The sequence below is a fragment of the Vicia villosa genome, unplaced genomic scaffold (assembly GCF_029867415.1).
Source record: "Vicia villosa cultivar HV-30 ecotype Madison, WI unplaced genomic scaffold, Vvil1.0 ctg.000650F_1_1_1, whole genome shotgun sequence".
Lineage (NCBI taxonomy): Eukaryota > Viridiplantae > Streptophyta > Magnoliopsida > Fabales > Fabaceae > Vicia > Vicia villosa.
This window is the reverse complement of record NW_026705290.1, coordinates 200,015-272,103: the sequence shown is the minus strand read 5'-3', so window position 1 is coordinate 272,103 and position 72,089 is coordinate 200,015. Positions and strand designations below refer to the sequence as shown.

The following is a 72,089-nucleotide window of genomic DNA, read 5'->3' as shown; positions in this document are numbered from 1 at the left end:
AACAGTCGTAAAATAATTATTAATATCACTTTTATTAATAATAATTTTTTATCACATATTTTATCAAAATAATATTTATAAATAATAAAATAATTAAACTAGTAACAATATTTGTTCAACCTGAATCACAAACTTTCACTACTAATCAACTATCTTAAGAAAATATGATATTCAACCTCAAATTCACCCCACACAAAAACAAGAAGAGAAACTCAACTTCAACTCTTTAATTTATATGTATGTTACTTTAATTGACATTTTCAAATATATTAGTAAGAGGGTTAACAAATGCAATATATATCAATCGACTTTTAATTATTAAAAACTATTTATGAACTAAATTTTGTAGCATATCGACATGTGTGGCAAATCAAAATAAGTCTTTTTCAACGCCATAGGTACAAGTATATGTACCTAACAAACACCAATAGTATAGGCCATGTCTTCATTATCATTGGCAATATAAGAAGTATATACATATTCATACTTTATATAGTAACTTTTAGGTATACAAGAAAGGCAATGTATATATCATAGAAAGCCTCTTCAACGTGTTAAATAGCGTGATTTGCGGGGCCTGCTAATAGATCTATTTTCGTCCCTTGATAAATATTTCAAGGTGCTAGTTGTATATTTGACATAAATCAAGTACTTAGTTTAATGAAAACTTCAACATCTAGTTATGACAAGTTGATTTGTCACGTATATTCGTGGCAATTATTTGTCTCAAATATGCAATGAAACAGCTTTAGGCGTGGGTGGGTGATCATTTAAAAACCCTAAATAGTGATTGATGTCAATGAATACGTTATCAACATTATTGTGCCCTTAGAGGTAGACAACATTAACTATGTTTCCCGATTATAAATAAACCTTAGATTATTAGTCTTGTGACGAGTATTGAATCTTAAACAGATACCTTGATTAGTGAAGGGTCATTCTAATTGATACACCTTTATTAAATAAATAGAACCGTGAACATCAATAAGAGAACCTATATCTATTAGCTCTTCGATCAATGAAAATCTCATCTTGTTAATGGAAATTCTCTACTATAATTATCATTTTATAATAGTATCTGCCACAACTAAGGAAAAGTACAAATAAACTTATAATTTTTTATGATAAAATGGATGGTGTATTGACAGTCTAAATTATTTTTACACTGTCAACCATTGACAACCATGTATCCTGTAAAATTAAATTATAAATTTTAAAATACTTTTATGATTTGGCACTTTAAAATATTTTTGAATAAATCCTCCATTTTTTGTATAATTATGTATAAATAGAATTTAATTGAGTTTTAGTGTATTTGTATGCCGTTTGATAGTTTTCTATTCATTTTGTAGGTATTGACGCATATTTGGAGTATGAGCAATAAAGTGTCGAAGACACGGCTCTAAATGCGCGTTTTTTAGCAACTCATCAACGAATAAGGCTCAAAATAAAAGAATAAGAAGTCATCAATTTGATTTATATTTATTCTTTTTTAGATAGGAAATTGAATAAGCTTTCCAACGCTTCAAACCGGGCGTAAATCACAGTTACGATTCTCAAGTTATGACAATTTTACTAAAGCTGATTTTTTGTTGACAGCCTAGACCGCGCGATGCGCCCTCCCAGCGTGCGGCGCGCGCTCTGCGAATTTCAAAGTGTATAAATAGGGAAAAATATATTTTTTAAGGTTAGGATGTTTTGGGTATTTTTGAACCCCAACTCATCAACCTTCATCTTTTGTTAGATTTAGCTTGGAAACAACATTTGGGACTTGCAAATGGATGATTCAGGAGTTGATTTCTCATCAATCGAAGATGATAAACCGTGAGATGTTTAGTTTTCTTATTTGTTGAGTTTGCATGTAAATTAATCTAAACACATGGATGTTTGTTACTCTTTCTACTAGTTGTATAAAGTTTGCTTTACAAATCTTAATCGTTGTTTTTCTGATCTTTTTGCTTAATCGCTTCGGATTTATGTTGTTATCGAAATATGCTTTGTGAATCTTGATTAGAATAGAATACCTGTTAGTTATAGATATCAGACATAAGTTTTGGGGTTAACATCCACATAATATTAGGGTTTAATGCTTATGTGTTGTTCAATCGATTGAGACATCATCGAAAGAGCAATATAGTTGAACTCTCGTCAGTGTTTCAGAAATGGACATTCAGGTGAGGGATATGTGATGGTTCTGATGAGTATTGTAGATTGAGTGCGGCAGAGTGATAAATCTAAGTTTGTGAGGAGTAGTTTAGATTCAAACCAGATAAGTTATTCTCTATCAAGAATGTATTTATTTTATGTTCATATGTTATATTTTTCGTTTTTACTCAAAACCCATTTAACCCAAGCTCAAGAACTAAGAATCCGTCGAACGGAAAAATACATATATAGTTACATCAAAGATAAATCGATTATAATAATCAAGTACAACATCAACAATTACATTTGATGATCAAATACACATTTAACATAAAAGACAAATTAATATGAAACAACTTCAATTTTGCTCCAAATCTCTCAACATTCAATTTGATTTGCAACTTCTTTGAATATTCTAATAATTCTTCTGCAAGGACAATAACATCCACTTCATTCTTTTCAATTTCATCTTTTTCATTGTTATTATATTTTTTTATTGACGTCTTTTTTGCCACTCATGCTATGGTTCATGTCTTCATCCCATATAAACAGGTCACGTGTATCAACTTCTTTAAATTCAATAATTAAAACCAATTATCAACATACAAAAAATCTAATTATAATCAGCAATTAGCAATTTCACAGGAGATCTTCATAATATATTTCTCTTGTTAGGACCAATCTTAAAGTGGTATGACAACATATGAACACGGTAACAATACAGTTTCTTGGTACACATTTTAACATAAGAAGTTTAGGATGTATCTGATTTCATCTTTGACTTGATTAGAGAATAAGCTCATCTCGTTTTGGATGAAAAAGACGAGATGATAGTGGTCGAAAATGGCATAGGCAGTTCAAGTTAGAGTGAATGGAATAGTGTTGAGTGTGTGGTAGATTGAAAAACAACTTGAAGGTTAGGGAACCGTTAAAGGTCACATAACACATAAGCTCGAAGAACAGATAAGGTGTAGAAAAATAATGGAGATGAATGATTTTAAGAAAGAAGAAGACAATGGTGTTATGAAATTTGAGATTTTGTTTCTTATAAAAATTTCTTATATTTTTTAGAGATTGCATGCGGACAAGTCTTAATCATTATTTAGTCTAGCAAAGTTTCATTAAAAAAATTAGGATTAAATATGTTTTTAGTCCTTATAAATATATCATAATTCAATTTTAGTCTCTCTAAAAGATTTTTTTGAATAATGATCCTCTCAATATTTTTTTGTCTGCGCTTTTGGTCCCTCCAATTAACTTTCCTTAACAGAAACTGGTGTGACATGCCACGTGGTAGTTTTAGGTGATTGGTCATAAGATTCTAAAGAAATGTTTGTAATAACCTAAACTTAAACTTTCTTTAACAGAAACCGGCGTGGCATGCCACGAGGCATGTCAGTTAACTATCCTAAAGAGATGTTTGTAATGACCTAGACTTAAATTTTTTTTAGTGATGTCTCAATCTATTGTGATTTTTTTAGTGTTCAAAAGGCATAAACAACAGAAAAAAAATAGGCCTACGCATTGCATTTTTATCTAATTTTTTGCATGAATTTTTATGATAAAAATTACAGAGGAATTACAAATTTTTGTATCATTCTTAGTATATCTTAATTTATTTTGATTTATTTCTTCATAAAAACAATTCATTTATATGTGTTTCGGCCAAAAAAAATAAAAATAAATTACGACTTGCTCGAAATGTCACGAAACTTTGCAGATCCATTCTATTTGTTATATGGAAAATCCATGCAAAATATTAACTCAAATTTCAACCGTAAGTCAAATTTTTCATTGTTTTAGCTTCATAAAAATTCGGTGCATTAAAAATTTATATTTAATTCATCCCACGTAAAAAAGACTACAATTTTTGTGGAAGAGATTCATATAAAGTGATAAACTTGCGTGTAAAAAATTATGAAAAAAAAAAAGTTTAGATCATTACAAACATCTTTTTAGGATGAAAAGAATTAAAGATTTAAGAGACTAATTGTGGATTAGCTATCATTTATGGTTTAAGTTTGATGTTTATCTTAATGCTATATTTCAGATTAGCTACCATTTATGGTTTAAGTTTGATGTTTATCTTAATGATAGATTTAACGGAAAATTTTTCGTTTTTTGAAATAAAAGATTTTATTTATTTCAAAGAGCTAATACAAAGCAAGGCTATGAAGCCATATAATTTAACCATATTTACATGAGAATATTAACAATATGGTTTCTATACTTGGGTTTCATCCACCCTCTATAGACTATAGAATCTATTGTATTTCTAATGACACCTTGAGTATCTCTATAAGACCTATTATTACCAAAAATCTTAGAGTTTCTATACATCCAAATGCCATAGAAGACTACTGTTGCAGCAACTTTCAACAATGCATACTGCCAACCTTTCCCTTTTGATTCCTTTTAATCCAAGCCATGTCAATGTTGTTATCAGTCTTCACATCCAGCCACTTCAAGATCTCTTGCCATATGGTGGAAGTACCCTTACACTTGAACATTAACTTATCAAGATCTTCATCTTCCTCTTTACACATTTCACAAATGGTATTCTGCAGCATTCCCATATTCTTCATTCTAACTTTGAAAAAATTTCTCGTTGCTATATACTTATTTAATATTAAAAATATAAAATGGTCAAAATTATCATGTGATATACTATATCAGCATATTTATCAACTTTCATTAATGAAAATTAATGGAAGAGATAAAAAATGTGAATGAAAGATATATATTTATCAACTTTCATTAATGAAAATTAATGGGAGAGATAAAAAATATGAATGAAAGATATTAATCGAACTATTATTCGAAGAATTTTTTGAAGGACAATATATCCTAATATATTATCAATATTAATTGAAGGTTCGAAAAACACAATAAAGGGGGTTGAATTGAGTTTTTAATAAAATAAAAACTTAATACACATTAGGTTATCCTGGTTCGTTTGAACTCAAACTACTCCAATCCACCCGCCAAGGTGATTTTGCCTCTCTCTTACGAGGACTTAAGCCACTGAATCAAACTTGATTACAACAACTTTCATAACGACAACTGTTAAAGTCTTCTTGAGATAAATCACAACCCAGTTTCTCAAGGAACAATACAACAAAATTTAATCGTATGTGCTTACAAATATGCTTCTAATAAGTTGTATCACAACTCTGATGTATACAAAATGTTTAAGAACAATGCACAAAAAGTAATAAGAGAACGAACAGAAATTTTAGATAGCTTGTACGTGAGTATTCTACTTTTTAACTTCAGTAGTGTCTTCAATATATAGTGAAGCTTTTGAACCGTTTGAGAGACACACTTTCACCTTTGGAATGTTGAAATAATATGATTTAAGACCTTTCCAAAGAGATTTTTTCCATAGAATTGATGATTCAGCCGTTAATAGAATATCTTGAATTTAATGACTTGTAATGGAACTGAGTATCGGAATATAATGTATCAGAGCATTACGTCAGTGTTTGGTGCAAGAAGCATTTTTCTTATCAGAGCTTTATCATAACTTCTGCTTTTGAGAAATCACAGTCAAAACCCGAGCAATCGACAGTCTTACTACTTCGATCTTGGAGAGCTTGTTGTAGTGACTTTCAGAACATGATCTTCTTATATCGGAGATCAAGTGACAAATACTTCTTGTTCTTGTAGACTTCCTTCAAAGTCATCAGAATTTCTTGTTCTTATAACCTTCCTTTAGAGATTAGATCTTCTTATTCTTGTAAACTTCTCTTGATGAAAACTCCTGATTCTGAGAGACTAAAGTTCAGACTTTCTTCTTCTTATAAACTTCCCTCAATGCAGCCTTCTGCTTCGTTTTCTGCTTCAGAACTTCTGAAACACAAATAACCGATTAGAGATCATTATTAATATGTATTTGTTATCATCAAAACTATTTCAAATATGTAAAACCAAACTTTATTCTAACAGTAATTTTCGAGATAAAATTTAGAGAAACAAAAACTATTAAAGATAACAACTAATAAAATAAAAAAAATAAATGTTAAAATATTATAAAAATTACAAACATATTTAATCCAAAGAAAGTTACCAAAATCATCAAAATTCAAAAAGTAATAAATTTCGATTTTTGTATTTGTAAGTACCCGTGAAAACGTGTAAGAGTAGACATTCCCAAAAATGATCACGTGGATGGAACCAAGAGAATCTCTCATCCATTGAGAGGGTGTATGCCATGGTACTATACGGACGGTTACAAGATATGTGGCAGTAGGATATGCACAATTCTGCTTAAAGTTTATTTTAATATTTCACTTTGATATAGAGATAGAGATATTTATGTACATATTGTTCATGATGTATCGTATGAGGTTAAAATTAAACTTTTAAACAAAACAGAGCTTTCATTTTGATGTTTTCTATATGTTCTATGTGAGGTTAGGATTGTACTTAAAAAAATATTTTCATCACACCTCATAAATTCCAATAATTTTTTTTATCTTTATTTTCTTTGCATTTTATTACCATTTGTTGTTCTGTATTCTACACTGTATGTCATGACTATGTGTCCTGTGTGCATGTGCATCTTTTGTTCCTTTTGATTATTGCAATGAATTATATTAATTCAATTTTATTTATAAATTAACTTAAACTCTATACAATCACCTTTTTATTAAAATATTGTGGCATCATCTGGAAACATGTACCCCTTTTAATTATTGTTTTGAATATGATCTTAGTTTCTATAAAATCCATCTAACAATATTTTTATAAAAAATATTCTAAATATAGTTACTATATAATTCATATTTCCAAAATTGTTCAACTATTTACGATGTAGATGTCTTTGTTACATTTTATATATAAAGGACTTTACACTATTTATATTAGACATTTAAAAATAACCATCATATTTAAATATCTCTAACTTCGCACATTTATTGAACCGTTTTTATTTTCACATTAACAGCTAATTTAAGGTTCTCTCAATTTTTCAAATTAAATTGAGAGTTTTATAAATTCAAAAAAAAAATTGAGAGTTTTATTACTATTTTTTAATGTTTTTATTGTATTAAATTTAAATTATATAAAATACATGTACATTCTTCAAAAATATATATGTATTATGCGACAATACATTTGTAACAAAGTTCTTAATTTTTTAGGATCTCAAGTGGTGATAGTGGTGCGGAGAAAAACTAAATTGAAAAGTTTTGAATATAAAAGGTTTGTTTGAATTTTATTTACACTCTCAATGCACATTCTTTTTTCTCTATTTTCAATATTCTTTCATTCACAATTTTAAATTATTTTCTCATTTATTCGTTAATTTAAACGTTGGAATGTTGATATTACAAATCCATCCTGGTTCCGCCATACTACATCAAAACTCTGTTCTATTAAATCTCTGCCTATATCTAGACTAATTAGTTTGAAATAATTATTAAATATATTTTTATTCTTTTAATGAAAAACTATTGATACTCCATAATACTTCAACTTAAGTTTTTATGGACTTCTTAAATAATAATTTATAAATCGACTAAAATAATTAAGTCTCCTGCAGTTCATGATGATACTTTTATAGTTAAATAAAATTGAAATTCATATTAGTTAAGTTTTTCTAAAAAAACTAATATAAAACAACATTGAATCAATTAATATCTCCACTATATACAAACATAATAGCAAAGTCAAATGGATAAACATCAAACCAAATACATGGTGGGTGGGATAGATGAAAACTCCATGCAAATGCAAATGGGTTATGAGCAATTGAAAATATTACATAAGCATAGTGTTAATTAATAAAATAAAAATACAAACAACATATTCATCCAAATACCAATATATTTAAATTCTCTAAGCAAATGATCGGGTGTAATGAGAAAACTCGGTTTAAAAAACCCCAACCTTGTGTGATTCTTAAGTTCTACAATAAAAACTTGTTATCTTTAACATAGTAATAACTCAAATATAAAACAAAAATGTTCAAGAGCGAGACAAAGTTGGAGTATAAAAAAAAACGGCAGTCATAATTATTTACGAAAACAGTAAATATAATATAAATATAAATCATTTAAAAAACATATACATAATTTAAAAATGATCATTCACATCAGGTAGGCAGTCATGTTGTTAGTGACAACAGCGCACATAACAATATTCTCTCAACTCACCAATCAGTTTTTGGACTTCCACTGTCTCATACTCCAACCTTTTCTTCTCTCTCTCCATCAACTCTCAACCTCTTTATAAACCTCTTCCCATACCATTCTTTCTCCCTCACCACACTACACATATCCTTCCCTTTTATTACAATTTCTTTCCACTCAACCAACCATAAAGGAGTATTATATTCTATTCTCTCTCAAACAAACACCATGGACATGGAAATAGACATGGATGCTATCCACCACCTCGACTTCTCCGGAAACAGCAGCACCCTCACCAACACCCCTTCTTCTGACGATGGTTACGGTTGCAACTGGAACCACTGGTCCCCGATAGTCAACTGGGACACCTTCACAGGTGCCCCAGATGACTTTCACCACCTCATGGACACCATCATCGAGGACAGAACCACTATCCTCGACCAGTTCAGCCCAACTACCACCACCACGACCACAACCACCGAGGAGGAAGAAGAAGCCGAAACAACCACAACCACTACCACCAACACAACAACAACATCAACAACGGAAACAACACAAACAGTTGGCGATGGAAATGATTTAAAGGGGCTAAAACTAGTGCACCTATTGATGGCTGGCGCAGAAGCCTTAACCGGCTCCACCAAGAGCCGCGACTTAGCCCGAGTGATATTGGTTCGGCTCAAGGAAATGGTTTCACAACACGCCAACGGCTCCAACATGGAAAGACTCGCCGCTTATTTCACCGAAGCTCTTCACGGCCTACTAGAAGGCGCCGGGGGTGCGCACAACAACCACAACAACAAACATTACCTCACCACCAGCGGACCCCACGACAACCAAAACGACACACTCGCTGCTTTCCAACTACTCCAAGACATGTCTCCTTACGTCAAGTTCGGCCACTTCACGGCCAATCAAGCCATACTCGAGTCCGTGGCCCACGAACGCCGCGTCCATGTCGTCGACTACGACATTATGGAAGGGGTCCAATGGGCTTCACTAATCCAAGCCCTAGCTTCCAACAACAACAGCCCGCATCTCCGGATCACCGCATTATCACGAACCGGAACAGGAAGGAGGTCAATCGCCACCGTACAAGAAACCGGACGCCGTTTAACCTCCTTCGCCGCTTCCCTCGGTCAGCCGTTTTCTTTTCATCACTGCAGGTTAGACTCCGACGAAACCTTCCGTCCATCTTCCTTGAAGCTTGTTCGAGGAGAGGCTTTGGTTTTCAACTGCATGCTGAATCTTCCTCATCTTAGTTATCGTGCACCCGACTCGGTTGCTTCGTTTTTAAACGGAGCAAAATCTTTAAGCCCGAAGCTTGTGACATTGGTGGAGGAGGAAAATGGATCTGTCATCGGTGGATTTGTGGAGCGGTTCATGGACTCGCTTCATCATTACTCAGCGGTGTTTGATTCATTAGAGGCTGGTTTTCCGATGCAGAACCGGGCCAGGGCTTTGGTGGAGCGAGTGTTTTTCGGCCCACGAATCGCGGGCTCATTGGGCCGGATATATAGAACAGGCGGAGACGGAGAGGAGGAGAGAAGGTCGTGGGGGGAGTGGTTAGCTGCGGCGGGGTTTAGAGGAGTTCCGGTGAGCTTTGCGAATCATTGTCAAGCGAAGCTGTTGTTGGGTCTTTTCAATGATGGGTATAAGGTGGAAGAGGTGGGTGTGGGCAGTAATAAGTTGGTGTTAGATTGGAAATCACGGCGTTTGCTTTCTGCATCGGTTTGGAGTTTTTCTTCAGATTCTGATTTATAGGTTGCTAATGATGATGATTAGTGCTAATCTATTTGGTAAACAGTTGATCATTCATGGATGTGTTCTTTGATTTACTACTGACCCTCCAAAAATGGAAATATAGAATTAGAATGTGTCATGTTAATTTCCACTTATGGTAGTTTTTGATAGTTGAAGGATCTAAAATTTTGTTGACAACTTTGTGATCGCGCCTTGGTTTGTAAAAAATTATTATATATATATGAAATTAATTTTATAAAGTTGAGTTTAATTTCTTTTGTATGCTGGTTTTGAACTAGAGTTTCTTTTTTCCTTGAAAAAAACTATATTATTAGAATCCAAGTAATTACTAGATCTCTCAACAAATCACTTGAAAAACCGGCATATAAATTGATTTTAGTTGAAATAAGTAAATGTATGATTATATAAAAAAAAATAGTTTATGTTTATGATTATTTGAAAAATTCTGTTGATTATTAAATATGATATGGTTAATATTTGGAGTTTGATTCTAATTAAATGTATGATTTATTTAATTTATTTTTTGAAAAATTTAATTTGAAAAATATTTTAAGATGTAATTGAAGAAAATTCTAAAAATATATGTACCGTCAAAAACTTATCATATCTACATGGATGTCTTCAAACCTATTGTAGATATAAGAGCGTAATATTCGAATAAGGATATTATCACATGACAGTGTAAGTATAGATTGCAACTTAAGTGTTCAAGAACTATGTTCTGATAGATATGAAAATTTATGCAGAAAGTTCTTGAAGATAATATTGAAACAATGTATTGAGTTACGTTTTAAAATTATTTGAAAGAGGTGAGTTTTGAATATGAAACTGACTACTATTTATACGACACAAGATACCTTTTGAAAAATCATGGCAATGCTTTAGAGAAAGATCATAAATATGATGCGATGATTAGGGAATTGATATTATAAAAAAGGAAGTGAAAAGGTGTGTCAAAGTTTCATAAAAAGTCACGATGCACGATGCTTCAGTGATAATAGATTGTTCTAAGCAGACAATTGATTGGTGGTTTCGTTGCAACAGTAAAAAAATTCAAATTGAACATGAGACAATAGATTGTTCTTGAGGTACAATTGATTGTTGTAAGCTTGCTTTTGGAAAATCATTTAGGCATATGCAACATGACAATGGATTGTTTACTATGACAATAGATTGTAGTAAAAGAAAACCTGAAAAAAAATTCTAAGTTAAAAACATGTTTGTCTATGACAATAGATTATTGTACAAAGAACTTGGAAATTTGGAAATATCTCAATCCACCCCCTTATACTCTTAGGCACTTGACGCAATTACGTTAACGCCTCCTGCTTCTGGAGATACATATCAGGAAGCACATTTTTTATTCAAAATTTGCTTTTCTAAGGAGCTACATCCCCGAAAGTAGTTTAAAACGGTAAACGTTGGGAAACTTCCATAGGAGCATCTACGAAATATCCTAAAAACATAATGTTCCGTAGATGTACCTACGGAACCTTCTGTTATATTTTAAACTTTCAATCCAAAACTCCTTTTGTGCAACAAAATAATACATCAAAATATAGCACATCAAAATAGTCATATACATCAATGTTATATAGTACATCAAAATAATACGTCATATACATCATCCAAATAGTCATATGTCATATACATAATCAAAAAAATAATACATAAATGTAATTAAAATACAAACATCAAAATAATCAGCATTGTCACTACTATGTGTGCCGGACAACATCTACATCTCCTCCTCTACTTCTAGCGCCTCCTCTACGTCCACCACCTCCTCTGTCGGCTCCTCTGTCTCTAGCATCTAATATCCCACATTTCTTGGCGTGATGTTTGCAGTACACCAGTGCCCCCTGTGCCACCTCCATAATTTTATTCAGTATACGCTTGGCACCAAACCCCTAAGGGAAGAAACCTCCCTCAATGCCTGCTCGTCATATCTCAACTATCTGATGACACCGAGATAGCACATCCTGAGTATGGTCCGACTGAGACTATTGCTCCTATAATATCTCCTAATGAGTTGGTCTAGGCGTTGACTCCTCTACAGGGGACCATGTAGGGGTGTGATACAGTGAAGAACCACATGATGTACCCATTAATGCAACTCCAGTCTCGCTCTTCTCTGGTCGCACGAGCCTTGTTCGGAACAATGTGCTCGAGCCTCGCCCGAGCCCCATCCATCTGCCTGCAGGTCAAGACGAAAGGAGCGGAGACAGAAGGGTGGTAGGGTATCGTCTGAGAGTAGCCGAACTGCCGCATGACGCACTCCAGAAGATATGGAACTGTGATGGTCGAACTGCATGACAACCATTTAGAGAATAGTGCAATATCATCAAACAGGCGCGTCTCACGGTGAGCAGCGTAGCAGTCGTAGTGGGAGTCTACGACAACCATGCGGTCCAGATATACTCTGTAAGGCTCCACCACCTGGTTCCCTTTGAGTGGGATCAAGGTATCCCGTTGTGGATCACGGAGTACCCGACCTCACAAAGGTCCTTCAGACCAGAGGCTGTGAGGACATCCTAGAACCACGCCTCCTGTGGGTGCTCCAAAGCTAATATCTTCCATGCATGGTTTTAGAATTTATGGGCCGACCTATCCTGAAAAATTTCAATGAAAACAAATTTAATAACAAATAAATTTCCAATGAACAAATAATAAATGTTACAAATATTAAATGTTACCTCTCCATCCCAGACATGTTACCCTATCATTGTCACCACTCCTTGCTCTTGTTGGCCTCGGGTGTTACATCTCCACCAGCTTCTGCTAAGTTCGTTCCTGAACCATATCGTAATGGGAGAGGTCTGCTCTAATACCATTTGTAACACCCCCAGACTTCAGGATTACCTACTAACCATAAACCAACACGTGTCTTTTAAGCATGTTTTATCCTCACTCACACGGTTTTCGGGAAACTTCCAGTAAGTCACCCATCCAAATACTACTCCAAGTCAAACACGCTTAATTGTGGAGTTCTTATTTATTAGGCTAGCGAAAAGAAGATGCATCTTATTATTATAGGTAGTATAAATTGATCCTTATAAGCCTTCTTTCAATCATGCAGTCTCATATCTACACGGCCTCAGGATCCCTCTCATTCTGATGTGAATTCGGCAACCACTCATCGCCCTCTTCGGTCTCGGGAGTGTCTCATTGTCATGCCTCGTGCACTGAGAACCATTCCCTGCCTCAAGTGTTACATTTCTACCAGCTTCCGCTTGGTTCGTCTTCGAACCACATCGTACTAGGAGATGTCTGCTTTGAAACCATTTGTAACGCCCTAGACTGCTTTCCAAGAAACTTCTCAGAAGGTTACCCATCCAAATACTTCTCCAAGTCGAGCACACTTAACTGTGGAATTCTTATTTATTAGACTACCGAAAAGAAGACGCATCTTGTTGGTAATAGGTAATACCAATAAATCCTTATAAGTCTTCATTCAACCATGCAGTCTCATATAGAGGTGTCAATTTAAAGGGCCAATTAATTTGAGCCCTAGCCTTATAATAAAGGGGCCTAAAAATATCAAAGAAAAGTAAGCCCCAAAATACATAGGGCCCAAAGTTAGAAGGCCCTAAAATTTAAAAGGGGTCATTAAGCCCCTAATAAAATAAAATAAAAAACTTACTTTAAAAAATAAAATAATAAAAATTCAAAAAATAATAACTTTAAATAAAAATTAAAAAATATGTTAAAAATTATAAATTAAAAAATAGCTTTTTTTTAAAAAAAAATTTAAATATAATTAAAAAAATTTGTTAAAGAAATACTAAAAATAAGAAAACAACTTCCATTGGCAGAGCCATTATCCAACATAATAATAAATATTTTCTTATCTATTCCCCATTGTTTTAAGCAATCAAATAAAGTAGCTTCCAATGCAATACCCGTGTGGGGAGGCTTCATTCGAAGAAAGTTAAGAAGACAACTAACTAACTTCCAATTTTCATCAACAAAGTGAGAAGTCAAACAAATATAACCTTCACTAGTAGATGCGGTCCAAACATCTGATCTTAGACGAATTTTATTTGGAATCCTACTCATGATTTCCTTAAGCTTGATCCTTTCTTTATCATATATCTTTTCAATATCAGACACCATGGTATTCCTAGAGACCATTTCAACACATGGATTCAAATATTTCACCCAAACTCGATTTTTTTCATACTCGACAAAGCTAAAAGGAAGATCATGTGCAATAATGGCTTCTCCAAGTAATTCACGGTGTGTGTTTTGGTTGACTGGTGTTAGGCTTGACGATTCCTCTTGACTAAGAAGGCTCAACTGGAAACTTTTACAAATAAACACAAGACGACTTAGATGTGAAGTTCCATAACTTTGACCAGACTTTGGGTTTTTTCCAATGGCAAAAGCAGTACTACAAAAATTGCATGCAGCTCTTTCAACTCCATCTTTTCCTTTGCCGATTTTAGTAAAAATAATTCAAAGTGTTGACAATGTTTCCTTACGAGTTTCATCTTGACCTTGTGCATACTCACTCATATCCATTGACTCCATACTATAACAAAAAGAACGTGTGTTATGTCATGGTTCTATATTAAGAATCACATTCCAAAAACCAAAACATTTGAGACAAGCTACCCTAGCTAATTTGAAATAATAACAAGGGTGAAGGAAATATAATGATGAAGCTTCACCTTCTGAAATCTCTTCTCTCACTGTCACTATCTCTGTTTTTGTGCTTGTTGGTATCTCCCTTTTAATACTTTGGTTCTCAACCTAATTACATCAGAGGTCAAGAGTTTAGAATATACATTTCATAAAACATATATTATTATAGATATAAATGAAAAATGGAAGTTACAGGAAACAAATAAGACTAAAATTCTCATATAATTCTCTCTTCGTCCTTCAGGAATCCCATTGACGTTAAATAGTATAATGTGTCATTAACAGACTTCAAAGACAATTAGTTATGTTCAACACTAAGTAATTGATGTTAGTTACAACATAAAAGGAAACTGACTCAATTCATATTGTGATTGATATCAGCTGCCCACACCCACCCAGCAAACATTGATTGATATCATCAACACACACAGCAAAAACTGATTGATATCATCACACACATTAATAAGAATAATAACTCAGCAGTTTTACATAGACATCACCCATCCATAATAAGGTCTGGTAACATTATTGCAGCCCCATAGTATAATTCGTGCACTATTCTTTTAGATGCTTTGTGTCAGCAAAGTCAGAAAAGAGTAACTAAAAGCATCACTTATCCATATGCACTAATATAATGTCAAAATTGAAGATTCTTTTTGCTACATTCCCCTACTCAATATTATTTTGTTCAATGTCTAAATTGATGTCATATTCAATTGTAACTTCTTTTACTTTATTATTTTAGTATTTTTTTATTTTAGCATCTTATCAGTTACCATCAAGGTGCATATACCTCTATTGAAAACACAACAGGAAACAGAAACTGCAAAGTATATATTTTTCTATATTACACTTGCAGCTCACACTAGTTACCATTACTGCACATTACATTTACAACTTACACACTATTTACAATCACTAAACATTATAAGAAGTTTGTTTTGCCACGTAAAAACATGCTAATATATGACTTCAAGCAAGTAAACTAAGAACACTAAAGTAAGGTTCAACCCAAGTTGAACCAATTGAAAACACTTGGTAAGACATTCAACTAGTTTGTCCAATCAAACCTTCCTTATATCTATCTCTCCCCCCCCCCAATCTCTCATCAATTAATATTTACATTTGCATTCCTAAAGGATGTAAATAGACCCTAATATTAATAGGATTTTCATAAAACAGTTAAAGTATACCAGTAAATGTTGCAAATCGTCAATTACATCTAGTGCTCCAGCACAATCTGCAGATGCAACAAGCTGTATCACAGCAAAATTAATCAACTTAAAATGGATTTCCAGTTGTCAAACAATAACATGTATAAAGCTGTTGAGGCATTTTCACAAACAGCTTGTGATTGCACATCTTAAGCAATATTATAAACATAAAGGATGACTCATGTGAATTCAATTAAGATGAAAAAGAATCCATTTATAATCCTATTGATTCATTCCTATAACATGAAGATTTATATCATCTGAATTCAAATGAGATGAAAAATCAAAGTTGATTTTAGGAAAGCCGGAGATTAAAGAGATATGGAGAGAGAATAGTATCTATGTTTTGCAATTGAGAAAATTTGACGGCGGTGTAATGGGTTGACGGTGGCGGTGGCTGTGGCGGTGAAGATGAAGCTGTGCGGAATTGATAAAAATGGAGTCTCCGAGCTCCAATAAATTAAAGTCTTTCTAGAATTTGGGAATAAAATAAGGCCCCCTCAATGGGGCCCAAAAAAATGCATTTTGTAAAGGGTCTAAAATTTTAGGGCCTAAAATAAATTTCAATAATTGGGGGTTCAATATATTAGGGTTTTAATGGGGTCAAATTATTAAGGCTTTTAGTTATAAGGCTTATTTGACAACTCTAGTCTCATACCTGCACGACCTCAGGATCTCTCTCATTCCAATGTGAATTTGACGAGCACTCATCACCCTTTTTGGTCTCGGGAGTGTCTCATTGTCACGCCTCATGCATCGACAACCACTCTACGCCGCCCTTGTTGGCTTCGGGTGTTACCATAGACATATACTTTGTTAAAGCATGAGATTTAAAAAGTAAATTTATATGAGCTAGGTTTAAAAACCTGATATAGCTGGCTGTAGATAACACACATGTTCATGTAGTTTCAACATATTGATGTAATTTTGATCAGCTAGCTGCAATTGTACGTTGAATCTTAATTTGTAGTAATGCAGCATGGAATGAAGTGAAAATGTTTGAGTTTGAGTCATTATCTTTCAATTTTATATTGCACAAATATAGCAAACGTTATAAAAACATTCTAGAAACCAACACTCACATATTATCAGATAATTATAATTTATAACAACTATGACCCTCAAGAAGTTATCATATGTCATGGCAATTTAGTGTTAAAAATATGAACCTTCGATTCCTCAGCTATCTCTGAGCCACGAAATGATTTTGAAGTCAATCAAACTGCAAAACTACAATTTACAAGTAAGAGTCACACAAATATATTTATGAGTATAACAAAAAGAAACATTGTAAATGAATATGCAGATGCTCATGTCAAAATAAAACTTCAACAACTTTTTTATATAAATTTATATTATATAAGTTAACTGATATTCACATAAAAAATGTATATATTAGTAAATACTCATATCAAGATTAAGTAATCTGATAACAGAAAAAAAATATTAGTAATTGTTAAATAGTAGATAAAGAGATATTTATAATCCAAATGATATTCTTAAATATTCATTTTAAGAATAATAAAAAACAGTCTTCATTATATATAAACCAAATTTCTATTGGTTAAAAACCAACACATAGTAAATCGAGAATCAAATTTCTATTAATAACATTTTTCGGAAACAACAAATTTTATGTACCATAGAGAAAAAATGAAGAAAAAACCAAGAGCCAAGAACAAAGTTGTAAATCGAAAAAAAGGATATAAAGTAATAACATTTTAAAAAACACATTGATGTACTATAAAGGAAACATGAAAAAAAATAAAGAAAAAACCAAGAACAAAGCATTGTGGGCTTCGGCCCTCTTTCCTACCAAAAAAACAAACATTAAAAAGGGAGGTGAAGAAGAGTAATAGGAAGCATTAGATAGAAAACAAAGCATTCAATTTTTATTTGCAAATAGATGAACAAATACCAAAAATGAAGTTTTAAAAGAGAGGTGGAGAAGTAACTAATGGAGGTGAGGGATACATAGGGATGATAATGGGCAGTGTTTGGACAGGGTAATATAGTATCCGTCCCCATATCCATGGTTTAAAAAAATCTCCGTACTCGAGTCCATATCCGCGTAGGCACCAATGTTCATACTCGTACTCGTATTCTATGGATACTTCAATGCCCGTACTCGTAACTGTTTATCCGCGTTTGTAGTAAAATTAAATAGATTAATTACAAAATATCATATAATTTTAAGTTTTTAAAAATATTGAAAAAAATTATGAATTTATTGTTGAATTAAGAAATAAATAAACACTTTTATTGAAATGTTTAATAATTTAATAGTAATATATTTTTTAAAAATTGATAATTATGTATTTTCATATAATAATATAAATGATATTATATAAATATATAGTTTGGGTATGGGGCAGAGTTGGTAGTAAAATAATCGTGCTCGTATTCATACCCACTTATTTTAATTGATAATTATCTGTGTCCGTATCCATACTCATTTTACATATTTTTACTCTATCTATTATAAGTATTTTTTACGGATACCTATAATATAATATAGGGAAAATACCATTTTTCGTCCCTTAACTTTGCCTCGGGGTCCATTATGGTCCCTTAACTTTTAAAAAGTTCAATTCAATCCTTTAACTCTGCAAACAGGACCACGTTTGTCCTTTCCGTCCATTCTGTTAGTCAAAGTCAATCTATAACATCATGTGGCGCTGATGTGGAATTCCACGTGGCTTAGCGACGGAAAAATCCATCACTTAAATATTTTCTGGATTTAGATTAATGATCTTCATCTTCTTCCCCAATTTTGCCTGCACATTTTTAATAGTTCAAAACTGCAATATTTTCCAAGTACTAAATGTTCAATGCAGATTCAAACGGTCAAACCCCCTTAGCCATCATCCTAGATGAGAAAGATTCTGTTTTTCTAAAGGATTCATTGACACAACATGTAAAGCAAGAGAGATTCAATGTCTCAATCTTCAGTTTCTTATCCCTAACACTCCCTCTTTCTCCTTCAACATCTTTTTCTTCAACATATCTCTTTGAAGAATTCTCTCTTGTTTCACTCAAACTCATAAAATCTCTCTCAACCCATTTCCCATCTTGGTTTGAATGCTCAGAAACCATAACGTCTTTACCCTTATGACTCATTCTATCAAACGAATTCAGAAAACTGTCACCATGAAGCTCTTTATCAGCAAGACTCAATTTTTTATTTCTACACAGATAGCTTAGGGTTAGTTCTTGCATACTTGAGTTATTCTTAAACCCACCAACACCAGAACCAAAACCACTCATCTCTAAACCCCTTTTCGGCATCTTTATTCCTCTAGGTTTGTATGTTTTCTTTAATTGATTATAATAAAGTTAATATGCTATATGGGTTAATGGAAATACAAATTTTTTGAGTTTTAAAGTTAAAGAATATTGTGGGTTTGATGAATTTTTTGAGTAATTTTTTGGGTTGTTTCATGAGTGTGTTGGTTGGGTTGAAGAAAATAGAATTCATGGAAGATAAAATCTAGAAAAAAAACCAACGAATACATAGGGAAGAAGAAGGTGTTCAAAAGAAAATGCCAACTCAGATGCCACACGTGCCACGTGTGCAGACCCAAACGTCTGTTTGCAGTAAATAGACGGAAAGGACCTACGTGCTCCATTTTTTAAACTTAAGGGATTGAATTGAATTTTTTAAAAGTTAAGGGACCATAATGGACCCTGAGACAAAATTAAAGGACGAAAAAGGGTATTTTCCCTATAATATATAGGCCAAATTGTCATCCCTATCCCTACGAGAGTGGAAAAGAAACAAGATTCTGTTGACGAGGTTTGAAAGGGGAAAGATGAAATGCAACTTATAATGAGGAAAACATATAGAGCGGTGACATGTGGCAAAGTCACTATGTGGAGCAAAGGAATAGCCATTAATATGTTAATTACTATACTACTTAATATGTGGAGCAAAGGTGATCTTTGGCAGCATGGTTCTTTCGATATGTCTTTCTTCTGGTGTAGGAGTATTGAGATGGTGAGAAGGTGGGTTTTGGACGCAGGGTGTATCGTTGATTTTGTGTTTCCAGCTGACAGGCCTGATGGAATGTTCCTGCAAGTGGTGGAGTTTCTTTCCGAGGTGGCTTCGGCTAGGGTATTGCGTCAAGTTGCATATGGTGATCTAGTAAGATTCGGTTTCTTCGATGGCTCTGAGTTTCAAGGTTTTGGTGTCTGTTTCTTAGGGTGTGGAGAAGTGGTTATGTTGATGTTGTTCCGGCATTTGAGGTGGAGTTTGCGTGTCATCTATTAGCAGAGGCGCAGCTGGTCCGGTTTGTGAAGGATTAATGGTAAAACCAGCGACGAAGGATGAGAGTGGTGCTGAATCTAACCGTTATTCGGTTGTTTTTTCGGTGGCTGCTGCAGTCTTTTCGTAAGATGGTTGATGCTAAAATCAGCGACGAAGGATAGGAGTGATTTTGGCTGGCCCTGCATGACAGTGATGCAGGATCTGAATTTTCGAATTGGTGGCACTACTCTTTTTTCCGTTTGTGTTATATTTGTGTGACTTTGTTACTATGTATGGTCTGTGTAGGAGTGAGTGTTGTTGTCATTACGGCAATGGTGTGGCTTATTCTAATTCAGTAATATATGCTGTCATATGTAATTTGGAATTGAATGTTTTGAATGAGGCATTTCTTATGCCCTCTGCCAGTTTATTAATATACTTTCCTTGGCTTTCCAAAAAAAAACTATCCATTTTGCAGTGTAAAGTTATTTGTTTTTCTAACCATTTCCACAACATTATCTCTACAAATACAACTCCAAAATTCTCATCTTTCTTTCATTGCCGCTTCCATGTCCACTGACAATAACACTCCAACCCAGCCTTTACAGGTTCATCTTCTCCCCTTGCACACCCCTTTTTTTCACTTTATAATTGTAACTGTATTGTTTTCTATACATTTTGTTCCTGTTTATTTTCCACTAACACTCTGTTGTGCTTCTACCTTGTTTGAATGCCAATTAAGCACCCCAATTTACGGTCACATTGAGTCAGAAACCTCTTTGAAATATTCATGAAATCAACTACCTATTCAAGAATTCTCAACAAGACTACGACTAACCTTCTGGTTTACTCGATGTTTTTTGTTAGGTTGCAAAGAGGTTAGAGAAGTTCAAAGAAACAATTCTCACCCAAGTTAGCACGCTTGTCATCAAACATGGAGCCATTAACTTAGGTCAGGGTTTTCCCAACTTTGATGGTCCAGATTTTGTAAAAGAAGCAGCAATTCAAGCAATCAGGGATGGGAAAAATCAGTATGCCAGGGGTTATGGAATTTCAGATCTCAACATTGCCATTGCAGAGAGGTTCAAGAAAGATTCTGGACTAGTTGTAGACCCTGAAAAGGAAGTTACTGTTACATCTGGTTGCACAGAAGCAATTGTTGCAACTGTATTAGGACTAATAAATCCTGGTGATAAGGTTATTCTGTTTTCCCCTTTCTATGATTCTTATATTGCCACTCTATCCATGGCTGGTTCAAATATAAAAAGTATAACGCTGCGCCCTCCAGAGTTTGCTGTCCCGATTGAAGAGTTGAAGTCCACCATCTCAACGAACACTCGTGCCGTTGTTATAAATACCCCTCACAATCCTACAGGAAAAGTTTTCTCCAGAGAGGAGCTCTACACCATTGCATCTCTTTGCATTGAGAATGATGTCTTGGTTTTCACTGATGAAGTTTATCATAAGTTGGAATTTGATATGGAACATGTTTCGATTGCTTCTTTGCCTGGAATGTTTGAGCGCACAGTGACAATGAACTCGTTGGGGAAGACATTCTCGTTGACAGGATGGAAGGTTGGATGGGCCATAGCACCGGAACACTTAACATGGGGAGTGCGACAAGCGCACACGTTCATTAACTTCTCAATTGCAAATCCTTTGCAGTGTGGTGCTGTAGCAGCTCTTCGAGCGCCAGATTCTTACTATGCGGATCTAAAGAGGGATTATATAGCAAAGAGAAGTATTTTGGTGGAAGGTTTGAAGAGTGTTGGATTCAAGGTTTTCCCATCCAATGGAACCTTCTTTGTGCTTGCAGATCACACCCCTTTTGGATTTGAAAATGATGTTGCGTTTTGTGAATATCTAATTAAGGAGATTGGGGTGGCGGCGATACCTTGCAGTGTGTTTTATTTGGATCAAGAAGAGGGGAAGAATTTAGTCAGATTCACTTTCTGCAAGGACGAGGAAACTCTTAAGACCGCGGTTGAGAGGATGAAAGAGAGGCTTAAAAAATAATCTTTATGCATGTTCGGGTCATGTGATGCATATATAAATAAAGACATTTTCCTTTCAAGTATCCCAAAATTTTGAACATGTTTTCTATAGTTCTAGCAAAGTATATGCGCTTATAAATCAATGTTGTATTGTACCTACTCCGTTTGATCATCTTTATATCAATGAGGACTTCTGGTATGAAGGTGTTGAATAGGGAGTGCATTACGATTAGGACATATTTTGAGTCAAGACCATAGTCACAGAATTCGCCAGGTTACATAGAGAATTGCGTATTGGTTCGTGCGAACCGGTTCGCGGTACTTTTATGAACCGGGTTCACGTGAATTCTCATAAAATTCACCAAAACAAAAGAACCAACGTACCACAGCTACAACATAAAAAAAATTTAAACTAATTCATTTTGGAGATATATTGTTGCAGTAGGCATGCCCCACTAACTCTCAAAAACCTCAAAAAGTGAAAAAATATAAACTATCACCGTTTAGTCACTGAGCATGTATACAAATGCAAGTGGACTTCGGTGATTCATTCAAGAAAGCTTTGTCTTTTATTTATAGCTGTATTGATTCTTAAAGTTAAAGACATATCCGATGTGGGACTCAGAGGTATTGTCTTTTTTTATATGTTTGACTATTATGTTATCTCTCACTATTCTAACACTCAATTAATCTTTTTATCTTAAAAAACTAAACTATTTTAATTATAGCGTACCGATTATTATATTTAAACGTACCGCGTACCCAAATAACGTACCGACTATGTATACCCCTCGCGAACTTAATTTTTTAAGAGTCGCGTACCGCGTATCCAAATTCGTACCACCTACCGAAACGAATTGCGAATTGTGTGACTATGGTCAAGACATAAAAATAAAACTTTATGAATAACAGTTGTAGTAGGGAGCTCCAGTTGGTAGGCAACACCAACAATTTTATCTATCAACTTAAAAGGACCATAAGACTTCGGTAGTAACCTGTTGAACCCTTGAGATGAACAGAGAACTACAGACAAGGTTGTAATTTGAGATAAACATGATCACCCATAGAAAATTGTTGATCACTTCGACCTTTGTTGGCCTGCTGAGACATGCAGTTTTGAGATTGAAAGAGGTGAAACTGAAGTGATTTAATGACGTCTTTCCGGACTTGCAAATTCACGATAATAGAAGATGACTCTCCTAGAAGGTAAGGAAGGTGTATTGGACGGGCATGGCATGACCATACACATCCTCAAAAGGAGTGGTCTGGATAAATGAAAATTAATATTGCACCACCATTTAACTTATGATAACCAATTAGACCATTGTACACAGTTTCCATTCGTACACCTACTTGGTTTGTTGTTTTTTCCCCAAGGATGTACTGATATACAACACGCGATAATGATATTCCATCAACGCAACACTAATGTCTTTGCTGGAGGCTTCTGTATCGACCGTAAATTTATTTGCAAAATTAGGAAGGCACAAAACTAGTGCAAAAACTAAAGCTTGTTTGAGCTCCAAAAAATCATTAGTTGCAAATCCAGTCCAAACAAAATTATATTTTTGTCAACTTATCATGTGAAGGTTTAGCAATCTTTCCAAAAGCATTGACAAACCAGAAATAATAACCAACAAAAGCCAAGAAACCCCTCAATTGTTAAGGGTCTGTGGCGGTTCTAGTACAAACTGAGTGAATTTTGGCCGGTTTTATGGACACTCCATCTTTGGTCATGAAATGACTAAGGTAATCCACCTTTGGCAATACTAAAGGACACTTAGACTTTTTGAGAAACGCGTGGCGGTGGCTAAGGAAAATCTCTTTTACATGATGTAGATTGTTCTTGAATTGTTTTACTATATAAATCAGCAAATCATCAAAAAAGATAAGAATCATTAGAATTGTCAGAAAATACACCATTTCCACTCATCTTTTTCATTTTATAACCTGAGCATGGCTTGCTTTTGGCGAGAGTGACTGAGAGCTTCTTCTTCAGAGAGCTGGTCGCTATTGAGAACCTTGCTAATTCTATCAGAAGGCTGATGAGAGCGAGTGGAGACGGGGGCGGAGGAGTGAGACGGAGGAACTTCCAACCAAGTGAGTAGATCGGAGGTGTTGGTGTGTGGCTTCCTCACCGGCGTGCTTGGCATTGTTTTCTTGTATTGAGTTTGAATGAATGAAGAAATGAATATGAATTTTTTTTCTCAATATTTTTTTCAATTAATTAAGATTTTTTTTTACAAGAATAGGAATAAGATTAGAAGCAAACAAACAACACACTACTATTTCTTTTTTCTTTTTTAAGAGAAAATCAATTCTTTTAAGAACTATTATCATTAAACTATTATATTGTTATGCATAAATGAAATTTTGTTCTAATTACAATAAAATATCAGACATAAGGTTGGAATAATGTGTACGACAATATGCGTAACAGGAAGGATGAATGCATAAATTACAATTAATTTATTGAATTAACGCAATAAAAGGAAACCCACTCTTAGTAGTTAGAATTACAATTAATTTTATCTGAATTCATCATGTTCAGTGTCGCTTTATGAATACTACCCGTGAAATTTCAATCTAAACTCCCCCTAAATCGGAGACACCACTAACTTACACTGAGCACTCTCCAAAGTGTTTATTTAGTTACGAAGATGAATACAACTCAAAAAACTTTTAAAAAAATTTAAAATTTATACTAAAAAATGTAATGTACAAAATACTTTAAAAAAAACAAAGACTCAACAAAAACAAAACTCTCTTACAAAGTATATATTCTCTTTAGATCTACTTTCACAAGAGGTAGAACCTGCCCTTAAATAGCAACACCATCCAGCAAAAAATTCCACTATAATTTTGTCAAGAATACGTCTGGAACCTCAAAAGCCCTTAAATAGCAACACCATCCAGCAAAAAATTCCACTATAATTTTGTCAAGAATACGTCTGGAACCTCAAAAGCACACACGATCAAATCTTCATAATGTTGATTGAGATCATTGATTGAACTTGAACAAATCAAAATATCAAAAGGAGTCTTTCTAAAAATAAATTTTATGATAAATCTTTTCCTAATCCAAAAACGAATTTTAACAATAATATCTCATATTGGACAAAAAAAAAACATATCTCATATTTTACCACATATATTTCAATCGACGTTGCGCTTCAAGCAAACAAACAAAGACAAGATGTCTCACACAATGTGATACATTTTACTAACACGTTGCTTTTCACGTATATTTCATAAAGCCAATTTTGAATAAAAAAATCCAATAATATCTTCATTTGATATAAATAAGAATTCCAAACTCTCAAGTAAATGATTTATAATAAATTCTCTTCCAAAACAGAAAATGCAATATAAATAATTTTAAATAAAAGTTGGAGATCTTCTCATTAAATGCAAATTTAAATCTAGTAATTAAATCAAATTCAATAATATCTCTTCATGGAAGGTTTATTTAATAAAATATTTTCCAATCAAAATATTTCTAAACCAACTTCAGCAAAATCTTGGACAAATCAAATTTTATAATAAACTCTCGAATCAAACATCTGATCAAATGAGTCAAAATTAAACTTTTCAAAAATAGCGCACTAGAGAAACACGAAGGCAAGATGTGTTCAACATCTTTTGAGACATCTTGCTTGACATTGTTTCTTATAAAATAATGCCAATCACTTGTAACAACAATCTCCCTCATTAGCTATTTTTTAGGAAAAACATTGCTTAAACACTTATTTAAGAATGTACAACAAATAGCACACAAACAAGGATTAAAACATTATCCTAGAATAGATATGTGTCTTTTTTCACTATTTTCCTCAAAATAGACAAAGGTCGGAGAACAACCAACAACAGTCAACGCAAAAACACCTAATACAAACCAGAACATAATAACCTCACAAAAACCAACGCATCATAGCCTTGATCATAACTAATCTGGATGAATACTTTTAGAGTTGTTGACTTAATATAGACAATAATCCTTTGAAGCGGAGACTTCAAAATTGTTGATGAAGTTTGTTCAGAAGTTGCAGAGTCATTCCTGTTGACAACATCTTCTTGCTTCAATTTGTTAGACGCTAGGCTTAAGGATCTAGAGGGGGTGAATAGATGCCTCAGGATTTCTCGAATTTATTTCAAATTTAGGCGAAAGCGTTTCGAGATTGACTCGCGTCTATTCCGAACCACTATTGAAAGAATCGGATATGTGATTAAACCACAAAATAGTTAAGAGTTAACGATGAAAAGACCACTTAGAGAATCAATCAGTTAAGCTAATGTAAATCGTTTAACTACTTGCTTGATTAACTTTGTTTGCAATGACTTGAGAATGGTTGAAGCAATATATCAAACACTTGGTAATAATGTCCAAATTGATTATGATTCAATGTGTGGTGACTTGTGATGTTTATGCAGAATCTTATCACACAAGTTTAACAGTTGAACCTTTGATCAATTTGCAATTATGACCAGAATTAAGCGAAACGTAAATGAAAAGATAAAAGCAATAAGAACACGATATTTGTTCAGGCGGTTCGTCGATCGTCCTCGCTACGACTACATCTGCCCCCAATTCCAAACGGCAATTAGGATGTCTTTCATTATGATTGAAAATAGTTTATACAAAGAAGATAACAAAGCGATAACGATAAACCGAATATGTTGATCCTTTGAATCTTCTTCCCCTTGATCTTGAGCCAGATCAAGTATCTTCCAAGAGCTTCACTTTGATTCCCTTTCTGCAGTGTTTTGAATTGCTCGAACCCTTGTTCTTCAATCTTCACACTCAGCTGAATCTTTGATGAAGTCTCTTGATAAAAACCCCCAAAATTCACCAATCTTGGAGGACAAAATCCGCAGATTTTATTCACCAACAACCCCATAAACCTTCACCCACTAGGAATCTTCAATTCTGTTCCATGGACGTTATCGATCTTGATCGCAAACCCTCAACGCAAAAATGATTGTGTGTAGTTGTGTTGGAGTTGAGAAGAAGAACGAAGATGAGAAGCCTTTGTGTCTCTTTCAGTTGTTGGTGTTCAAAATGAATAATTAACAGAAAAGGATATATATATAGGAGCTGGTATGTTGATGCAGAGCAAACATACAATTTGGCAATTCTTGAGGAGATAGGTTGACCTACTTCATTGATTAGGTCGACCTAAATGGAGCAAATTAAGCCAAGTTGTAATTGTTGCTAGTTGGGTCGACCTGTTGGGGGTTTGGGTCGACCTAAGATCAGTTGAAACAAGTTCTTGGGATTTTTCTTCAATTTAGGTCGACCTAGGAACGTGGGTGAGTCGACCTAACAGTAACATGAGTGAATCTCTTCAGTTTAGGTTGACCTAGGAACGTGGGTGAGTCGACCTAACAGTAACATGAGTGAATCTTCTTTGTTTGCTTTAATTTGAGTCGACCTAATGATTAGCTGGGTCGACCTAACTGATGCAAAACCATATGCTGAGTAACTGGAGCTTTACACGTTGACCTGGGCACATGGTAGGTCGACCTACATTGTCTTAGATAGCCAAAACTTGCTTTTCTTTGAGTCATTCACTTGTGCTTTTGTATTTGTTCACTTATGATGTTTGCCATGAATCGAAAACTCCTTGATGAGTATAGGCTTGTACTTACACAAATGACTCTAGTCTTCAAAAATTGTTGGTGTTTAGATTTCCAAGTAGGCTTCAGAACAACATCTGAGAGACTTGAGTTTGACTTCTTCAGAGCATGAAAGCTTGGTTCTGACCCTTCAGATTCATAACAGCATCACAACTCTCTTAATGATTGTTCTAAGTGTTTATCTTGATTTATATCAAGGCTAATGTCTTTTGATCCTGCACACTTGAACAACCACTAGTAAAACCCTATTGTTCTTTAAAAAATTTATTATCATCAAAACCTTATAAGGGTCTGAATAAATCTTGTTCCAACAAAGAATATAATGCAGGTTAAGACATTCTAAGTTTAAAAAGATGATGACGCGAGAGCATGATATTCTTTGAAGATGATTAGCAAGTTTATTTGGAGTCAGTTTATTCTACCACAATTTTGCCGTATTATGCTTCCAGTAAACTTTGCTTCAATTTGGTCATTTATGGAACCATTTTTTCTATGAAATTTGTTCTTTGTTTTTTTTTTGAAATGGTCATGATAGTCACGATAATGTTTAATGAGGAACAAATTTTGGATTTTCACGACTTCTTTGACATTATATTATGTGTGTGAGGAATAAGATGTGGTTGAACCTTTTATTAAAAGGTGTTTGAAATGTATGAATGAAATGATTTGTTGGAATTAAACCCAAAACTTTGAATAATTCCTTATCGCTTCACAATGCCAATGAAAGAAACAAGAAAAAAATTGGAAAGAAATGTGAATTAGGGTTTGAAAAAAAAAAGAGGAGGAAGAAGAATATTTTCTGCAGAGTTTCTCTCTGTCCACAAACTGTGGAAAATATTATTCGCTTTGCAACTGCAAAATTCTGTGAATATAAGTGCATACAAAATAGGGTCACTCCATCTATTTATAGTTTTAGGTGGCTTTCTCCCTAAGCCAAAGCCCAAAATACCTAATTCTGCTAACACTACAAAATTAGCCTAAGTCAAAATACCGATCGAGGTAACTCATTCAACATTTCGACACACACTAGGCTAGACTATTTCGACACAACCTTCCTTTTGTCGAGCAACCTGCTTCGACACAAGGAATTACAATCTCAACACACTACCTAATTCATTATGTCTAACCTATCTACATTCATCATAGCTCTTAGTCTTATGAACACTTTGTCCTGCACACCCATCGTCGTGATATCTGGAATATGATTTTCAGTTCTACAATATTCCAAATTCATCTTTCCTTTAGCTACCTGCTTTGGAAGACAATGAAACCTCATTTCGATGTGCTTGCTTTTGTCATGTGCTATCGGTTCTTCGCCAGATTGATAGTTGACATGTTGTCGATCTTCATGGTAATTGCCCCATGATCTTTTGTTGTAATCTCTCCGACCAGATTTCACCATCCATGTTGCTTGACATGCACAAAGAGAAGCAGTTATGTACTCTGCTTCACATGATAAGACTACCATTACTAGTTCTTTTTTCGAACTCCAAGCAACTGGTGCACCACCTAGCATAAACACATAACCAGCTGTGAATTTTTTAATCCTCAAAATCACTACACCAACTTGAGTCGGTGTAATCTACTAACTTGCATTCTTTTCCTTTATTACCTGCAGGAAACAAAATGCCATAGTCGAGAGTTTCTTTCAGATACCTTAGTATCCTCTTTCGCTGCTAGATGTGATACCTTTAACTTCTACATTACACCCTTGAATTTACATTAAGTAGATTAGAGTATTAGACATGCAATGCTTATTCTTAAATTGATCGAATCTAATCATAATTGGATTTAACTTTCCTTAACCCTGACGTTGACCCATATCTGTCTTCATTCTTAATTTTAAAATGCATGTCTCCAAAGTTTTTTTTTTTTAATTTTCCCATATGAAATTAAGCATGCAACAAAAGATAATTTTTTGTCAGATCATCATATTTTCTAGTAAATCACGTGGTATTAAAATTACCACACAACATTTATTAGCATGATCTAAAAAAACTAACATTGACAAACAGTCATGAAACGCTGAGATTATTTTAATCTTGCACTCTCTGCTACTAGGTAGAGTAAAGAGACTGCACTGTGACATCAACACGAATAACATAAAGTCAGATGTAGATTAATCATATTTTATAATACTCCTCCTACACCTCATCCTGCACACACTCACATTCACTCTTCATTTTCATCTTCACAGAGCATTATCTCTACAACACAAATCCAACAATTCTAATTTCTTTCATTGCCGCATCCATGTCCACTCACAATCACACTCCAACCCATCCTTTGCAGGTTCATCTTCTCCCCTTGCACACCCCTCTGTTTCTGTTTATAATTGTAATTATCTATTGTTTTCTATGCATTTTGTTCATGTTCATTTCGGTCTATTTGCTTATTATCTTAAGGTCTATTTGATGATGCTAACTTCATTGTTTACCTTGTTGAATCTTATTAGAGGGAGGATTTGTGGAAGGATGAAAAATTAGTTCTATTGTTTACCTGATATATCATTGACCAAAATAACTGCAGAAAAAGAACTTTGTTGTTCATATATATGTTTGGTTCTCTTTTGACAAAAGTGATTTTTAGTCAAAAGTGACCTGAATGTTAATTGTTTTATTCCTATAGTGGATTGAGTGTTCATATTGATCTTGATTTTAAGATAGGTTCTGGATTTTGGTTTTTGTTGATGATTCTTTGATGGGTTCTGATTGGTTGATGGTGGATTTGGTTGCGGTAAACTTATGTGTAAAAATAATGTTTGGAGTCATAAATTACAAATTCTAATTTTAAATTATAATCAGTTCTAGAGATAAAATCAATTCTATTTGTAGAGTCAGATACCTCTGAATATTTATCAACAACCTATTTAAGAATTCTCTACAAAGTCAATGACTAATTTAGCGGTTTACTGGATGTTTTTTTCATTTGTTTGTTAGATTGCAAAGCGGTTAGAAAAATTCAAACCAACAATTTTCACCCAAATGAGTATGCTTGCCATCAAACATGGAGCTGTTAACCTTGGTCAGGGTTTTCCCAACTTTGATGGTCCAGATTTTGTAAAGGAAGCAGCTATTCAAGCAATCAGGGATGGGAAAAATCAGTATGCCAGAGGTTATGGCATTCCAGATCTCAATATTGCCATCGCCGAGAGGTTCAAGAAAGATTCTGGACTAGTTGTAGACCCTGAAAAGGAAGTTACTGTTACATCTGGTTGCACAGAAGCAATTGCTGCAACTGTATTAGGATTAATAAACCCTGGTGATGAGGTTATTCTGTTTGCTCCTTTTTATGATTCTTATATTGCCACTTTATCCATGGCTGGCGCGAATATAAAGAGCATAACATTGCGCCCTCCGGATTTTGCTGTCCCGATTGAAGAGTTGAAGTCCGCCATCTCAAAGAACACTCGCGCAGTTGTTATAAATACTCCTCATAATCCTACAGGAAAGGTGTTCACTAGAGAGGAGCTTTATACCATTGCATCTCTTTGCATTGAGAATGATGTCTTGGTTTTCACTGATGAAGTTTATCATAAGTTGTCATTTGATATGGAACATGTTTCGATTGCTTCTTTGCCTGGAATGTTTGAGCGGACGGTGACAATGAACTCGTTGGGGAAGACATTCTCGTTGACAGGATGGAAGGTTGGATGGGCCATAGCACCGGAACATTTAACATGGGGAGTGCGACAGGCGCACACGTTCATTAACTTCTCAATTGCAAATCCTTTGCAGTGTGGTGCTGTAGCAGCTCTTCGAGCGCCAGATTCTTACTATGCGGATCTAAAGAGGGATTATATTGCAAAGAGAAGTATTTTGGTGGAAGGTTTGAAGAGTGTTGGATTCAAGGTTTTCCCATCCAATGGAACCTTCTTCGTGCTTGTAGATCATACCCCTTTTGGATTTGAAAATGATGTTGCATTTTGTGAATATCTAATTAAGGAGATTGGGGTGGCGGCGATTCCTTGCAGTGTGTTTTACTTGAATCAAGAAGAGGGGAAGAACTTAGTCAGATTCACTTTCTGCAAGGACGAGGAAACTCTTAAGACCGCTGTTGAGAGGATGAAGGAGAGGCTTCGAAAATAATCTTTATGCACGACCGGGTAATGTGATACATATATAAATAAAGACGTTTTCCTTTCAAGTATCCCAAAAGTTTGAGCCTGTTTTCTTTATTTCTACCATCGTGTAGGCTCCTTTCTTATCACTTTGTTGTATATGCACTTATAAATCAATGACGACTTCTGATATGAAGGTGTTGAATAGGGAGTGCAGTAAGATTAGGATATATTTTGAGTTTAGACAAAAAAAAAAAAAAAACGTTATGAATTCCGATTGTACCACCATTCGACTTATGATAGCCATTTAGACCGTTGTGTTGGCTTAACCGAACACACACAGCACAAATTCATTTCCAAAGAATTGCCAACTGTTCCCACTGTGGTACACCGGCATGGCTGGTTGTTTTGGTCCCAAGGATGTACTTATATACAACACACGATGATGATATTGCATCAACACAACATTAGTGTCTTTGCTGGAGGCATCTGTCTTGACGATAAATTTCCTTGCAAAATTAGCATTGTTTAGGCTCCTTTCATATCGCTTTGATGTATATGCGCTTATAAGTCAATGTTACCTGCCTTGTATTACAGGATTACTATGGAAATGAAGAGTTTATATATTACTAAGAGCTAGTTAGTCATGTCTTTCAGATTTGAGTTTGAACTTTTTTCAAGTTACTGGTTATGTGAAACAGAAAACTTTGGATATTATGAAGCAAGCTCCCACAGTTTCAACCTTACCAAAGTTCCAACCAAAAGTCGAAAGAATATCAGAAAGCCATTCGATGAAGAGGTACTAGAGGAAAGGATCATATTTGTTACAGAGAGATAATTGATTGTGTGAATATTGGACGATCATTCCTTTTAGCCTTCAAGGCTTATAAGTAGGTTTGGTTACATCTCAACCAGTCATTGCAAATGTAAAAAATAATCTGCTGAAAGCTTTCCAACTCATCTTTTTAGAATAAAAGCATGTTTAACATAAAATTGAAAAAACAGAAATATAAATGTTGAGTGTATGATTTTAAATCCTATATTTAATAACAGAAATATACTCATTTGGTGTCAACAAATCAGCAAGATTTTCTTCTTTACTGTGAAATTCCAGATCGTCTCTCCAATGATGCAGTCACTAGTACGCTTGTTGAAAATCCTCGTTTTCAAGCTTGGACACAGCAAGATTAATGTCTATTGTCATGGCTTCAGTCAACAATTTCCAATTCATTAATGATGACTCGTATTCTAGGATGTGTTCACGCGTCTCAACTTTGGTCTTGTATTCATGATCATTTCCAGAAATTGACTTATGCTCGTGCACATCAATTAAGCTCATGATTGCGTGCTACAACCTTAGATGATCGTAGTATCAATGAACATATATCGTGAGTCAAACATTTTTCTCTAGTCTCAGTTGGAGATCCTATTCCATCTTAGCAACACATTGACATCATTCTCGAAGGTCTTTCTTTAGACTATGGATATGTCATCTCTGTCATAGAAAGAAAATTTGAAATAATCAACTCAAAAAGTTGAAGCTCTACTAATTGTGCATGATATGCGCCTCTCAAAGTTCAACAAGAAGGTGCAACTTGATGTAGCATCCATCAATCTTTTCAGATTTCCTTTGCAGATGCAGTATTAGTGTAGAGATCATAGAGACGATCGGATAATGTGTTCAGAATATGTCCACGGCATATCAATTCATCTTCCTTACGTTTCTTTCTCTCCTTTTTTATTTCATCGGTGTCATCCGCAGTTGGTTTTGGAATTTCCTCCAAATCAGGATCCAAGACATATTGAATTTTCAGAGTAGTCAGGAGAAATGTCATTTTGTCTTGCCAACGGGTAAAGTTTGTTCCATCAAAACGATCTAGTTTCACAAGGTCATGGTTCATCAGTTTGATGCTTGAAACAGAAGCGTTAGTGGCCATAGTTTGAGATACTAAAAGATTGTTGGAAAATATCAGTTTCAATCGAATGGACCGAGGTCGGAATCGTGAATGGAATCACTTTCTTTATAGTATTTCAAGCACTCTTGAATGTCTTAGAGTTTCGATGCAGGAATACCCAGGATAATTCAGCCTTATCGAGTTTGCGCAAGACCGGCGAAAACTCGAAATGCAGCGAAGAACGATCTGGATTTTTTAGAGGAATTTCGATTTTTTGTGATGTGACATTCTAAATCCGGAATCATGTTTTTATAAGGTTGAAGATGAAGAAAACTCTTTCTATGCTTATGGTTTCATCATTTTGAAATGATGCATGTATGAGGTATTTATACGTGAGTAAGTTGGAGGCAAAAGGAAAACTAAAGGTTTAGAAAAGAATGCAAAATGTCAACAACAAAAATTTACACATGTGTTGACACATGTAAGTCATGTGCTGACTCATTTTGGCACATGTTTGTCATGAGTCGACTCATAGTAGTAAATTTTCTGCTATATTTCAACCTGAAGAGCCTTATGAGTTAACTCATGCAAGCAGTAGTTGCAATCTTTAAAACCAAGTACATGTGTTGACACATGCACATAGAAGCTACAATATATATCGACACATGCAAATAAAGCCTACAGGCTTTAAAATTCATGCACATGTGTCGACCCATAGATCGTATGTGTCAACACATATACTTGTTTTCATATAAAAATATGTTTTTAATGCATAAAACCTTTTCTAAATGCATTTTAAGATTCCTAGTACTAAGATGCATATTAAGACTCAGAGATACAGTCCAATATACAAAATTTTTAAAGTTTTCCTAGTTTTGATATCATACAAAATATCTCTAATAGGATAGTGAACTAACAATAGAATGTCATGCCACAACAATTCGAGATGACTAGCTCACATAACTAGATCATAAGGGAATGTCCACAAACATAAGATGAAATAGGTTTATTGAAAATTCTATATGCTAATCCTTTTGCAGGACTAGATCATGAAGACCCATAAACACATCTCACAAAATTTTATGAGTTACCTTGTAGATTCAAAGCTCTAGAAGGTGAGCAAGAGGCGATATTCTTAAGGTTGTTTCCATATTCATTGACCAGTAAAGCGAAATAATGGTACTTTGATCAACCAATACAAGTGATGAACATCTAGAAGTTGAGGAAGAGGCAGTATTCATGAGGTTGTTTCCATATTCGTTGATCGGCAAAGTGACAACCAACACAAGTGATGACCAACTTGAACACGCTGGAGAAAAAGTTCTTGGATAGATTCTTTCCTCATTATAATTTCATGGAAACTAAAACAACAATCAATGTATTCTCTGCATAAGTTGTTGCCAGATGCTATTGTTGGGGATTCTCTAATGTCAAAAAGCGCAGAAGATGTAATTGTGATAATTGAACGAATGTCACTCAGTGATCAAGGTCAGTACAATAGGAACTCTGATCAAAGAAAGAATAACATCATTGAATTAAATACCAATTCTGCAATTATATCACATAATAAGTTACAAAAAGTATATGAATTGACAAAGTAGTAGTCAAAGCTCCAACAACAATTGAAGTAAATGCATGAGACATCAAAGCACATGCAGATTTCATTCTATGAGCTATGTAGTGACAATCACCCTACTGGGTTTTTCCCTCCAACTGATAAAGAAGTCAACTATGTTGGAAATCAACAAAGCCTTTAGAAATATCAAACAATAACTACAAAAAGAACATTTTCAATCAAGGATGGAGATAAAAAACTGCTCCTTCAAGTAGGCAATTGTATCAGAACTACACTTTAACACCTCCACAAGACAAATCAACAAAGTTGGAGGATATATTTAACCAGTTTGTGAAGATGTCGGTTACTAACTAGAAGAATACCAAGGCATCTATTAAAAACCTTGGAACACAAATTGGTCAAATGGCAAAGCAATTGGCTAATCAACATAAAGATGTTTTCAATTCCAACATACTGACAAATTCAAAGAGCATTGCCATTCTGTCACTGTTGACAAAGATGAAAATGTTATTTCTGCCAAAGGTCAAGAAATAGAAGAAACACAAGAGGAAATGGAGAAAGAGGAAAGCTTTGAGGATATCCAATAGACTCTGCCATAAAATGAAGCAGATCCTGGTGTAGTCATACTACGTATTTCCATAGGTGATATAAAAGTTGGAAATGCGCTTATAGACTTGGGTTATAGTGTGAACTTGATTCCATTAACGGTTGTTCAAAAGATCGGTGACCTTAAAATAAAACCAACTATAACAACATTAAAAATGGCTAACAAAACATTTAGGAAGCTAGTGGGAATAATTAAAGATGTTATGATCAAAAATGAAAAATTATCATTTCCTGTAGATTTCATGGATATGGACATGAAGGAAGATCTGAAGATACCTTTTATCTTAGGAACACCCTTCATGAAGATCGCATGGAGGCTAGTCAACATTAGAAAAGGGCAAGTGAAGGTAAGGATCAAAGATCATGAGGTCTGTTTTCATATGCTTGGAATAACATAACATTAAATGCGGCAAGCTAATGACATTAAACAAAGAGCTTGTTAGGAGGAAACTTAACCTAGTTTTGATTTTTTTTTTAAAATGCTTGGATCTCACAGCTTGATTTCAAGAAAACACCATCAAATATACTATTTCTTCTTCAATTTTAGAATAACTCAAGTATGTCAATCCACTTCGGAATCTCTATACAACAAGAACTTTTTTTGTATAAAATTCATTATGTTCCTATCTTAGAAATCAAATAGAGATAATATGATTGCTTTATAGTTGATACTCTTATGTTGAGAAAATGCATGTTTACTTGAACTACTACAATAGGATAAGCATTAGGTTTGAAAATAGAAATTTTTAAGAGCTTGACTATTGATTGATTGTATGATGTTAAACATATCTAGGGCTTATGAGACTATAGTAAAAAGCATGTTAAACCCTAGATTTTTATCATTCATCATGCATAGTGAAAGAAAATAGGATGCATTTTCATGTATTTGATCTTATTACTTACAAAAAATTTGATCTATGTATGTTGTTAGCTAAATGTTGAAGATGGCTCCAAAGAAATCAACCGCTAGAAGGAAAAAACAAGTAGCCAAAACAAAGTCATCTGAAATACCCAATGACGATCACCAATTTAGAAGCCAAGTACATGAAGAGTTTTGTAATGAAGTAGAAAGCTGAAACATGGTACCAGAATAAGCATTTGAATTAGAAGATCCATGGGAATACTCAAACATGATACAACAAATCAACATTAGAGGCAGGGGTGTATCCTCCGGAGTATCAAGAGTTTTATGCAAATGCCACACACAGTGAAGTTGTACCTTTTGCAAGATATTCCTGGCTAAGGGGACAAGTGGTTGCTTTTGACAAAGATATCATTCATGCATACCTTGAAGATCACTATGTGGTTGATCCTGAAAGGTTGGATCCTTTTGCTACACAATTAACAAAAGGTAATTAGGACTATGATCGTATAGCTGCAGATATATGTGCTGTTGAGAAACATATAAGACAGGGCGAGATGGGAAGCTCGTATGTTTCAAGAGATCCTACTTATCCATCTAGTCCCAAATTTGGATGGCATTCAAGCTTTACAACATTAGCCCCTAAGAGTCATACTTCATATGCAACTCTCACCACTGCACAACCCATTTAGTACATCCTAAAGGAAAGTATGTAGAAGTTGCTAAGTTGATATCTAACAAAATTTGGTATATCCTAAATTCACAACAAAAGCATGTTCTTGCTTTTCCTAGTTTGATCACAGGATTATGCAAGCAACATAATGTTGATATCCCATATCATTACCATTTCTGCCGAACCCCAAAGTTGAATAATAATTTTGTTTCCTGTCACTGCACGAATTGAAGAAGAAGGGTACCACCACCAACACCACTAGTTCATCCTACTGCACCATCCAAACATCAACATGGGATGGCAAGCTTTTATGCCATAGATCCAAACATGTCCAGAACCCTCGTAAACAATAACACACATCACATAATAAATTGAAATAATCCCAAAAAATCCAAACATACATTTTAAATATTTCAAATAATAAAAGTTAAACCAAAATATCAATCTATTAACCATTAACCATACAATTAATATTCTAAATTATCAAAATAAAATAATAAAATACAAACTGATATTTCAAACCACCATCAAAATAATTATGTAACCAAAAATATTCTACATTCAAGACTACGATCAAAACAACCACTTAACCAAAAACATTTTACTTCATTATTCATTGAAATCTATAAATCAAGTAGATAAATCGCCAACACTAATTTTGATATGAACGGGGTGAGTTCGAAAATAAGTAAGGAATATGACTGGGTGAGTTCAAAAATAAATATAAATTAATATTAGTGTCTCTATTATTTTACAGTCTTATCTCTTAAAATCCGAAAAAAACTCAAACATGAACATAAACTCTTTTAAAATAGACTTTTCTCATCAAACTCAAATAAGTTCAGCTGAATACCCACGCGTACAAGTTCTATTTCCATCAGTATAAGAGTGAATAATGACCCTTTAAAAATACACATAGTGAATTTTCTCCTCCAAACAACTCATTATATATCTATTTAATTCAAATTTTCTGAAAACATATTGTAAAACCAAATTGACAATATTTAATTCCTTCATATATCTTCCCCCAAACACCACTAAATAAAATTAAAAAATATTTGACATTATCAAATTGAAAATGTATTTATTTATGTACAACATAAAGTACTACATTTTTATATTTCATACTCTGCTTCCTTACCATAAACGGCACTGTCAAGACCAAACATTTAGTCAGAAAGGAATCAAATTCCAATTATTAATACTATAGTATTATGCAGCTCTATAACATCCCTTGCTCCACACACTCCCTCTTCAGATTCGTACCCTCCCCAAAATTGTTACGCTTTTCTAATCATTTCAACACCCCCTCTTTCTCCAAACCTCTCATTGCCGCCGCCGCCATGTCCTCCGTTTCCACCGAGACTCCGCCTCTGCAGGTTCGCCCATTTCTCTCTTATCCATTCCAGATCCCTCGATTATTTCGTTTGCATGTTAAAATATTATCTACTGTTTTGTATTATATTTAATCGCTTTTTGTTGTAACTGTTTGTGTTCTACTAGTTTCACTGCAATGATTTTTTTTTAGCTTTCATTAGTTTGTTTAATTCACTTATTTGCTTTGAGATTCTTCATATTAACTTCTGAATTACTTAGGTTTTGTTTCGGGGAGATAGGAAAGAAAATGGTTTGGGGGAAAATGGAAGGAATGAATTAGGGAGGAAAAAACCCCAATTTAGGTTTGTTTTTATGTTAATAGATGCTGTTTGCTATCATTTTGTTTGTTAGGTTGCAAAGCGGTTAGAGAAGTTCAAAACAACAATTTTCACCCAAATGAGTATGCTTGCCATCAAACATGGAGCCATAAACCTTGGTCAGGGTTTTCCTAATTTCGATGGTCCGGAATTCGTAAAGGAAGCAGCAATTCAGGCAATCAGAGATGGGAATAATCAGTATGCAAGGGGTTATGGAGTTCCAGACCTCAACATTGCCATTGCTGAGAGGTTCAAGAAAGATACTGGATTAGTTGTGGACCCTGAAAAGGAAGTTACTGTTACGTCTGGGTGCACAGAAGCAATTGCTGCAACTATTTTAGGATTGATTAATCCCGGCGATGAGGTTATTGTGTTTTCTCCTTTTTATGATTCTTATGAAGCCACTTTATCCATGGCTGGTGCAAAAGTGAAAGGCATTACTTTGAGCCCTCCAGATTTTGCTCTCCCGATTGAAGAGTTGAAGTCCGCCGTCTCAAAGAATACCCGAGCCATTCTTTTAAATACCCCTCACAATCCTACTGGAAAGATGTTCACTCGAGAGGAGCTCAATGCCATTGCATCTGTTTGCATCGAGAATGATGTTTTGGTGTTTAGTGATGAAGTTTATGATAAGTTGGCATTTGATTTGGAACACATTTCTATTGCTTCTTTGCCTGGAATGTTCGAGCGGACGGTGACAATGAACTCGTTAGGGAAGACATTCTCTTTGACTGGATGGAAAGTCGGCTGGGCCATAGCACCTCCACACTTATCATGGGGACTGCGACAGGCGCATGCTTACCTCACTTTCGCAACCACAAATCCAATGCAGCGGGCTGCTGCAGTAGCTCTAAGGGCACCAGAGTCGTATTACACTGAACTGAAGAGGGATTATATGGCAAAGAGAGCTATTTTGGTTGAAGGGTTGAAGGCTGTTGGCTTCAAGGTATTCCCGTCTAATGGAACATACTTTGTGATTGTAGATCACACCACTTTTGGACATGAAAATGATGTTGCATTTTGCGAATATCTTGTTAAGGAGGTAGGAGTGGCGGCCATTCCTACCAGTGTGTTTTACTTGAATCCAGAAGAGGGAAAGAATCTAGTCCGGTTTACTTTCTGCAAGGATGAAGGAACTCTTAGGGCTGCTGTTGAGAAGATGAAGGAAAAGCTTAGAAAATGATCTTTATTTTATGATCATGTCAATGTCATGTGTTGTAGTTGGTTATTTGGAAGAAATTTACTTTTCCAGAAACTCAAATGTAGGTAGGTTTGTAATAACTTGCTATTGATTAGCTCAGCCGTCGCAGTCATTAGCAACAACTTATCCGCTACGATTGCGATTTTTCCCCTGAAACTTAATGTTATGATGGCTATGTTGTTTTCAATGAATAATAGTTTGAAGGGGTATATTTCGAATGCAATCATGAGAAAACACCCAGGACAAATGTATCATTTAGCATCCAGTTTGTGGCAATAAAGATCATTTTGATGGTAACATATGTGTTTGGCTTAAAATGGCAAATTGATTTGACCTGAAGCTCATATTTGTAGTTTATCCTGTCAACCAAATTGATTCTACTCTTTTGCTGAACTATTATTTTATATATTATTTTGTTTGTCGGTTATGTTTTTGTTTGTATGTAAAATATGCTTGTATTTTTCTTTAGGAAGTATTTTTTTTTCTTACTCTCAATTATTTCACTTTATGCAACAATTGAATTAAATAGTATGAAATTTAAATAAGAAAATTTTCCACCCCACCTTATAGCATTTAGCATTTAGGCGCATCACCAAATTGACAATTTTGCCCTCGTGCTTCCGTAGATGGATCTCCGGAATTGAGAAAATTTCAAATTCTCAATTAATTGAGAAAAATCTTTTGTAGTTATATTTATGGAAAGATTTGATAGGGTTTGACAATAGATTGTTTTCACTGTGTTTTATACGCTTCCGAAGATACATCGACGGAAGGAATCAAATTTTTTTAAAATATAGGGTTTTATACGCTTCCGAAGATACATCGACGGAAGGAATCAAATTTTTTCAAAATATAGGGTGCTTATGGTTGTGCATTTATTGAAGAGGGAGTAAAAATGAAAATTTCTGTAGTGCGTAAGAGATCCATGCTATTGATTCGGGGATCATTTGTATCTTTTCAAGTGAATTAATGAAAATAAGTTGTAATTTTTAAAATTACTTATCTTAAAATTAATTCTATCAAATTCAATTATTAATTCTATCAAATTCAATTTTCATCCTAGAGATCAAAGTGTTCTCTAAAAAAAATTAACTTGTTGCATGCTAGGTATTAATATTAAATCTTTATCATAAAAATTGTAAAGTATTATTTAAAACGGTGTTTCCATTATATTGCACATTGATTACATATCAAGAAAGCTCACTACAAATTAATTTGGTTATGAAATTAGTGTGCGTGTGTGTGGTCTAACGGTGAATCGCTTGGGTCTTGAGAGTGTGCTCCTCTCAAGATCTCAGGTTCGAAACCCGCTAGGTCCAAATTGCCTATTAAAAAAAAAATTTGGCTATGAAATTAATCTTAAAAATAAATTAGTGCTAACAAATTAGTCCTCAAGAGACTTGTGATGAGATTGATGTAAGAGATTAAGTTAAAATGACTGCATATTCAGTAAAATTGCCACCTCAAAAGTTGGTAAAGGTTGGTCTCAATAATGTTAAGGCTCAGTAATAGGCACTCAATAATATTGTTCATGGACAGTGGTGAACCTTTAGAGGTTGGTCTCTATGAGTGGATGAAGCCTTGGGCCGAGTTTATTGTTGAAACATGCCATGAAATGTCTCATGTAGGGTGCTATCAACAACCATATTCCCCGATCCTAAAGTAAAAAATAAACCCAAAAGTTAACCATCAAACTTGATGGTCATTTCTAACTATTAATCTGGGTCTTTGAAATAAAATTCATCATTAAATAAAATCTCACATTGGTGTAAAAGGATCTAAGGCGAGTCTTAATAGCTCAAGACTCATTATTAGTAAAAAATTTAAGAGGAAATTTTTGTAGATAGAAGTGAAAAGATCTTATTAGGAATGTCAGCCGCCTTCTCATTGTCTTTGAATTCAAGAATGAGTCACTTCAACTTCTCATCTCTTGGGTTGTCTCCCTTGTTATCTTCCGCTGTCAATTCTCCAATCTTTTCCTTCATGGTGCCCTTGGATTGTGTCTTGGGGCACGAGAACCCCATTATGATGGAATAAATATAGTGATAGCCCCAAAAGATTGATGTTATGAACAATAACTTTCTCTCAAGATTTCCCATTTTTCTTCTTTGATATTTTTCTCATTACGGGTGCCTTCAGCGATCTCAATTATTTTCCTGGAGGGTCTCTCACTCTAGAAGGGATAACATTTTCTTCTTTGGGATTGCTCCACTTTCTTGGATTTTAAGGGGAATCACCGAGCCTCATGTAGTCATCTTTCCTTCCTTCGTTCTTGGCACATCTACCATGTTTTCCCTTTTTAATCAATTCCTCGGTCTCATCCTTCAAATGAATGCATTGACAAATGTCGTGCTCGTAGCTCTTGTAGAATCAGAAGAATTTAGACCTGTCGATATTTAATGACTTTTTCACAAGATGGGGATACTTCACTCCGACCTCTTTGAACTTGTTGTTAGCACACTCTTATAGAATTATTTCCCTCAAAATTTTCAGCAGGATATACTAAAAAAATAGTATGTGGCCCTTTTATGTTTATCTCTGTCCTCGTGACGTATGTTATCCTTTACTTCCTAGGTGCACCACTTCTTGAGGCCTTGTTCCTTTCGAGATCTTCAGTTAGCATTTTCTCCTTGTAGTTAAGGTATGGTTTAGATCAAGTGAGGAAGTCGTGAAAGCTTACCACGCTTTTTGAATCCAACATCTCCAAGAGCATGCAGTCCAACCTCAAACCTTTCTCAAAGATCCAACACTTAAACTATCATTCGCTCTTCTTACCTTTTCATCCACCTTCATGAATATGCCAATATAATCTATGATGGTTTCATTTTTCTTATGGTGGATTCAACTAAGATCTGCCACCGTCTTAGGTTGACATTTTCATGCAGTAAACTATGATGTGAACTCATTGTACAACTTTTTCCAAGAGTCAATGAATCCGTCCTCCAAAGTTTAAAACCACCTCATAGCATCTCTTTTAAGAGTCAAAACAAACAACTTGCACTTCACTATACTCTTGACATGGTGATAATAAAATATAGTGTCAACATGCTCAACGTGTTTGTCTAGGACCTTGGTTCCTTCGTAATTATCCAACTTTGATGGTTTATATAGTGATTTATGGATCTTGTAGTCAATAATACGCTTGGTAAGTGGATTCTTTCTATGATGAGAAGAGGCATGATGAGGGGATCCACGAGAGGAATTTTTCTTGGGATGTCGATCCTCAGGCAGTTGTAGATGTTATTGCCTCTCTTTGAGTCACGAGAAGGAGAATATTGGCCTTGATGGAGGCGTTGACATCATTCTGGAAACCATGGCGCTCTTTTTGGTTGTAAAACAATATCTACAAAAGAGTCCCTTAAAGTGTCAACGACATGACCATGTTGTAACATCTCTTGTTGAATTGCGATTTTAGAATTTTTTCTGCTGATTTTCTTCTAAATAGAGAAATATTTCACTGATGAGATTTGTATTTTGTTGTTTCACTAAGTTGTAGAAGTTCGTTACGAGCTTGTTCGAACCTTCATTTGGAATACCATTTGGATTTGTTGGAGGTTCTGTGGCAGATCTGGCTCACAGGAGTGGAATTGTGGTGGAGGATGAGATTGTTATAAGAGGTGAAACGTAAATTGTTGCTTGAATTGGCGTGGTACCACCGATGAAGTGATCAAGATCGAGACGTCTTTCTATTATGGAAACTCTTTTTTCGTATGAGTCCAAGCAAGCGCAGTAATATCTTGGAGCATTTGGATCATTGATCTGACCTTAGGTGCGGGAATGACATTGCGGTGAATGGTAGATTGAGTTCCCTTGGATCCTACTATTAGAGATAATCTCAAGAAATAGTTTCAGAGAGGTTTAAGAATGATCCAAACTTGGTAACGTAATGACCCACGAAAGAGATTGAGAGAGTGTTATGGGAATTCGTGAGAATCACAAGGTGATTCCCTCAAACGACGCGACTATTCGAATATAGAACACAAAGTAAGTAGTAAGTCGTTGATGACCACCCTGAAAAGGATTTCGGCACAATCGTAAATCTCTCTAGTGACTGAAGAAGGGTACCTTCAAGGTTAACGCTTCAACGCTCAAGTCAACAAATGAGAGAGAGATAGAACTTACAAGTGTGTGAATGAATCTTACATTGGTGTGACAGAATATTACATTTATATAGGGATGGTAGTTAGAACCACCACCGATAGATACAACACTAGATGCGGGACACTATTAGATATACATCAAAGGTTGAGATGAAGACAATGATCTACTCTAATGTGGTGCATCAATATAGACATCTACCTATTCATCGACTAAATAGGTGCCTATGTTTGGACTAAATCTTCATATTGAACCGATTTTATTGGTCATTAGCCCGCTCTAAACAATATAATACAAATTGTAAAAACAGTTTTTTCATCACTAAATCTTCATATTGAACCGATTTTATTGGTCATTAGCCCGCTCTAAACAATATAATACAAATTGTAAAAACAGTTTTTTCATCAATGTCATGTTGCACTACACATTGGATGCCTAGTCAACAAAATTTTTCACTGCGAATTAATTTGTGCTAACAAATTAGTCCTCAAGAGACCTCGTGATGAGATTAGTACAAGATTAAGTTAAAATGACTACAAATTCAGTACAAGTGCCACCTCAAAAGTTTGTTAAGGTTGGTCTCAATAATGTTAAAACTCAATAATGTTGTTCGTGGTGAGAGCCTACTGAGGTTGGTCTCTATGAGTAGATGAAGCCTTGGGCCGATTTGTAGTTGAAACATGCAATGAAATGTCTCATGTAGGGTGGTGCTATCAACAACCATATTCCCCAATCTTTAAGGTAAAAACAAAACCAAAAGGTTAGCCATCAAACTTGATGGTCATTTCTAACAATTGATCTTGAGTTCAAAAAAAATCATCATAAAAATCAACCGATGCAATTTATTGTTCCTTGATCTTAGGACATGTAATGTAAGGACTAAGTAGTATCTATAAAGTATTTAAATATATTTATTCATTTTTAAATGGTGAAATTTAAGCCACTAGACAAAAAAAAAATTAATATATTTGGTCTTTTTTTTACCAAAAAATTGATTTAACCACTGAATTTGTATTATTAAATGTCCCTAACAAATTTCACCTCTAAAAAAAATTAAAACAAGTAGTCATGTTCAATGCTTCCAACATACACTTATGATGTAGATGTTCAACTAAAACATTCTATCTTTAGTCTTTACCTTGGTTGAATAATACAGTAGAAAAGTGAAACTTGTTCAAAATTCAAAGTCAAGAATATGAATTATGAAGTATCCATTTCGGTTGTACATACACATTATATGACTCTTCAATGCATGTAACAAGTTGGTGTTTAACATCTCCTTACCTTTAATTTTGATAACATATTCAAATTCAAATTCAAATGTATCTGCTTTTCTTTTTTACTAAAAAAGAAAAAGTCTTGACAATAACAGCATAAAGAATTTAAGCATAAGAATATTGTCTAAATAAATATATGAATTCATACATAAGATGTTAAGAAATATAAATCTATTTATGTCATTAGTACTTTAGTATGTACCTTACCATGAATAAAAGAATTTTGAATCAACTACACAAAATTAATAGTTAAAACCAGCTTGGTATACTTAATTGTATTTTTTCAATTTTTTATTGAAAGATATTCTTTTGAAGAAGTAAATAATATTTTTCTTTAAATAAAAGTCAACAATATTTTTAAACACCGTATTTTGACTAATTCAGTTGCATCGCCAACTACACTCACATGAATAAGATATATGGTCAATACAATTTGATAATTTGTGTGTTAGAAGAAATAATGCCACGATGCAACGAATAATTCAACATATACTTATTGATATTGATATTTCTTTTAGAAACACATCATTCATCTTTTAAAGTTAAAATATGAAGTATATCAATACAAAACAACAAGACTCCAATTCAAGAAAAGAATTCTAAGGATAAGTTTAATTTTTAATAGCATTCTATGCCGCTAGGACAAAAGGCACAATAACAAACATCACACGGGAAAAGACATATAATAGATGAGATTGTGTCCTAGTTAAGGGCGTGTGAACCTGATTTCCATCACACCTTTTTCTATTAAATTGGATGGAGCGGTCATCCACACAAGGCATCAGATATAATGGAGACGGTTATAACTGCTCGTCATATATAAAGCACAAAGTGCGTCATTTAAGGTATCCATTCATTCATAAACTCAATTTACTATTTCATTCATTTTCTATCTTGAACGTTAGAGTGTTAACCATGCAGTTTCATTCCCGCCATAATCAAAAGCTCACTCCACTGCATCAGAACTCAAGTTCACGCGATCTTCACCTATCTCTGGTTCCCGTACAAAACATTGGTGCCGTCCATGAGATTTGACTTCTTAATTTCGCCAATTTTCACAAAGAGTCACCATCTCTTTGCCACGATCTCAGATCCTTGATCTTCTCTCTTTCAGAGTTCCAATCTCTTCCTCGCATAAATCATCGATCCATCCCTGTCGTCATGGTGGCATCGAAAGAAAATTGTTCGTTCATTGAAATGCAACGCCATTGTCATGCCAACTGTTGTAACCAACATTATAGATCGAATGAGGGAGGCTCCACTCCGCCCACCGGCTAGGGAGGCTATGGTCTTAGTTACTCCTTCTATAGTTCTGAAGCCGCAAAATGCAACACCTCTTGAAATTATGTTCTTCGCATGAGAAATGTTGGACACGATGTTTGGGACAACATGTGTAACAGATTAAAATAGATTGAGAGATACTAAGAATTAAATCAAAAGGCAATAAAGAACACAAAGGAATTAGTAACTCAGTTTGGTGCAACTTCAGCTACGTCTGAGGGGCTTCCAACCCAAGAAATAAAATTTAATTCCAATAGTATTTGAAATTCAGTTCCTTAAGGGACAGATGTCGCACGCAATGTCTTGACAATTGGTTCGACAAGATAAACCAGAATCACCACAAATTGTACAAGATGATGGTGCATAAAAGCAATAAATAACACTACCCTAAGACTAGAGGGTTGGCTTCCAGCCCAAGAAAGAAAATTCATTATTAGTAGTTTAGTAAAATTAGTTTTACAAGAAATAACAAATTCTATGTTGTTCAATGCCTTTTCCTAACACTACCCTAAGACTTTCTATTTATGACCCCCCATAAATATGAGACACCCTCTCACTTTTTTTTCTCTCAAACACTAACTCCTTAGTGTTTGGGTTTTAACCACTAAATCCTACTGATCAACTTCAATAAATAAGATGAGTGATGTTGAATTTACAACTCAACTAGACAAACCTACAATTATGCCAAGTTATTGAAATATAGTGTGGTGAAGAAAGGACTCTTGTAAACCTAACACTCTAAAATTTTCAATATGAATACTTTAATTCCAATGCATGTTGGAGCTCATTATATAGCATAATAATTCTGGGCTTTTCTTCATGGATATTTTATTTTATTTCGTCCAAAAATAATGCATAATTCGATGGATATTATTTGTTCCATAAATCTCTCTAACAAAATATGATTTGTTTTAATTTAATTCCAAATTTAAATCTCCATTTAAATATGAATTAATCTTCTTCCAACTGTAAAAAAAAATCACGTAATCATATTGCTAAGCCAATAACAATAAAATTTGATCCATTATTTGACTAGAGAATCTTCCAAATCACTGCGGCATTGACCTATTGCGCAAGGCCCGGATGTCATACTAACATGCTGCGATATCGTGTCTAACATGTGTCCCTTCTTCATCTCCATACAACTTAAGCAAACTAGAATAATCTTGAACCCTTTGAACATTTCTCCATGTTGTTGTTTTACAAAATGCAGCCAATTCTAAGAACCAATCCACAAGGATCTTCAATCTCCCCCTTTGGAAAATTATGGTAAAAAAACTCTTCAAGATATATCACTTATTCGGACCAAAATAAGTGACAATAATTGAAAGCACTGGACTATCAGAGCATACAATCAGTAGCAGTAGCCATTTGCCAATCGTCAGAGTTAAGCATCACCGGCAACACTAGAAGGCAGTAGCATCAACAATCAAATGCTTAAACATCATCCATTTAGTTGCTCCAAACCAAACAGATAATCAATCATGTAATTATTCACAGACTTAGTCATGCATGTATCTGGTCAACATATGATTAGTAACATACAATCCTACCAACTAACATTTATCAACATGCAATCATTCATATACTTAGTCAGGGATAACACAAAAAGTTAGTAGTTACTATAAGAATATGCAAAATACTACTAACACAAAAGCTCACTAAAAGGGCCAGTTGTCTTACCCGATGCTCCAGCATGTAGGCACCTGTTAGTTAGTCGCACTAACAAAGATCACATTACACCATTACTCCCCTTTTTTTCCACAAATTGGAAAAGAGTTAGTACTCCAAAATAACAGCTAGAGGTCAGTCATGCAGAAGTTAGTATGTTAGTACATACAAAACCATATCATGAGTAGAATATTTAGAATCAACATTAAAATATGCACGAGTATTGTTTCAGTTATACAAACTTATTAAGAAGCTATGAAGCCTTTATAGAATAAAAATTGCCCAATAAACTGAGCTGAAAACAACTGCAACTTAGCCTTTAATTTTCATGTAGACGACTCCACACTCCAGCATCTTCAGATCAAAAGCCAATTCAAGTTGTCCTCATCTGACTCAGAATCACTAGAATCACTGGATTCCATTAACTCTGCAACAACAACTTTTATCTTTCTTATCTTATCAAGATTCACATTTGTGATCATAATCTTCTTATTTCTCGATGTTCCACCAAAAGGTTCAACTATGGTGATGTTATTCCTAACATCTCCAGCTTCCTTTGCCTTATTTAACCAAAACTCCAACATATGAGCAACATCCTTAGGAACCTCAATTTTTTTGACAAGTAAGTTCCAACTTGATTGCTTAGACGAATCTTCGGAATATTGATTCATGTTGTCCGAATGATTTGGAAGAATCAGAGAGAGATTTGTAATCTGTGAGCATGATAAGGTAAGATGTATGTTTTCTTGCTTGTAATAACAACCCAATTATACCACACTTGAGATAATAAAAGAATCTTCCTTATTTTTCATGCCAAAGTGGTCTTAGTGGAGAGAAACATTTTTTCTCTTTTGACATAACTCCCTAGCATTGGTTGTTATAGACCCTTACATATGCAAATACCAAGGGCACACCTCAATTCTTCAAAATGATTTGCATCATAAACTTTAGAGAAAGAATCCCATACCAATGTCATGACATCTTATCCCACATTATACTCCTTCAACATTTGTTTTATCCTGAGTAACTTCCAACCACTGCTCCCTGCAACTATGTATTCAACTTCATTTGATGATAAGATCACGCCGATTTATTCCTTGTTGATGATGAGGTTCTTCTTGTGTGTCATATAAAATTTCTCCAACAAATGCATAACTTTTTCAAATGTCAAAACTTCCTTGGAAAAAATTCTTTCTAGGCTTATCTTCTTGTGATACAAACACTTCCTCTTTATCATACTTTCCTAATAATAGAAGGACACTTTGATTGTGAATATCTCTTTTCTATCCACCATTTTATGTATGATGAACATTGTGTCCAAATATTTTTCTTCAGCCTCTTTCACTGATTTAAGCATTCTAGTTTCTTCATAGTTACCCATGACAACTTGCTCATCCCTATATCCTTTGTTCCTGAAACTGTAAACCAGACCACATTACAACCTTCAAAAGACCTAATTGAAGCAAGGTTTATTTCGAAAGCATACTACAACAAGGTTGCGTAAGCTGACTCCCATGAGATTTGCCAATAATTTGTTTTGATATTATATCTTTGCTTTATCTTTCACTTTGAATGTCTTAACCATTGTCTTTTGACCAGTGATTCCATTTGCCTTACATTTATAACATCATTCCAATAATGATTTTGATTTCAAAAATATTCTTTGAGCATTGCATTAAAATTTCCATTTTTGAATGAACATTTTATTTGCAAGTAAGCACTCATCTTTCAGGAAGTTCAAGTAGTTGAGAAACTTGATATTGATCCTATCAAGGGCACGTTGCGTCAGGGTCTTGTTGTTCAAGATGTTTTGTTCTAGATTAATTGATCAATTTCAATACTCATATTGTCGCAAGCTTTCCCAACATTCATTTCAAGAATTGAAACATCTACCAGTTATCTACAAGAATCAATTTAAGAATTGAAGCCATGATCAGTTCATCCCCAACACATTTCAACTGAAGCAATGATCAGTTAACTCATAACAATCAGTCAACCAAGGGCAATCTTATTTAGTAATCTCCAAGCCGTTTACCAGTCCTTCTCAAAGGATCATTAGTCATGATACAATTACCAGCATGACAAAAATGTTCAGCATTTTCTTCCCAAGAAGAGTTGGCAGAGTTCCCGTGTTGAGGAATTAGAGTTCCAATATTCCCTTGCAAAAGAGTCTATCTCAGTTGTCGTAAAGAATTGCATTGTATTGATCATTTATCATGCATAGAAAAATTAAATATCATGCATAAAAGCAAAATTCATGCTCATGTGCATTTTCCGAGGCCCTATTGCTATCAACATCTTACCTTGAGATCAAAGTTCAACTCAGTTGGCATTTACCAAAATAGTTTTGTCTTACATTCATCAGTATGTTAGCTGATAATTTCCATTCTCTATTTATGTTCATTAGTACATTAGCTGATGTTGTTCATCCTTTGTTGCTATCATCAGTACATTAAATGACATTATTCACTTTTATTTTCCCTCATTGGTACATTAGCTGATGCATGCCTCTCATTTGTGTCACTTTATCAACACATTAGCTAGTAATTGGTTGTCTCCTGTTTTCTTTCATCCGTACATTAGCTGATGATTGGTCATATTTGTTTTCTCCTTATCAATACATTAGCTGGTATGTGATTTCTCTTCGTCAGTACATTAACTGATGTTAGTCTTATTATGTGCTCCTTATCAGTACATTAGCGATATAGGATTTCTCTTCGTCCGTGCATTAGCTGATGACAATTTCCTCTAATTTCCCTCTTCAGTATATTAGCCGATGCAGGTCGATTTGTTTCATATCTTCAGTACATTTGCTGATGATATCATCCTTCTTGTTTCCCTTGACAGTACATTAGCTGACACAGGTCGGTTTATTTCACATCTTCAGTACATTAGCTGATGGTATCATCCTTTTGTCACTCCTTCAGTACATTAGCTGGAGTCGTGTATCCTTTTTGTCTTGTACATTAGCTGATTTTGATGTTCTTCTCTGCCTTCTTCAGTACATTAGCTGAAGTCGATGTTCTCCTATGCCTTCATCAGTACATTTGCTGATATGGGTCGTTGTTTTCATCCAAAGCCAGTAATCAGATGTCATAATCCCCAGTAAAGTGTTTTTCACCTCATTTAATGTCATTCTTAAATGTCTCTGATGATTCCTTTCGTCTAATGCCACTCTTAGACGTTCCTACCACCTTTTACCATGGGTTTTTATCCCTTTCTTTTCAAGTATTCCTGGATATTCCTTGTCACTTTGACAGATAACCAGAGGTATTTTGTTTCCCCAACAGTTTCATTCATTCGATTCTGTTACTCATTCCTTTTTGTTATTCCTCTACGGAGTTCTTGTTCCTTTTCCAAGTTTCTCCAGCAACAGTTTGTCTCTCGTGGCTATAAATTCCCCACAGAGGTCCGAGTCTGTCTCATGTCATATCATTCAAAAATAATAAAAAAAGTCCATACATTCATGGCTTAGCATAGCACTGCATCAAGGGGAAAAATTAAGGTATTGTAGTATTTAATTACCTTATGCCACTAATATCTTGATGACTAGTCATTCAAGCAACCTGGCTAAAGATAATTAAATAAGGGCACATTTTAATTTGAAATTTCATGTATTTATATGATCATAACACCTTTATGAATCATGGTGAATTCATGGAAAAATATCATAAACAAATGTCAAGATAAAATAAAAAGGTTTCATGAAGAGGTGCATGAAAAGGTATTAAAAAAGTTATTTTTTTTTTTCAAATTCGTACAGGACTAGTTAAGTCGATTTTAACGAATACCTTAATTAACAGATGCATAATGTTTTTTGAATTTCAAATAATTATTCAAAATTCAAACAACATCAGGATTTGTTAAGTTAGTTAACCAGACTTGACTTAAATAGTTTCGACAACTTTTTAAAAAAATAGTTTTTTATGCATTTGAATCAAAGATTTTTATACATTATAATTTGAGACCTTTAGAGATAACAATGTATAAAATATTTTGAGCATCTAAAACTTTAGTGAAGGTAAGTATTGTCATTATACCTTCTTGAAATTTAATTTCATTGATTCCAAAGCCTTGAACATAATGCTTTATCCTGAGTTTCATATTTGTTTTCTTGATATCAAAAGTTTTGTTCTATTCAAAACATATTCAAGATAGAGAAGCTTGACTTCACAATCTTCAATCAAAAGAGTACTATGAATCGGTCTCTTCTTTACAATATAACGTAGGCAAACAACCAACTCTTAATTTTTCTGTAAGTCGTAAACTTATCATCAGTAGCCATATTTTCTTTAATAAATTAATAAACTTAACAACCTATAAAAGAAACCAAAAACACCAAAATACCAAATAATTGGTAAAAGCACGAAATAATTCAGAAATTGTTTTCCAATTGTGGTCTATAACCAGAGACCACACATATATATTTTTGATTAGTATAAGAAGTCTAATCAAAACCATGAACCAGTACTCTATTAGTTTTGACACATTTCCTTTCGGACTCGAAAAGGACCGTTATCTTAAAAACCTAGTATGCCTTTACTCTACCAAATTGATATTCACTCTAGCAACGAGGAAACAACTGATTGCAGACAACATTCTTCATCCATTCTTTAAAATGACACACGTCCTAGTGAGTGCTAAAAGTAAAGGGCTCGACGATGATATACAAGAATTTGGAATTCTTGAGAGATTTCATGAAGTTCGTAAACAATTTAGGAGACTACGTTAAATTAATCAAGCCAAAGGGGGGGGGGGGTCTTCACTACCAAAAAGAGAAAATATGCAAAAGAAAACCTTAAGCGATACCACAAGATATCGAAGATTCTTTTATTCGAATTTAGTAAAAGGAAGGAAGAAACCCAATTTAAATTTAGTAAAGGGAAGAAAGAAACCAAATTGAATTTAGTATGTGAAACAAATGCCTTTCAAAATTATTTTTTTCCAATAATATCCTAACCCATGTTTTTGGTATAAATATAAATTCATTAAAAATAATTATAAAATTTATTTAATTAAAAAATTATAAAAATAAATCGGAGGAATGATAAAAAGTTGTAGTTAATTAGTTGAACTTTATTCTTATAAAAATGTTAAATTCTCATTCTTTAAAGATAAGAATAATTATGAAAAAAATTATGTATAAAAAGTATTTTAAAACTTAAAACAAACAATTTTTTAAACTTATAACAATTTTATCTTCAGAGTCACATATTTAAAAATGTAATTTTAAACTGTAAAACAAACATACTATTTTCATTATATTTAAAAATGTAATTTTAAACTGTGAAACAAACATACTATTTTCATTATATTTTTTTTGACTTTTATTATCTAGCTATTTTATATTTTATTATGAGGTGACTTTTGTATATTATGGATACTTCTTGAACTTTAAATAGATTATTGTAATTGCAAGTTTTACTTTTCTTTTATTAAAGAAACATGATGATATTTTTTAATCAGTTTTTTATGCAAATTTGATGTTACTAATTTAATAGTTATTATAGTATTTATAAATATCAACGAAAAGTCAAAATAATTAATATTCTAATTTAAATATAATAATATTGTGAAATTGATAGAATAATTAATAAGAAGAAATCGTTCACGGTTCAGTCACACTAAGAAATTTGATGTGTATGGACAAAGAACAATAACAACCAAAATAAATGACCTTTAATAATAATAACCAATAAGTAGAAAATATCACAGAAGAAAATAAGGTGAGAAAGACGAAAGATTTATTTATCCAGTTTGATCAAAATATCTACGTCTGCGGGAGATAGCAGCTCTCCCATTCATTGTACTCAGAAAATTGTTGCAAGAGATTACAAAAGTTACAAGAAAATAGCCTTCACCTCCAATATTTGCACGCTCCTAACAAAATTTATCTCTCGAAGTATTCAGGGGAGTGTAAGCATTGAACTTGGACCATGGACCATATTATCCTTTTTCTCTATGATGGCCACCGTCTTTCTTTGATGCCCGGTTGAATCCAAGATTCCCCATTCCCTAGCATTCTCCCCGGTTAGAGTTTTTTCTTCATAATTGATGTAATGATGTGCCCTGCTCAATAGATCTTTTAAATTATCGGCTTCCTTGAGTCTCGTCTTCTCTCAAAATATGGAGTCCTACCTCAACCCCCTTTAAAATATCCAGCATTTCAATTTATCATTTGTGCCCCCACGACTACTCTTTGTTAAGTGAAACGATCAATGTACTACCGCGGGGTCACTTTCTTCTTCTAAGTGACCACACTAAGCACGACCATTGTCCTGGGCTTCCGCTCTTGGGTGGTCAAGGCTTCTTAGAGAAATTTCCAAAAATAAATGCTCCCATTTGTGAGGGTATTGAACCAAATCAATGTAGATCCAATCAAAGTAATGGAAAATTGCTTGCACTTCACTACTCCCAAGGTGTGATAATAGTATAACTAGTTGCCAATGTGCTCGATGTGTTCGTCAAAGTTTCTGGTTCCATCATAACTTTAAAGTTTGAGCAGTTTTTATAGTTATCTCAGAATCCTACTATTTGATGCGAGCGAATATAGGATTTCTTTTCCGCTCCGAGACCAGAGTGTCTTCTCCATACCTTTCTCCCCTTCAAGGACGAAGAACTTCTAGAGGAGTATGACTTCTTCCCCCTTCACGATCGGGAGTAGGAGTCATGTGTCTTTGGTGATGGTGGATACTGCGTGAGCTCGGGATTTTTCCTTGTGGCGTTGTTATCCCGATGGAAGTCGACTCAAGAATGCAATTTGGTTTCTTTAGGAGGCCACCTCTTGCACAATATTATTCTTTGGATTGACGTGTTGTAGGCTCTCTTCAATCTTGAATAACCTTTTTGCCAGGAATTATGAATCATATCATTGCACCATGTTATAAACGTTTTTCAGCAGATCATTTTCTTCCTGCACACCAAGGTTAGCATGTAACAACTAAAATTTGGGGAGCATTTTTTGTCCAAATACCACGGTTAATGGTGGAGGTCGATGTGAAGGTTCACGTTGATGAAATTTTTGCGAGGATTTGAAGAATGGAAGATTCTTGAATGCTCCTTGAATGATTCTTGGTGGATCATGATATTTTGTTAGGGATTTGAGGAAGAGGAGTCAAGTCTTTAACAACTTCAACAGCTACGACGGGGGCTAGCCAAAGGATGGCAAATCGAATGGTTTAAATGCTACAATGGTTGATGAATCTGAAGAAGATCTATTCGAAAGTAAGTCAAAATTCAAGGAGCAAGATCGAGAAATAGAGATTTGAAGTTCTAAGATAGAATCTCTTGATATCTGGTTCGAGGAGATTTGAACGTGAAAATTCGCGGGAATGAGATTTCGATTTCCATAGATAGTGCCATTATTCAGTGTTGGGACCAGAATTGTTTGGTGAACTGATGAAGTAGTCTTTGCTACAATGGACTTGAGCTTCCGATATAGTGAAAATGATGACTGACTTACAAGGTTAACACTCCAATGCTCAAAAATTAGTGAGAGAATGGAAAGTGATATGAGAGTGGGGATAAATTTAAATACCTAAGAATGACGCACTTTCTCTCTTAAATAATAGAGACATTTTAAGACATAAAATGTGAAGTGAGACGCAGATCAAATCAGCCATCTAAAAAATTTGGATAACCATTAGTGCTTTCAAAAGCAAAATTATCTATTTCAAAGAGAATTAAGGTCTACCCGCTTTTCGCACAAACTATTATTTCTTTTTATTATTGAACCTTCTATCTTAAATCTTCTGGACGACTAAAATATTTACGAAGTGACAATAATATTTAAAATTTTATCTCATTATTATGAAATTTATCATTACAAATTTACAATTTTAATGAGGACGTTGAATTTTACAAACATAAAAATTAATATATAATTGTTAAAAATATTATATTTTTTATGAACTTTTTTAGTTAGACGGAAACTTTAATTAATATAATAATATATAATCTACATCTAGAGTAAATAGAACGAATCACGTGAACCATGTTAAATCACATTTCCAACTCCCACCCGTACAACAAAACATCATCCCAGTCACCCTGTTTTTAACATCCTTCTAGTATGCTACATCCTACATGCTACCTCCAATGAACCGCATCACATGCAGATAATGCCCACACATCCATCACAATTCATCACGAAACCTGATAAACCAATCTATGTGCCAAAATTAACCTGAGGCGAACGAGTCACATGGTAAAACCGTAACAGCACGTGCCGCCCTCTACAGTAAACGCAAAATCACAAATCCAACGCTCCACATTTCAACTTTCCATCCTACGGTCAGCATTGAATCTATCTCCCTCATTACTCGGTCTTTAAATACTCAAAAACCGGTACCCACTTCACGCTTTGTTTCCACCTTCACTTCCAACTTCAACCAACTCAACTCTTCTTCTTTTTCTTTTTTCTTTCTTTCTCCAAAAAAAATTAAATAATAAATAAATAAATAAAAGAACCGTTCGTTTAGTTCAAAATTCAGTTCCACCTCGCCACCGTGAAATGTTACCCACCGGAAACGTAACAAGAATTTCCGGTACCGGAGAACAAGATCCAGTTAGTTAGTTAGAGAATCGGAAATGGAAACTCAGAAGAGTCAAGTGAAGCTAACAAGAACGCAATCGTCACTTCTCAATCTCAGTTCTTCTTCACCAACCATCCGATCGTCGTTTCAGAGCCTTTCCTCCATCAACGATTACAACGACGAAGAAGACGACAAGAACAACAAGAAGAAAATCAAGAAATCGTCTTATTACAACAATTCATCACCGCGATCCGGGTCGACCCGAATAACCGCTCCGGTTATCGCGGTTGTTTCGTTCAGTTTCCTCGGTGTTTGTTCTTTCTTCTTCTACTTCTCCTTCCTCGGGAGCGACGAGGTGCCGACGTCGGAGAATCTGTTACTGGCTTTGATTTTCATCGCCGTCGCGCTTTACTTCGCGTCGAGGAACAAAGGCTTGATCAACCATGGAGTTTCGGTTGTGAAGCAGTGGTACGACGGGAACGTGAAGCGGTTCGGGTTGACGAAGACAGAATCGAAACCGGTTCAGTGGTTCATAGGCGGTTCAACGACAAAAGGCGTAACAACGACGAAGAAGAAGAGTGTGAGGGAAGGGGTTGAGTTTTACAGCAATGGTGATTTTTACGAAGGGGAGTTTCATAAAGGAAGGAGTAATGGGAGTGGTGTTTACAATTACTTTGTGAATGGAAGATATGAAGGTGATTGGGTTGATGGAAGATATGATGGTTATGGAATTGAGAGCTGGGCGAGAGGGAGTCGGTATAAGGGTCAGTATAGGAAGGGAATGAGACATGGTTATGGAGTTTATAGGTTTTATACTGGAGATTCTTTTTCCGGTGAATGGTGTAATGGTCAGAGTCATGGTATGGGTCTTCAGACTTGCTCTGATGCTAGCACTTATGTTGGTCAATTCAAACATGGTGTTAAACATGGTCTTGGTTGTTACCATTTTAGGTAATTTATTTTTTTTTTGTTATTCTAGATTTGATTTTGATATGTTGCATGGGATTTGTTTAGTTCTTAGATGTTAGGCTCAAAGGTTTTAACTAGCGATCGTGTAAAGGCTTTCGCGATTTTGGACGGTACAATTGTTGTGACACTGATTGTGGATGTCCGAGAGGGTGAATTAACCACAATTTGTACTTTAGCCTAAAAATGATGAATATCATTATTGGTATCGGCACCTATCGATAATGTTTGGTCTCGACCGTATTTCGTGGTAGTGTTAAAACCTTGGTTATGCTATGCGATGTGTGTGAATGTGATTGTGTCTTGTTGAATTAATGGTAGTGTGTTGAATAGGGTTTTACTATATATGGTCTAGTAGTTGGTTTTGGATGTAGTTTTGGAACCTGTTTTTTCTAAGTTATGGTATGTTTGGTTGCAGAAATGGAGATAGATATGCAGGAGAGTATTTTGGAGACAAAATTCATGGATTTGGGGTCTACCATTTTGCTAATGGACATTGTTATGAAGGAGCGTGGCACGACGGTCGTAGACAAGGTATTGGCTCGTATACTTTTCGAACCGGTGATCGAAGATGTGGCGAATGGGATGCTGGCAACCTTAAGCATTCTCTTCCGCCACTAACTGATGTTGTCCTTCGAGCGATTGAGGTGCGCGTTATTAACATTCTTGTTGATTTTTTACCTTTACTTGTTGGTGTTTTTCTAATACTTACATGTGTGTTTTTCTTTGATGGGTTAAATTGCAGGCTGCTAGGAAAACAGCTGCCGATGCGATAAACCTTAAGTCAGTCGATGATCAAGTTAACAATGCAGTGATCGCTGCAAACAAGGCCGCCACTGCTGCTAGAGTTGCTGCTGTGAAGGCTGTGCAGAACAGAATGGATGGAAAATTTTGTGAAACTTTTGTCTGAGATAACTCAATGTTAGTTAGCTTTTGTTTGCAATTGTAAATTTTTACTAATTTTGAGTTACTTGGAAGATGATAACACCCTGATAAGCTAAAAGCTGATTGGAGGTTGAAAAAAGAGTATGCTTTGATGTTTGTTTTTTTTTTTTTTACCAACACCATAACTTGTATATAAACCATGTATATCAATGAAAGTTGAATTTTCTGCATTTTTTTTTCTTATGTCAAAATTTCTTTTCTGTAAGTAACATGCAAGGGTTACATTTTGCCATAAACTTGTCATGTGTAAAAAAGTTGGGACTGTGTTCTTTAATGATATCATGTGTTTGTATCATGATAAAAAACATTCTCACAAGCAACAACCTTGAAAGGTAAGATACATTTAAGATTCGTGTATAACGTTATCAATGTTATTCAAACAGGAAAAGATATCTCAGTATGTAGAAAAGATATATCAGTATGTGAAAAAGCATATATGCTTGTAAGATTGACCCTTTTAAATGCACTAGGAATAATGACTATGCCCCATACTCCTCTAAAAGATGGTTTTAAATTGCGAATTGTAATTGTAATTTTAACTACATTGAACTCGGAAATGTAGTTGCGGCCGATTTACTGGTAAATAATTATAGTTGCTGCGGCCGCAACAACATTTGGAAGCAATTAGTTACAACTGCAAATAATTGCGGTCGCAAATAACTATAATTGTTTATAATAACATTTAGAAGCCATTAGTTGCAGCCACAAGTAACTTAGTTGCGGCGGTAAGTAACTTGTGGCCGCAATTTAAAATCATGGCTAAGATGATGGTAACATTTTGTTGTAGACATGATGATGAGGGAAACCTCCATTAAGATGGAATAAAATTGAAAGAGAAGGAAACAAATGTATGATGTTATAAACTATATAGAAATATGTTTTTTTGTAATAAGAATCCATGTGACGCTCTACTCATGTAGGAGTAGGACAATGACAGAATTTCTCTTTCCATTATTATTAATTTTATCATTATTAATTTGAATAAACAGAAGCGCATGATGTAGGGTGGGTAAGATCTTTATCCTTTTTCACAAAATATAAAAGGAAAAAGAGCATGACTTTTCTAGCATGCTGGATCTACAATCTCAACTTCACACATTCTAAAAAGGCAACCATTTAATAATTTTATTTTTCTTACTACTTTTTCTTGCCTAATTTTCATTAAGAAATGTCAGATTATTTTTCATTTTTCATGTCAATAGCTTCACTTTGTATCTTACCACTGGATTCATATCTTTTCTTGTTTAAGCTATGTTGTTGAATGACTCCACATGCAACTCACAAAAGTCCAACCAAGAAAGGGTGGGTGGGGGGTGGGTGGGTTAGTATGTAGGTTGAGATTATTTTTGGGTCTAAATCCAAGCTTATCTTATGGTCGAAAACAATCATGTTTAATATTATTAGAGCAAGAAAGTCATAATATAGTTTCAAGTAATTTATTCATTTTGTAATAATATTTGTTGGTCACAACCATCTTATATTATTCAATAGCGTGATTACTCAACAATTGAATAAGATGATAATAGTTTGTATTTTCTTCATCTTTCTATTTAATCGGATGTTTGGAGTTCGATCCATTATTATACACACAGTAATGTTAAATATTTTGAGAGAGAGTTTTATCGTCGTAACTAAAAAATTAATCTTTATTACAAAGAATATTCAATTTATAAAAAAAAACTTTAATATGCCATTCTAGTGTTTCAATTTGGGCAAGTCATTTATTTCTAACCAAACCTTCCAAACTTTATAATTATAATTTCAAATTCAAATATTCTTTCAAGTAGCTTATCACCCAAATGAGAAACTCATCATCATGTCACCAACAAGAGAAAGTATTTTGAAATGAAAATTTTCAATGGTTTTTGTTGAAAATTTGTAAACTATCCACTTCCTATTTTAAAATCAATTTTATTTTATTAGAAGTAAAGTTCTGAGCGGGAAGCATGTTTGGTTTGCATTCATTATGTATATTGTTCCAATATTTTCCGGTGTCATTGTCCCCTCATTAATGTTTCCAATTATTTTAGTATTTCATTTTTGGAGTATTGCAATTGTATACTACTAGCAACTCGTTTACTAATGCTAAATTATCATGCAAACTATGCTTGGATATTAGCAATCCCACCAGATTTTGAATGGATAACTTAATCATCTCTTTAGTTAGTATTTTATTTCAATTTGTTATAATTTATATATTTTTTTCATTTTCAAAATATGTATATTTTTTATATTTGGTAGTTCAATAGAAAAAAAATTTCACTTTCTAAATATGAATAAATAAACAAAAAAAATCACTAGTTTATTAATTAAACTTTATTAACGAAACCAAAAAATTCAAGTAATGGTGTCATTTTAGTAAGAATTATATTTAGAAAACCCATTTTGTAGGTTGTTTTATAGTTTAGAAACTAACTATATTAAACACTATAAATTTAATTTATTAATTTATTATATATAAATTAATTTACTTGTTATATAAATTCATTATATGTCAACTAACTTATCAATATATTAACTAACTTATCCATGATTTTTTGAATTGAGTTTGAGTGACACACAAGCCAAAAACATGTTAATTTTATATATGAAAAAGAAGTTATTATTTACTATATTTTTTAATGATATTAAAAACAGAAACTAAAATAATTGAAAAATATAAAATAATTCATAGTAATGTGCATAATAAAAAATAACATTAATTCATACTTAAATGAAATTGTAGGTACAACAACTGATTATATTTAGATTGATCTTTTAATTATAAAATTTTATTTTATTTTTATTCAACTATTCTGTCTGCTTGTAGTATAGTTATATCTATATGCATGTGAGGAAAACATCAATGATTTATTTTTTTAAGCAAATCATTACTTGAACTCTACACAATGTAAATTTCTAGTGATTGGAGTCTGTCACATTAATCCAAAACATAATACTTGTCAAGTTGTCATTTCTATCCGTTCTGATTTGTCACGTTAAGTATCATTTATATAAATATAAACTATTTTTCCTTCACATGAGTATTTAAAATTTTAAACCACATCACAAGGATTTAATTAAAAATAATTTATACTAGTAACAATTTCTGATCCAGTTCATGTCAACAACTACTTTCAGATATATTCATTATATTGTGTCATAAAATCAAACATTCAAAAGACATTAATTGATGAATCAGTTGCTCAGTACAACAGTTTGTACTTGTTCATAATTTTGTCCAAACCTAATTGACTTGTATAGGTCAAAGAGTACTTTGTTGACCAGTTTGCACTCTTTTTTGAGAACTTAAGATTGAAGTTGCATTGCATGTAAAATATTTTCTTTTGTTTTCTCCCATTGTAGAGTCTATATTAAGTAATTACTTGATACTATAAAAAAAAAAAAAAAGAGAGAGAGAAACATAAAATAAAGGATTGTTAAAGTGATTTTCAAAAGAAAAGTAGATAAAAAGGTTACTTTGAAGTTCAAAGAAAGTGGTAATTAAAAATCACATTGATATATTCTGTTCATGCATCAAGACAGATCCATTATGAAACTACACAACATATGTATATTTTTTTGCATTAACATAGTGCACCGTTAGTATTTTATTTTAAAGATTTCTTGGGTTAGTTCAAGAAATGCTATTTGGTGGCCAGATGGTATGATTCTTTTACACCTTTCTTCAAAGAAATACTTTATGTCTAGAGGGTAAAATTCAAACTATTGACTATGGACAAGATATACAATTCAATTAAATTATTTGAAATTTTCATGTTTGGATATTAGCAAATCCAAATAAAACGACTCGTATTGGTTAAAGTATTCATTTTATTTTATTCAAAGTTGATTATTCAACATTTGAGTTCACTTATTAAATTAAAAAAATTAAATAAATCGATGAATGGTGAAAAAAAATAGAGTGATTTCAATTTAGTAGGCACTGAAGTTTTTTTTTTTGAAACGGTCTTTTGGATTGACTGCATTTTACAAATAACATGGAAGTGTTCAAAGTATTTAAGTTAATCTATGTTGCTAAAGTTGTATGGAGGTGCAAAAGATACTCATGCTGGACATGATGTCCCAGCATGTTGCTCGACATGTACAATTTAGGATCAAGAGGCAGGTGGGGAGTTAGAAGAGCTTCGGTGTATCCTATCAGAAGTAACACCAAATAGGAATGGTTTGGATAGGTTTTCTTGACTAGTTGGTGGTGCGGGGGTGTTTGTGGTGAGTGAGTACTATATTAAACTATTAATGGAGAGTAATGTGGAGGAGGGACAGCCCGCTGAAAAGGAAGCTTTGAAAGTTCTGACATTCGTCGATGCCATCGAAAGTGAAAATCTTCGGCTGGAGGTTGTTGAAGGATAGATTAACAACGAAAGAACAATTGGTCAAAAGAGGCATTATAGAGAATAATGATATGAGTTTATGTGTCTTTGGTTGTGGGCAAATTGAAGATTCTAAGCATCTGTTTCTAAATTGTCCAATATTAAGAGGGGTGTGGGAGAAAATCATGGTTTGGCTAGGTATTGAATCTTTATCTGGTACAAACTATTGCGCCCATTTTATGCAGATGATGGAAACTATGAGGAGCTTTTGTTCACCAAGGAGGGTTACTGCCGTGTGGGTGGCCACATGCTGGAGCATTTGGAAACAACGCAATGGAATTATTTTCAATAATATTGTAGGAGATATTGAGGAAATAGTCCATAGTGTGAAGATGTATTCTTGATGGTGGTTAGCTACGGGCACAAAACATAAAGTGTCTTGTAATTTCTATGAATGGAATCATAGTCCTTTAGATTTCAGGTAAGTTTATTTGTATTGGGTTGTTGGTTTGGATAAAAAGTCCTTATACTGTAACTGAATTGAGTACTATTTTTACTCTGTTATATATATATATATATATATATATATATATATATATATATATATCATTGATTATCAAAAAAAAATGTAGGCCTTGCACATCTGACTTTAGCTACTGCGTTTTGGAAGAATCTCTTATCAAAGATGGGATTAGATTTTATAATTATTAAGTTAACAATATGACTATATGATTTGTTGGACAGCTGTGAAGATCAAATCAAATATAAAGAGATTTAAATTTGAATTTGTAACAAACTCAATCATATCTTTTTGTTGAAGATATTCAATGATCAAATCAAATATCTAACAGAATCTGCAATATATCTGAACGAAATCACATCTATAATCCATGAAGAAAAGCTCAGAAGAATTACTATATAAGAAAGACACTACCAGCTTCGGAATTCAGGCATTCAAGTAATCATTGAAGACTTTTGGAGTGTGTGTTTTGTGTCGTGTATTCCAAGTTAATGCTCCAATAGAATTAGTGTAGAATCTATATGTATGTTGTTAAGTAACGTGTGATTGTAAGTATGCTGCTTTTCAAGATGGACGTGTGACTGTGATGATAAACTAGGTAGCGTGCTACCTATCACAACAGTTATCCTAAACAACTATTGTGATACATATAAAGGTCATGAATTCAAAACTCATTAGAAGTAATATAATTAGAATAAAATTAATATCTCACCACAGTTATAAAAGATAACCGTTGTGGTATGTATACAAGAGTTTATTATAAAATATGCAGATTGCTTGTTTTTCCCTACCGCTCACTAAACATATACAACCATTCAAATTGATGTAGAAGATATAATAATCTGATAAATATTCTTGAAAAATCACTTAAACGAACCACTATGTTTCGAATTACATGTATCTCGTAATTCATCTCTCGCTCTTTAACATATATAATTTGGTTCAATGACCTAAGTTCTTCATAGAAACGATTCTTTTTTTTTTTAGTTTATTTTGAAAAGCATCAATTTATTGACTAATTCGGATTCATCATGATTATTTTAAATGACACTGATGATTATTATGATGACAGTGATGGCGATGAATTAGAATTAATCAATAAATTGATGTTTATCAAAATAAACTAGAAGAGTCGTTTCTATAAAGAACTTAGGTCATTGAACCAAATCCTATATAAGAGCGAGAAATAAATTGCGAGATGCATGCAATCGTAGATTTAAATTAATTTTTATAACAATCTTATAGTATTTCAAAAGTAGCAACCGAGATATCCGTTTCAAGAATTAAATGATGAATTATTATACCGTGAACACATCAAGCACTTTCTAAAAATCGACATCACATATTCGGGTACATTTTATTGTTTTTCATAAAAAAATAGAGTGCAAAAAATTATAATATCAAAGATCCAAACATAAAATTTTACTAATAATTAAGTTTCACATTTTATAAGACTCTAGTAATTTTCATGTTTGAAATACTCTACCTCTCCCTTGTTTTGAGTAGTAGAAGCTTTCCGCGTTGTATTTCGGGTGGATCCCTTATACTTCCTTGTTAATCTCATTGCCTATTAGAAAAAATAAAAAAATTTCTGATTGGAATTAATAAAAATGAAATAAATATATAATTCATGAATGGAAATGGAATTATATGTATATATATAATTGAAACGGTAGTAGTAGAATGTTAACGAATTATACTGACAAACAATGTTGAACAATGTATTTGACATCTATTAATTTGAAAAAGATTGCCAGGACTGAATTTGTCAAAGTCAATTATGCCATATATTATATCCTAATAAAATTATAATTTTCAATACCTTTATATAATTGAAATCATAATGGCAGCAGAACTTAACTGAATTCATAAAAGGCCCGAAAGTTTTATTTAAAAAAAAAATTGTTTACATTCATTCTATGTAAACTGCAGTAAGACGCAGAAGCAATATAATAAATAAATGGAAACATAATTGCTTATGTATTTTCTTGTTAATTTCTCATTAACATTTATATAAATTGCTATTTGGATCTCTCATAGTTCCATAATTATGCGATTGAAGTATGTTTCTGATGCTGTAAAAATAGTATGTTTGTGTTGAATGAGACTTATTATAAGGTATATAAAGATCAATCGAAGATTGATCATGATTCATCTCTAAATTTGGAGTATAATGTAACTATTGAATCCTGAGATGTGGAATTTTGAGAACTTTGTTGCGGAGGATAAGGGATTCGAGTTTTCCACAAATGAAGAACCTCGTGAGGAAGGTTCTCCACGCATGGTTGAAACATAAATCGAAAGTTCTTCACGGATTGTTGAAACATATCCCGAACTAAGGACAAGCTAGAGAGTCCAGAACTCTAAGGATCTAGGACCAAACAAAATCACTTTTCGGCTTATATATCTTGTGTAAAAGGAAATAGTGAGAGCTTTGTTCGTAAGATTCCTATTATTTTTCAAGTGAAAGATGATCCTAAGATTTACAAGGAATAACTTCAAAAAACTTATCCTTTTGGCATGATGTTATCCAAGACGAAATGGATTCGATAATGTCAAGCCATACCTGGGAACATGTCGATCTACCTAAAGGATCAAGACCCGTTGGATGCAAGTGGGTGTTTAGAAGGAAGTATCATAGTGATGGTACACTAAAAACTTGTAAGGATAAATTAGTAAACAAAGGTTTTAGACAATGGGAATGTGTTGATTATTTTAACACATATGCACCGCTAGCAAGGACGACGACAATTAGAAGTATTATTTGCAATTGTTACTTTGCAAAACCTTATAGTTCATTAAATAGATGTCAAAACTTATTTCATAAGTGGAAATATCGATAAGGAGATTTACATGAAACAACTGAAAGGTTATGTGCTCCCTAGTAATGAACAAAAGGTGTGCAAGCTTGTTAAATCCTATGTATAGATTAAAACAAGCACCGAAACAATGATATTAAAAATTTGACTTTGTGTTTACAAGATTCACCAATTAAGGTGAAACACGTTACTTAAGGGGAGACTTTTAATCATTATCAAAACATGAATTCAAAGATTTTGTCATCATCAAAAATGGGGAGATTGTGAAGAATACATCTTATATCTAGTTTGGATGAAGACAAACATTATCAAAGAAGAAAAGAATCAAAAGTGTCATGCACATCAATGATGAAGTTGATCAAGAAGGTTACACATAGAAATTCAAGTGAAGATTTGAAAGAAGTGAACATAACCAAGGTACTCATTGCAATTTATACTATACTACTTTAAATTGCTCATAATTTCATCTCTCACTTCATCCAAAATCTTCTTGCATCATCATGCATAAACATACATGAATGCTTTCCATTAAAAATATATTTTTAAGGGATGAAAGCAATGTGGTGTTTGAATACCATGTATAAAAGTTGCAAAATTAATTTTTGAAAAAAGTTGTAATCGACTATAATAAGGTGGTATTTGAATGTCGGTGTTAAAAGCCAAAATGTGTGTAACTCATTGCAATGCTTAAAGATTCAATTCTAAACTATTACTCATTTCAAACGAATTTGTTTCCTAATTCTTGTGACAAGTGTTTTCACATAAAGGTGTGTGAGAAAAATTGTGACATTCCTTTGTCTCTATGTGGATGATATGTTGATCATTAACAATGAGATGAATGGATTTTAGAAATAAAGAGGTTTCTAACTTCTACGTTCAAAATAAAAGATCTTGGACTAATTTTCACCATTTTGGGATCAAAGTAATGCAAAATAGTGGGGGTTATTAACTTAGTCAAACACACTTTGTTGAGAAAGTTCTTGATAAGTTCAAAAAGTCACGTTTCAAGAAAATGAATATTCAATTTGATCTTAGTGTCTAAATAATGATGGAAGAGTTGTGGCTAAATTAGAAGATGTGAGTGTAATTTATTGTCTAATGTAATGTACTAGACCTAACATAGCATTTGCACTTAGTAAATGAGCAAATTTACTAGTAATCCAAATAGTGAGCATTGGAAGGCCATCACAAGAATTTTTCGATTATCTTTAAAAGAAAATAACATCTTGACCTCAATCATGGTAGGTATCCTACCATATTATAAGGACATACCAATATGAGTTGGATATCTAGTGTTGGAGATCATAAATTTACAACTAAGTGGATATTTACATTAGCTATGGGTGAGATTTCTTGGAAAAGCAAGAAACAAACATGAATGACTCTTTAGACCATGGAGCCAGAGTGTGTGGATCTCGCTTCCATTGGTCAAAGGAGTTGAATGGTTGAGGGACCTTCAGTTGGAAGTTCCATTGGCTAAAGACAATGTTTCAAAAGTGTTAACACAATGTGGTAGTCAGGCTAATTTAGCTAGAGAATTCAGATAAGTGTAAATGGAAAGTCTAGGCACATAAGACTTAGACATTCTTTCGTGAGAAAATGGATTAAAGATGTAATCATTTCACTCACATATATATGATTGATCTATAATTTGGCTTATCCATTTACTAAACCACTGACCAGAGATTTAGTAAAGACTACCTTGAGAGGTATGAGATTGAAACTCCTTAAATAAGGGTTCCGACAACAATATAAACCTAATCTGAAGTTAATAAATCTCAACCTAAGATTCAATGGGTAACAACAAGTCATTGATTTGGGCGTTTGTGCAACATTCTATGATAATGTTGACTATTACATATTGAGGGCTGAGTTTTTCAAACTCTTAATGAAGTTCTATATCGAGGACATGTATCTCAAGAAATAGATACAAATTGAACTTCACCTATATGAATTTCGAGAAGATGTCGCCTCAAGTGAGAGTTAGAGTTTCTCTCATGAAAAATTCATGAAAAACAGGAAAAACACATGGCCATAAATAGTGCTAAGCGAGAGATCTAGGCGAAGAACCATTAAAGAGTGTGTGTATGGTAACGCCGGTCTAATCACATTGGATAACGGTTCAAAGCATAGCTACCTAACGTTTCGATTAGGTTTTGTGTTGTCATTACTAAGGTTAAGGTCAAATCGAAAGATACTTAATTGTATTAACATTCTTTATTTTCATTTTTCTGGAATTGATCTTGTCATTATTAGAACAAGTGAGAGATTGTTGTAATTAATAATAATTAATCACCATAGGTGTGTTCTAAAATGACAAGAAAATATGCAAATGAAGATTGTTTTTTGAAATTAGAAATAAGCAATACTTGTGAAGTGTTGTAGTAGGCAATTTGTATTTTAAATTCAGAAATAGGCAACGCTTCCGAACTGATGTTGTAGGCGAAACAATGTACCAGTTGGTAAAAAGTGTTGTTGTAGGCGAAACAGTGTACCATTGGTAGAAAGTGTTGATGTAAGCGAAACAGTGCAACATTTGGTAAAAGTGTTTCTGAAAGTGTGTGTTTCATCAAGGGTCGCAACCTTATGAAACAACACTAGTTTGACCTATAAATTGAGCATTCCAGATTTAGAAAAATATCACAAATCATACACCCTCTTCACCGAAAATTCCAAATACTCTTTGCTACATTCGAGTTTTCATCGGTCTTGGGCAAACTCGAAAAAAAGCTCAATAATCATGGGTATTCCTGCGTAGAAACTCTAAGACAATTTGAGAGTGTTTGAAATACTATAAGGAAAGTGATTCACTCACGATTCTTGCCTCAATTCATTCCATTTAACTTATTTTTTTCTAACAAGAACTTCAAACAAACACCAACAACACAAATACCAACTTCAACACCAACCCATATGCCTAGTGTGTGCCTAGGTCAAATGCTCACACTGCAGTCATTAACTCGACTTTGGTACCATGTTAAATGTTGAGGTTAATATTTATGTTGTTAGAGTTTGTTTGAAGTCTGACATTGCTTATGCTCTCGAATTGTTGATTGTATAAATATGTGAGGGCAACCTCACCCTTTGAGCTAACTTTTGAGGGATGAGATCCCAACATATTTAACACAGTATTAGAGTCTAGTTTAAGATCTGGTGGGCCACCTGCTATCACGTTTCTACTATCGGGCTATCCACCATTTATTTTCATGCGCAAATGTCCAGTCATATGTGTGAAGGAGTGTGTTAAGAGATTCAATCGAATAATATATGACATGAACATATTTTTATAAGTGGGACAATCTTCACCCTACAAATCGATTTTGTTTGAATGAGTTAGGCTCACAGCTGTAAAGTTAGTATAAAAATAATAAATTATGATAAAAAATCAACTATTTCATGACTCATTGTTGAATCAATGAAACTAAACTTCTATCTTAACTTCAGGTCTAGCTGATTTTATGACGGAGTGAACTCATCCTTTTTATAATGGTGAGCTCTATCAATCCTATATAAGATCGGTATGAGCTTGTTCCTCTTCTTTTGATCACTCTTCAGAATTCTAATGAATCATTTTGTTTCGAAGGTGGAAGTTAATCAATGATAAATCAACCTATGCTATTATTAATTTACCGGTACAATAAAAATTTGAACCATGTGCACAAGTAGTACTTTAGATGGTCTCCATCAAAATCCAAAAGAAATAAATAAAGAATAGCTCGCTAGTCCTATGTTTTAAGTTGGCATTATTGAATTGCAATGCTCAGAAACGGAAAGGGAATTTCGTTACGATAATACCGCCAAAACAGAAAAAGTTGGCAAATTCAATCCTACTTAAATTCCATATAGGCTCACGTAGGTTTAGCTTAGTTTTCAAATGTTAATGAAATAGGATAGATTATTTTGTCCTAATTAACCCAATTATAGTAATCAATATACAGTTTTTAAATTAATTGGAATACACGGTTAGTCGGTGTAAAACAATTTTACCATGTCATTCAATTAAAATGAAACATTTTAATTTTTAACACAGGAAGAGAATTATGGAAGAAGTTGTTATAAAAATAATTTAATTATAATAATTTATTTTTATTTTTATTTTTATTTTTATATTTATGTATCAAAATGCTTAATTATAATTGAATGATAGGGTGAAATTGCTTTACACTTTGTATATTAGTTAATATTTTTTAAACTCTATTGAATTGTTTTTTTAGTCTATGGTCATGGTGAACAATGGAGCAACATCTTTCTAAGTTCCACTTCTCAAAGAAAGTACTTATGATAATTGATGTATCAAAATGAAGGCTCTTCTTGGGGTACACGATGTTTGAGACGTTGTTGAAAAATGTAATAAGGAATCACAAGATGAGGATTTCTTAACTAGAACACAAAAGGAAGTTTGGAAAGATTTAAGAAAGAGAGACAATAAAGCTTTTTTTCCTGATCTACCAAGTGTAAGAACAAGATTGGTTTTGCATATGACCTTAAGTTTTGATGATCTTTACATGTTATCTTAAAGAACAATTGTGTATTCTAATGGTTTTTGTTTAGTGTGTAGCTTTTCCTAAATAAGTTCTGACTCTGGTAAGAAGGTGTGTGACATCATCAGATTCTGAACTCAACACTCTAGAAGAATACCTATGTATGTTACAAAGGAAGTCAAGATTCTGGGATGCTACTTCTGCTACGGTTCTAAGGAATGCTAGTACAAGAGCTTATGATCGTGACTTTTACAAGAAAGCTTTAGAGGCATTCTAAAGCTTTGCTTCTATGTTGCATGTTCTGAAGATGCTGAAGACAAGGTTTTGCTGAACAAGTTCTAAATATCTGAAGACATTACTTCTGTTGTCCTATGTTCTGAATATGCTGAAGACAAAGGTTCTGTTAAACATGTTCTGAAGATCTGAAGACATCACTTCTGAAGACCAAGTGCTGAATACTCTAAAGATAAAGTTCTGCTGAAAGTGTTCTGAAGACTCAAAGACTTAGGCTCCGAAGATTCAATTCAGATACTTCTACAACATGCTTCAATCAACATTCAATCAGAAGCATCTAAAGACTTAGAAGATCAAGAACGACTTCAGTGTGATGATGATCATAAAAGTACTAACGTAAACTGTGACATCTACTCTTATAGAGTGGCGTAAGGACAGTTTTACCTGTGCTTGTTATCTACTATTCCCACCATGACCATTAGGGACTTTCCAGTTATAATTTGTATTTCCTATTCTACCCTCAAACGGATCTATCCTTCTCTACAAAGGAAGCCATTGGAAGAATTTGAAATCAACGAATTAGTTTTACAAAACTACACCAA

The 72,089-nt window shown here is 33.8% G+C and overlaps 5 protein-coding genes across 7 annotated transcripts; all 5 read left to right on the top strand.

Moving 5' to 3' along the window:
• The first annotated feature begins 8,428 nt into the window (after positions 1 to 8,428).
• LOC131630138 (protein NODULATION SIGNALING PATHWAY 2) lies at positions 8,429 to 10,193 on the top strand. The gene has a single exon (XM_058900932.1). It carries the CDS (start codon positions 8,508 to 8,510, stop codon positions 10,041 to 10,043), a length of 1,536 nt encoding a protein of 511 aa, XP_058756915.1. The 5' UTR covers positions 8,429 to 8,507; the 3' UTR covers positions 10,044 to 10,193.
• Positions 10,194 to 20,208: 10,015 nt separating this feature from the next.
• LOC131630146 (uncharacterized) lies at positions 20,209 to 22,371 on the top strand. The gene is made up of 3 exons (XM_058900937.1): positions 20,209 to 20,294; positions 20,457 to 20,553; positions 21,018 to 22,371. Exons 1-3 carry the CDS (start codon positions 20,209 to 20,211, stop codon positions 22,164 to 22,166), a joined length of 1,332 nt encoding a protein of 443 aa, XP_058756920.1. The 3' UTR covers positions 22,167 to 22,371.
• A 7,460-nt stretch (positions 22,372 to 29,831) lies between these two features.
• LOC131630131 (uncharacterized) lies at positions 29,832 to 32,866 on the top strand. 3 transcript variants are annotated; one of them, XM_058900925.1, is made up of 3 exons: positions 29,832 to 30,073; positions 30,721 to 31,886; positions 32,543 to 32,866. In XM_058900925.1, exons 1-2 carry the CDS (start codon positions 30,035 to 30,037, stop codon positions 31,867 to 31,869), a joined length of 1,188 nt encoding a protein of 395 aa, XP_058756908.1. In that variant the 5' UTR covers positions 29,832 to 30,034; the 3' UTR covers positions 31,870 to 31,886; positions 32,543 to 32,866. The 3 variants fall into 3 exon arrangements, with proteins under 3 accessions (XP_058756908.1, XP_058756907.1, XP_058756906.1); XM_058900924.1 differs by having other exon boundaries at positions 32,439 to 32,866; XM_058900923.1 differs by lacking the exon at positions 32,543 to 32,866 and having other exon boundaries at positions 29,833 to 30,073; positions 30,721 to 32,033.
• Positions 32,867 to 38,591: 5,725 nt separating this feature from the next.
• LOC131630130 (uncharacterized) lies at positions 38,592 to 40,645 on the top strand. The gene is made up of 2 exons (XM_058900922.1): positions 38,592 to 38,832; positions 39,182 to 40,645. The coding sequence occupies exons 1-2, from the start codon at positions 38,668 to 38,670 to the stop codon at positions 40,328 to 40,330; spliced, it is 1,314 nt and encodes a 437-aa protein (XP_058756905.1). The 5' UTR covers positions 38,592 to 38,667; the 3' UTR covers positions 40,331 to 40,645.
• A 16,380-nt stretch (positions 40,646 to 57,025) lies between these two features.
• On the top strand, positions 57,026 to 59,290 carry LOC131630137 (uncharacterized). The gene is made up of 3 exons (XM_058900930.1): positions 57,026 to 58,160; positions 58,594 to 58,822; positions 58,921 to 59,290. The coding sequence occupies exons 1-3, from the start codon at positions 57,265 to 57,267 to the stop codon at positions 59,083 to 59,085; spliced, it is 1,290 nt and encodes a 429-aa protein (XP_058756913.1). The 5' UTR covers positions 57,026 to 57,264; the 3' UTR covers positions 59,086 to 59,290.
• Positions 59,291 to 72,089: the final 12,799 nt, after the last annotated feature.

What these genes read in the sequence shown, in the direction of transcription:
- LOC131630146 (XM_058900937.1), top strand. Translation starts at nt 20,209, where the DNA reads ATGGTAAAACCAGCGACGAAGGATGAGAGTGGTGCTGAATCTAACCGT. An exon ending in GTGGCTGCTGCAGTCTTTTC is followed by an intron (nt 20,295 to 20,456) that starts GTAAGATGGTTG and finishes TGGTCTGTGTAG; the next exon opens with GAGTGAGTGTTGTTGTCATT. An exon ending in AATTGAATGTTTTGAATGAG is followed by an intron (nt 20,554 to 21,017) that starts GCATTTCTTATG and finishes GTTTTTTGTTAG; the next exon opens with GTTGCAAAGAGGTTAGAGAA.
- LOC131630130 (XM_058900922.1), top strand. Translation starts at nt 38,668, where the DNA reads ATGCAGCTCTATAACATCCCTTGCTCCACACACTCCCTCTTCAGATTC. An exon ending in CCGAGACTCCGCCTCTGCAG is followed by an intron (nt 38,833 to 39,181) that starts GTTCGCCCATTT and finishes TTTGTTTGTTAG; the next exon opens with GTTGCAAAGCGGTTAGAGAA.
- LOC131630138 (XM_058900932.1), top strand. Translation starts at nt 8,508, where the DNA reads ATGGACATGGAAATAGACATGGATGCTATCCACCACCTCGACTTCTCC.
- LOC131630137 (XM_058900930.1), top strand. Translation starts at nt 57,265, where the DNA reads ATGGAAACTCAGAAGAGTCAAGTGAAGCTAACAAGAACGCAATCGTCA. An exon ending in CTTGGTTGTTACCATTTTAG is followed by an intron (nt 58,161 to 58,593) that starts GTAATTTATTTT and finishes GTTTGGTTGCAG; the next exon opens with AAATGGAGATAGATATGCAG. An exon ending in TTGTCCTTCGAGCGATTGAG is followed by an intron (nt 58,823 to 58,920) that starts GTGCGCGTTATT and finishes GTTAAATTGCAG; the next exon opens with GCTGCTAGGAAAACAGCTGC.
- LOC131630131 (XM_058900925.1), top strand. Translation starts at nt 30,035, where the DNA reads ATGTCCACTCACAATCACACTCCAACCCATCCTTTGCAG. An exon ending in CTCCAACCCATCCTTTGCAG is followed by an intron (nt 30,074 to 30,720) that starts GTTCATCTTCTC and finishes TTTGTTTGTTAG; the next exon opens with ATTGCAAAGCGGTTAGAAAA.